This window comes from Scophthalmus maximus, chromosome 19 (assembly GCF_022379125.1).
Source record: "Scophthalmus maximus strain ysfricsl-2021 chromosome 19, ASM2237912v1, whole genome shotgun sequence".
NCBI lineage: Eukaryota > Metazoa > Chordata > Actinopteri > Pleuronectiformes > Scophthalmidae > Scophthalmus > Scophthalmus maximus.
In genome coordinates, this window is record NC_061533.1 from 668,205 (window position 1) to 740,293 (window position 72,089).

General features: G+C 40.6%; 2 protein-coding genes and 1 long non-coding RNA gene across 3 annotated transcripts; 2 read left to right on the top strand and 1 right to left on the bottom strand.

Moving 5' to 3' along the window:
- Nucleotides 1-3,167: 3,167 nt before the first annotated feature.
- On the bottom strand, nt 3,168-3,959 carry LOC124849700. The gene is made up of 3 exons (XR_007030135.1): nt 3,836-3,959; nt 3,612-3,742; nt 3,168-3,304 (listed from the first exon to the last, which is right to left on the bottom strand). It is a non-coding gene; the product is annotated as an uncharacterized LOC124849700 (long non-coding RNA).
- A 601-nt stretch (nt 3,960-4,560) lies between these two features.
- ncaph (non-SMC condensin I complex, subunit H) lies at nt 4,561-22,939 on the top strand. Its single transcript, XM_035640881.2, has 18 exons — nt 4,561-4,715; nt 5,706-5,925; nt 6,135-6,225; nt 6,657-6,749; nt 7,854-7,971; nt 8,122-8,273; nt 10,083-10,272; nt 10,457-10,539; nt 10,972-11,165; nt 11,646-11,791; nt 12,206-12,312; nt 13,897-14,016; nt 15,281-15,388; nt 16,678-16,821; nt 18,490-18,600; nt 19,192-19,268; nt 21,898-21,973; nt 22,588-22,939. Exons 2-18 carry the CDS (start codon nt 5,711-5,713, stop codon nt 22,645-22,647), a joined length of 2,085 nt encoding a protein of 694 aa, XP_035496774.2. The 5' UTR covers nt 4,561-4,715; nt 5,706-5,710; the 3' UTR covers nt 22,648-22,939.
- Nucleotides 22,940-27,289: 4,350 nt separating this feature from the next.
- On the top strand, nt 27,290-37,024 carry vamp8 (vesicle-associated membrane protein 8 (endobrevin)). The gene is made up of 3 exons (XM_035640418.2): nt 27,290-27,498; nt 32,166-32,333; nt 35,048-37,024. Exons 1-3 carry the CDS (start codon nt 27,484-27,486, stop codon nt 35,231-35,233), a joined length of 369 nt encoding a protein of 122 aa, XP_035496311.1. The 5' UTR covers nt 27,290-27,483; the 3' UTR covers nt 35,234-37,024.
- The last annotated feature ends 35,065 nt before the right edge of the window (nt 37,025-72,089 follow it).

The window sequence follows — 72,089 nt, forward strand, 5'->3', positions numbered from 1 at the left end:
AACACTATCATTATAGCTAATAAAATACTGATGTGCGGCACCTCTTGACAAGAGCATCATAATAAATGATTATTAAATATGCTATTCGGCATCATGGCCGACAGTTGTACAAGTATGGTCAGTGATCTATCTATCTATCTATCCATCTATCCATATTAGTGACATTGCACCGTCTGAAGGCAGGAGGTAGCACTTTTATTTTGAAGAGTACAGCACAAACCGAGCCAATCAGAAGCAAGGGGGCACTGAAGACCCGCCCACCAATGAAAATGAAACATCGGGTGGTATACATGTTTGTCAGTAAGAAAAGTGAAACAAGAAATCGAGCGGAATTTTTTTTGTTGTTTTTCTCGGCTAAAAACGAAAAAACGAAAAAACGACCCGTTTCTGGTTCCTGCCTGTGTCAATTGTACCAAAAAATCAAACGGTTCAAACAGACAGTGCAATGTCAACACTAAAATAGATGGATGTGTGGATAGATAGATAGATAGATAGATAGATAAATAGACCACTGACCATACTTGTACAACTGTCAGCCATGATGCCGTTTAGCATATTTAATAATCCTTTATTATTATGCTCTTATTTAGAGGTGCCGCACATAATTATTTTATTACCAACAATGACAATGTTTCTCATATCAGATGAATGCTCTGTCTTTCATTTAATTTAGTTAATCTGTATTGTTGTGTCTGTATTGATTGATTATTGATTTGAATATATCTATATTGTCTCATTAGTCGTGTCTAATGATGTTGATATCTGTTTGATGTTACTGACACTGTTGAATTGAAAAAAATTTCCAAAAATAGAAATGTGGCTATATTGACAGCTAGACAGAAAAAAGGCATCTATAGATATAGATAGGTATTTATGCAGTGAATAAACTACAGGGACAGTGAGCTTCATATGAAGTGTCAACTATTTACGCAGTAGATCTGTTTGCAACGTCTCATTCAGATAGTAGCCTATCAGAATCAAGCTCTATAGCCTCCATCAGCTGTGATCTAAGGAGCCACTTGATAACTGGCAAAACACATTCCTGTCATTCTGCATACAGGTTAGAGATTCATTCTTCCCGATAAGGTCAAGTAAAAAAAAAACTCCTATACTTTTCATGTCTACTCAAGCAGAGTGATTTGTTCTAGACAAATCTCTGAGCAAGAAAAAGAAAGGGGGGTTGTCAGATTTTTTTAATATATCATTTAGCACAATTATGTCTGTAGCCACTATCCATGCACACTTTACCTGATGCGATTTTGGAATTCAGTGTAAGATAATATCTTGGTATGTACGAAATGAAAATGAATATCTGTAAATTTCACTGTGTTTGAACATACAGAACACAGGGAATTTTCTTTGTTTGTTATTTCAAACAAAGAAAATCACAAAAAAATTGTGTAGAGAACACTGACACTAAGTTTTAGTTGAACACATATGAACACATAACATTGTTATTGACAGGACATATGAATCTCTTATCTAATCAATTTTAGTGGATACATTAGAGATGCCAGTGCTGCAGACAGTCCAGCGACCTCTGTGTAGACAGACTGTTTGTCCCTGCACTTGCAGCACAGGAAGATGTGTTCCTCCAATTCTCAACACAAATCCTGCATCCCACCAAGCTCCTGCAGCAGGAGGAAAACATGGGTTCAGTCATTGTATCTTCAATCATCAATGTATCAATGCACCTCAAGCAGCGTGTAATCCTGGGCTGCCCTTACTAAAAAGTTTAAGTGTTCCATTAGTACACAAAAGTGTAGCTGCCATCAGTCAGTTATTCACTTCAAGTTAATTTAATGATTAAGAGAGTAAAGTTATTTAATGTTTGTCTGATCTTTGTTTAATTATTATTCTCTGTGAGAATGCTTTGATGTTATATCAGACTCATTTTGTAATTCATTGTTTCTCTTTTTTGTATTGTTCTCACAGCATGCACAGATGTGAAAATAAATGCTTGTATATAAAAGAACGCTTTGTGTCCGTGATCTTAACTGGAGAGGAGTTACAAAAAGAGTGTATGACCCTAACCCATCAAGGTCAGAACAGGTTGTTCACGGCATGAATGAAAAAAAGACTTCACATAATACTCATATATTCCTCTGTAGTCCTGTTATCTTTGTCAGTCTGCTGCCCTGAGCACTGACCATCACTTGAGTGATTCAACTCTACTTTTACTCTTTTCTGTACCTAGAATAAAAAGACTCAAAGACACTTGTTTGATTTCATAGTCTCATTTCTCACTGAATAGATAATTCCACCAAACTTACCAGAGTTATACTTAAGTCATACTTGGCTTATACTGATAGACAGAAAAGTATATTTGCTTAATATTTTTGATCAATATATAAAGTATACTTGCCTACAGATAGTTTAAATATTCTTAGCTTGCCCTTGCGCTTACTCTTTAATAGAGTAACCAATTAAAAACTATGCAGACATATTTGCTTCTTTGAGATGTTACTCAAGCATATATTTTACATACTATCTTAAGGGCAATATGGACAAATTCAGATGTCCCACAACATCTTTACCAAATTTGAGGTCAAGTCTGTTGCCGTTTCTAATAATTGTTAAGACAAAGAGGAACTAGTGATGTCAACATGATTACCCAACATGCAGGGACCAATACAACCCTTGTAGCAAACTAAACAAGTTCATATAAACTAACTCATGAAATCAGTTTAATGCAATACAAGCTCTAACGGCATATCTATAATGTGAAGCATGAAAGTCCAACATAATCAGTAATATTTAATTTCATATAAAGACAATATGATGTATACCCCAGCTCTGGAGCCATCTATGAGCATCACACACTTAAACATTTCCATCTACCCTGTGTTAAAAAGGGCATACAAAGAGAAACTTAATAAAGGGTATAAGCACAACTTTGAAAAAAATGCATAAAGGAGGTACACCTTTAGGGGGCTAAAGGGAAATTGGAAAAACTGGTATGCAAGCCTTGGATCCTGTGTGCATTCAACACTGCCCCATCCGGTCAAGTCAAATTTGGGCTACCTGACAGGTAAGAGAGGATGTCAGAGGAAAGAGCTGGCAGTCTCCCAGAGAAGATTAGTGAGCAACATAGCATTATGACCGAGACAAGCGTATTATCAGCTAACAGTTGAGTGATTAAGGGAATGAGACAATAGACCAACTCACGTGTTGACTGTGTTTGCATGTATGGCTGTCTTTCTGTGTTATTCCTGTAGCCTGCCAATTTCTCCTGCATGAAAAGAGTTATTTTCCATGGTCTACCCTGATTTGGTCCCATATTCCATATTGTAGGACAGCACCTCTGCAAAACAGCAATACACAAGTGTTACATTTAACTCAATTTTATATGTTGTTGCAACATAAGCATGGCCAAAGCCAATTTTCCATTAATGTATTGATCTGATTATGCAATGACCTAGTTATGTACAGCATAATTAACTGTCAGCAGTTAAAAAAGTATTAATTTTCGAATAATTTTCCCAGATAAGGGGTGGTGAAACTACAGCTGCTATCAGCCAATGTGTTTTATTTTTTACTTAATGGGTAATAGTGGTTTAATGTTTGCTGTTTTCTAACATATTACAATGGAGCAGAACACTGAAAATTACCTGTAAACCTCTTGATAGATGGTCAGGTTGTTTTTTACTGGCATGGTGGAGTGGCTGAAAATTTGGTCAAGATGCAATTTGTGACCCATATACTATGCAATGTATGGCACTGGATTTAAGTTCCTTGATCTCTGATGAATTAAAAACAAAACAAGTTATTGTTCTGTGTTGTCAAAGCAATCTACAGCACAATACAGTCTATTAGCCTTTTTAATAACACCTACATTACACTGATCTGCATGGTATGGCTGGTTAATATGTCTGAGGGCACGACCAACATTCCCCTCTGATGCTCTGATTCCTTTTGAGGCCAGGTAACCAGTCATCATTGTTCTTCCATATGCAGGTCCAGTCTGAAAAAAAATAAAATAAAAGGAGATCTAATCAATGGTGTCTATTCAACTGAATTCATTCATTGTACCAATCTGTTATCACATTGCATACAGTTTTTTGTTTGAAACTATTGGTAAGCATTCCAGTCACAAATCTTTAAATCGGAGTGTGAAGTCTCTCATCAGCTCCTACGTGTCAAAGAAAATCCATAATCCAATGCACATAGTTGCATTTTTTTTGTCCTGACTATGGGAAGCCACATCAATTCAACTAAAAATAAATAAACAATATCAGGAGGCCTACGCTAAATCATTTCAAAGAATATTTCCCCTTATCTGATCATTTGTGACCACCTAACTACTCAGTGACCTGGTTAACTATTTAATGATGGTCCCAATTTCCCTCAGAGCTAATCGAATTCGGTATAATATTGTGGCGACCCGAGGTGCGTGGTTTGTGGAAACCGGGAGTTATGCCCAAGGGTTTGCTGATGTTCAATGTAGTTTAGTGTGTTAATTTAAGTTCAGTGTCTTTCCTGTATGCGTAGGACCTAATATTTGTTTTTTCTTTAACGATTAACCCCCCCCCCCCCCGAAAAACCAGACGTGGGCGCGGTTTAACGTCATGGCGTAAGGCGGTGTTACGTAAACCGTTCGGCGCAAAAATTCAAACGCTGAACAGGAAGCTAAGCTCCAGCCTGCTCTGCTTTCCCATTTAATAATACAGTAAGGAGTCGCAATAAAAGCCACATCGGATATTAGACATTTGGAGGTATGTTGACTGGACTAAGCAAGTGTTATGCTAAAGCTTATGTGTGTCCGTTTGCTAGTTAGCATATAATGACAATAAGAACACGTTAATGTTAGCTAATGCTAGCCGAAGCTAGCGTTGTTATGCTCATCTCCGTGTCAGAGCTGCGTAGCTCATTGTGATTCTGCAACGATTTTGTTGGGTTTATTTAGTTGACGTTCAACTTCTAGTCCCCCAGTTGACATAACTTTTTAAATATGCTGTCCTGGGATAATGTTTGCGTTCTCAATTCATCTATTGGCATGCATTCATTCAACTCTCAGCTAACTTAAATACTTCGTCTGTGATGGGGTCCTTTTGTTTGTGTCGTTGAGGCCGAACTTCTGGTCATTTACACGAAAATAGGACTCAGGTCACGAAATCAAGTACAATTTATTCAGTAAGTTATCTTAGGTTAAAACATATCCAATGAAATATAATAAGTAATACTCGTAATAAGTATTTTTTGTGTGTGTGAAGTGTGTACCCCTTGCACAAGGTAGCAGTAGAAATTAAATGTTGAGGCTAACCTAAAACTGTGGTAAAAATAATATAAAGACAAGCTGTTAAGATTGTTACCATAAGAGATGCTCTGGCAGTTTCCACACAAGTTGTTTTAATTACATGTGACCAAATAATGTAAATTCGCTTTTTTTCCCAAGAGGGACAACTATGAAATGTCTCCCAGTTCAAACCATGTGATATGTACTGAACACTCCTCACATTGCTCTTGGAGCATCATTTTATTTCCAGTCCCATGCTCAACTTCACAACTTGAAATGTAATTTCAGTAACTAAGGTAAATTTAAATAAATTTCATCTGCACATGCTGTGTAACTTTGAAAGGTTAATTGCAACATAATTGAAATACAAATACCTCTAACTATGTGTACCCTTCTACCTATTATACTTTTTTTTCTAAACAATGAATGATATTTTTCCTGGAGGTGAAACTTGTGTCTCTTTCTCTAGGTAAGATGAGTGCATCCTCTACACCCGTCTCCCGGGTACGTCCAGGATGGACGTCATCCACCTTGAAGAACATAGGTCTATCCCCTGCAGCCTGTAGCACCCCGCTGCTGGCAGCCTTCCCGGGCAATGATGACGAGCAGGAACGTCGCCAGCGCCGAAGGTCAAGAGTCATTGACCTTCAAACTGCTGACTCCTCCTTCAATGACTCTGCATCTCAAAGGTAAGTGAGAGATTGAGGTTTAGCAAACAATGTTTTGACTGGGTTATCGGCATAACTTTGGTGACAAAGTAATGTAGCACTTGGAGTATAAATCCGAGCTAGCTTTAATTTCCAAAAGCATTTTCAATCATGGCTTTAACAACAAATTTCTGTCTGCCCTGCTAATATGTATATTGAAAGCTTAAAGATAACCTTGTGTTTGTATGCAGCGCCTCAGGGACTCCTGCTGCCGTGCCCAAGTTGTCAAATGCACAGATCTCGGAGCATTACTCCACCTGCATAAAACTCTCCACTGAGAATGTAAGTATACCTGTACTGCACAGTTGTAATGTCTGAGCATTTGTGTGCATTTTACAGACTGCTTCACCCCAGGTGTGTGAAGGAACGGTATCGCAGGTCCTGCCTTCCTGCTGCTGTTAGACTTTACAACCAGCCCTCCCCTCAGTAGAACACACACACTCCAGGACTCACTAAAACCACTAATAATTCACTGGAACACTTAAGTGCAATTATTAATTTCATTTGTTCTATGAAACCGTGCAACTACCAACTGTGCAATATTTATTTTCCATGTGAAATTATTGTTACTGCTCTCTGTATATAGTATTTATATTTTAAGTGTAATTACTGTAAAAATGTTTTGCAGTAATTATAGATGTATCATCTATTACCTTTTTATGACCAAAAAGGACAAAATCAAAGACTAATGCATGTATTTTTCTTTGTGGCAGAAAATCACCACCAAAAATGCCTTTGGTTTGCATCTGATTGATTACATGGCTGATATTCTCAAACAGAAGGATTCTGAGCTCACAAACTTTAAGGTATGATTTACTTTTCCACTTTTTGAGCCTTAGATAACTCCCTAGTTTCCACAAAAGTCTTGGAATTTTTAATTAATGTAATGAATTTGAATCAAATGTATCACATTTTATTTGTTGGAGTAATGAGCCAATTTGACAGGGTAGTAAAATGTAGGAACACTGACTTTCTAGGGTTTGTATTCTTATCGATACTGCTTATCGATCCGGTACTCTGACAGTACTCTTATCAGTTCTTGTTTCCTTTTTTAGTAGAAAAAATGAAACCAATGATAATAAAATGGAATGGAAAAAATATTTTGTTGTTAGCACTTTACTCAGTGAATTGTTGAACACTGAACAGCACTATTTTGAAAAAGTAATTAATGTAAAGTACAGGATGTTGTGTGTTGAGTGAGTAACCTGTCAAAGGAAAAAAGTAACAACTAAAGGGTTGTAGGTCCCAGATCACAGCGAGGTGTCAATCATGTACCCTCTCTTTAGTCATCCTCCCACAGTCTCTGACTGGGACCAACAGAAGTAGAGTGTATTTTCACTTTCACTAAATATTACACAGATCACTCGTGTTACCTCAGCATTTGTTTCACTGGTGGCAACAAGCGTTTTCTCGATAAATTATTTTTTTCCAAGTACAACGCGATGTTCAATCTGCCATCGTCACACAGAGCAAGTGAGTGTCTCTGTGTCAGGCATTTCAATAATGTTTTAATTAACCATTCAAAGTTGCACAGCATGTGCAGATTATATTGATTTCAATACGGGGTTTTTGTTCCTAAGCCTAGATAACACGGAGCCCAATCTCTTCTCGTTAAAAAAAAGAAAAATAAATAATAATAATAATAATAATAATTCAGGAGCGGTGGTCAAAATCCAGTAGTAATAATAATAATAATAATAATACATTTCATTTATAGAGCACTTTTCATTGCTAAAAGCAATCTCAAAGTGCTAGTAGTGGCGCACTGCCGCTGCTCAGTGCATGTAGGGGAAACACTGGTGTTGTTTGAGGCGACAGGCATATGCCATTTGCTTTACAAGCAGTTTGTTTAACATATATTTGTATGTATGTCTGTCTGTGTACGTTTTTGTCCCCCTCCCTAAATAAAGGTTGCAGCTGGCACTTTGGATGCAAGTACAAAAATCTATGCTGTGAGGGTGGATGCTGTTCATGCTGATGCCTACAGGGTGCTAGGTGGCCTGGGGGCCGAGACCAAACCTGCAGAGGGTGAGAGCCTCAGTCAGCGCTGTTGGATTTTCATTGCAATACTGTATTACACGTTAGCTAAGAAGAAAGTTTTGAGGGTTTGTCCTACAGAATGGAAAACATTGTCACTTTGATCATTTTAAGTTTTCTGCTTTTTTGGTGTTTGAACAGACCATGCTCTGAATGAGGGAGACAGAGACAATGAAGGGGCTGCAGAAGGTGAAATGACTGCGAAGCAAACGAAGAAAAGAAGGCCTCCAAAGAGGACTGTGGAGCAGAACCTGAGCAACATCAATAGTTCAGAGTCTGAGAGAAAGTGTGAGGTAAGGTGTCATTTTGACACAACAATACACATTGAAATAAAATCCTGGTTCCAAAAGAATGATGACCTGTTGGACAGAATTGAGGTAGGAGAGTTGGTGCATAATGTTTTGATATAATATCCTCTGTATCATGAAGTTGGTGCTGCTTGAATAAAAAAAACAATCTTCACTGACTGTTGTGCCTTGAAAGTACCATGTGGGCACAAGATGTTTTAAGACATTAAAACATCTTGTGCCCACATGGTCCCGTCAAGTTTTGACACTCATATTGAATATCTATAATATGTTTTCACTGGAGGAACTTTGCCTGTGGACCAATATTGGTTGTTTTTATGTATAGACAGGATGGCTTTGAAGGGCTAGATAATAAAACAATAACAATAATTTTATCACTATATAATTTTCTTCAATAGAAATATGTCAAAATCAATATAATGTTAGTGGACTGTGCAAGAATAGTGAGGGGAAGAAGCATAACAGATAAGTGTGTTCAGTGTTCTACCTCTAATATTTGTGAAATGATTTGCTGTTTGTGCTGTGCTGCCCATAAAAAAGATATGTGTAAAACCACGGCTAACTCTCGGGTTCCTACAAAATTCACCCGCAAGCAAAAATCAGTTTTTAAGCTTGAACAATTATTGTGATAGTTATTGATATTGACTGATATGATTTTTTTTATTGGGTTGATCTTTTTTAGCCACTTCCCCCAGCCCCTATAGCAGTGGATTTCTTTTTACCCTTTCCTTTTTTAAATGTAATACCTGTTATCTGCCAACTGATATATCGGTGTATCTCTCTATCATCTTAAATATTGCACATTTTGCACACCCACATGTACAGGGGTCACTTTACTTATGTGTAAACTAAAGGTAGGGACACACCAACACGATATCAAACAACTCAAATTGACAAAGACCATCTGCTTCTGTCGTAACGTCTGGCTGCGTCTGGCAAACAAAATTGTACCTGGATCACACCGCCAAGACTAAATCCAGCTGCAAACTAGCTCGTACGTTCTGCGCCTGTGTGAGAGGTAAAAACTCCATACCAGCAGGGAGCAGTAGTTTGTATACCCAGAAAGGGAAACTGGAAATCATTTCTCTGTAATGTCGTGCAGAGGTCGCCTCGCTTGGATCATGTTGATCCTCTGCGTTTTCATTCCAAACAGCCATGTCGATCCAGATTGACAGATAGATGACGATGAACTGGCTTGTGAGCCAGCCTCTTTAAATGGGCTTGTGAATGTAAACCTATTCTTACTCCCGTTTCCTTTCTCATGCTCTGATTTGCTAAATTAAAACAGCCAATCAGAGTGATCTTTTTCATTAACTGACTCTGACGCCGATACAAAATGTTGAATTGACAGAAAAGCAGCTTATGGACGAGTATAGACGGCAATAAATTTCGACGGTGTGGAACACACCGCCACAACTTTGACTATTGACATTCATCGACATTCAGACGAGTTCAGACAGCAGACCTGCGGTTCGGTGTGTCCTGGCCTTTAGGCAACTTCTCTGCAGTCATATCATTGACCGATACATTGATTGTATCCAAGTTTCTGACTGATGATTTCCTTTTTGATCATTAAGATAAATTATTTGACTTTTTTATCTGTTTTTACGACGACTGCATCATCTACCCAGACTCAAACTCATCCTTTTCCTCAAATAACAACAAGACTAATATAAATGAAAGACATTTTACTCTTATGTCTCTGTCAGTGCACTGTCTCAAGTTATTTTTGCCTGCCGTTTCGTTACCATGTTAAGGTGAACATTACTAACTGTCCTTTGCCTTCTTGCCCAGGTGGACCCCATGTTTCAGAGGATGGCGTCATCCTTCGATGAAAGCAGCACAGCTGGTGTCTTCCTGTCAGTTCTTTTTAGTGAGAACAGCCGTTGCGAGCTGCTCTTTCCCTCCTATATGACCCTTCTACAGTCCAGTCCATCCAATTCTCCTGCACGTCCACTGGGAGTCTCCGCTTCACCGTTCATGGGTGAAATAATTTACCACATCCAAAAACTGCTTTCCTTCATTTGTATCAATTGTTAGGTAGCTTTTTATCACTATCCTATTACGTGTTTTACTGAACCTTAGTGTCAGCTAACCTTGTATTATCTTTTAAGCTGTTGCCAACTATAAAGGGTGAACCCAATCTTTCTGTGCTGTGTTTCTTTCAGCTGGACTACAGCGTTCCCAGGAGAAAAGCTCCATCTGCCCCTCATTGCAGGATTTCTCCTTCACTAGCTGGAATCCTGAGCAGGTCAGAGAAACCACATCATATATAAGTATGAACTGTAAAATAAGCATGAAAACTCATTGGATAGAGCATATTTTGGTTTTACAAGGTCTCGAAACACTGAACTTAATCGTAGTACGAAGGAATAAACTTCTCTTGTCTGCTGTTGCAGTGACATTAGTTATAAAATGTTTCTGTGTGATATTTTCCCCTGAAAACAGGAGCATATTTGGTGAAACAATTTTGAGCCCAGTTAATAAGATCCCTGTAAGGGCTCTGATACACCAGTCCAGCCTTAAAAAACTTTGCCAACAACCAATTGATGCATTACCTAATATCTTCTCTTAAAATACACGTCAACCTTAAGAGCTTCTTCCTTAGGGGTGCAACACAGGATCCACTACTTAACAGACACTCCCAGTGCGCCACCTGTCTGACTCTGCATCTTTTTTTCAGACTATGAATCATCTCCTGGGGAAGATGAAGCAAGGGGAACACGTGTTTGACGTAAATGCTGAGCCCGAGCCTGAACCAGAAGAACATGACTGCCCTGACTTTGACGCTGACTATGAGGAGGGATTTGGCGACTGTGAGGAGGAATCCAAGGAGCACAAAGAGGGTTGTGAGGCCTCTGGTTCCAGCAAAGGAAGGTAAGATACTTGTATCTCTTCTGCTGAGAGATAAAAGAAGTCACCCTTTTACCACACTTCCTCTGATTAATTAATTAATTATATTTACTTTTCATAGTCTCAAGGCAAATGGGCAAAGGTTTCTAGTGTATCTTTATACTTTCATCACTTTTCTCCCCCAATTTTCTTAAATGCTGTTAGAACCTTGTTTTCCAATGAAAGAATGGCCTCCATTAAAGTCTATTCTGGAAAATAAAAGACTTCTCCTTCATGCGTATTTAAGTTTGTGTAAAGCTTAGGTTTGCATTACTTAATCATGGAGAGAAAGTAATTGCATTGGCCACTATCACAAAGGGAGAAGGCATTTGATTCATTAGAACTCACTGAATATCTTGGTGAGAATAGGTTAAAATCCAACACTGTCAGCTTTTATTAACTCAAAGTGTATGTGCCTGCCTGCGTGTGTGCTGGTTTGAATGGTTTCTTGTGATGGTGCTACAGAGATGTAATTCCCATCGGCGAGGGAGACGTTGCCACCATGTGTCTGCACCTGTCCTCTCAGCCAAGGGAGTATTCATACTTCAGCCCAAAGACCATGGCCACGTGGGCTGGACCAGGCTACTGGCAGTTCAAGCCAAAGCACAAGTGTGAGTGAAATTAATAGTCCAAGACATAATTACAGAAATAGTGGCATCACAGTAGATAACTTATTATTATTAATGCATGTACTTGGATAAGTGCTTAACACTTTAACAATAAACACATTTTTGGTCTTATTTATTGTAATGAGGGTTAATTTTCCTTAGTCTGCTTCATATTTTCTTTGTTTCTCTTTGTGTTTTTAGTTCTCCCCTAGCCAATATTATGTGACGCCAAAAGATATAGCAGACATCTATTTTGATACTGTTCTACTAACAGCATAATGTATACACATTAGGTTTATTTTTGTATTTTGATGGATATGAAGATAAATTGTGCTTTCACATTTTCTATTAGTCCTCTCCTGCCGATTGTGTGCAGAGTAACAATTATCTGTCTTTTGTGTACTTAATCTCCTATAGTGGACCACATGCCTGACAGGGAGACACGTAAAAGGAAGCCCAAGAAGACATTTGAAATAGATTTCAACGATGATGTCAACTTTGACACCTACTTCCGCACCACAAGGGTAAAAATATTTGTAGCTTTTTCACATTAAGGGAGGGAGAGTGTCATCTGGTGTAAATGTTACCCGATTGCGCAGTATTAAAAGAATTGCTCAACATACTAGGAAATAGGCTTATTCACTGTCATATTTGTTTATATGATATATAGATCTCCAAAGATTCAACACATTTTAAGTTTCAGATTTAGATATCAGAAGCCTGCAGTGATGGAGAAAAAAATTTATTTGGATTTATTGGTACTGAAAAGTACTAGTAAAAGTCTAAATCTTTTCCAGTGGAGGCATATGGAGAAGAGCTTTACTTTTATTTAGAGACTGACCCATTTATCATTTGGTCAATAAGAAGCACCCGATATTAGCCTATCACAGACAAATCTCCATTTATTTTTGCGGATATTAAAACTTTTATATTACAGAATAACAATGCAGAAAAGAAAACCATTTATGTTAACATTTTACAAAAAAAGTTCTTTTATTTGTGTTTTATCTTTATTTATATTTATTAATAACAAAGTCAAAGCGGTAAAAAATCAAGCCTCAATTACATTTCGTTGTCATAAGGGTTTAATCCCAACATCTTACATATCACTGCCATGGCCATTGCCAGTAAATATAGAGTGCGACCGAAATTGATCTTTGGGGACTTATATCGATACTTCTTTCTCATACAAATGTTGAATTTCTGTACTTTTCATACCATCATCATAATCTAAATAATGGTATGATTATGGATGAAACTCCAGCATTATTTATGTAGAAAGGCATTGTGTTTTGCAGTTCGGCAAACCAGAGCTTAGACACCTAACTTGGTTGGTCTGCCTCAACATGTTTATCAATCGAAATGTGAAGGCATTAATCTTATAGTGTCGTCACCATAGCAACACAGCCTTCAGCACTTTTGGAATTATTTGTGATGCAGAGGTGTCACAGTTATCAGCTCTGAGAGTCTTTTATGTCTCTTTTTATGGAATCTGGTTTTAGTTGTTTGTTCCCAGGCTTGAATACATAAAGTTTAGCTGAATTGGAATCACTCATTCTGCCTACAATTGAAAAGATAAACCATTGAATTGATTGAATTTTCATTTCATGTCTGATTAAATGATGGTCTGACTAAAAAAAATGTTAAGGACAGATTGAGGCACAGGAGCAGTGTGGTAGTCGCATCTAATGAATTAAACCAGAGTGGCTCTGTTCTTTGGATCGTGTGTTTTCTGCTTGTGAAATAGACCTCACAATATTTCCGATTTTTTAAAACCTAACCCATATTTTATGCCAAACTATTTTTTATATAGTTTTTCAAATCGTTTCTCGTGGACAGTTCAGGACTGCCACATTTGCTGATCCGAGTACGGGCATTTGGGTGTTGTCTCGGCAGTTGGCACATACGGCAGTTCCATTATACAGATGATATCACTACAGTATTAGCTCTAATAGTTCAGTTTAGTGAAATGGTAGACAGAATCTCTAAAAAGTGGTATTGATGTCTGTTGGTTTTTGAGGCACGGACCAAAATCTTTAAATTCACTCCAAATCATGAGTTTATCTATATCTAAACTGAATCTGACATTGTCTGTTTTCCCTTCACAGGCTGCCACCACCATCAGCAAGTCTGCCCTCAGAACCAGCAATAAGAAGACGACTCTGCCAGCAGACTTCCAGTTTCCCCCAGAGACTCTCTCCCAGCTCAGCCTCAAACCCACCAGCTCGGTGAGACCTCACTTTTACTACGACTACTACTACGACTACTACTACGACTACTACTACTACTACTACTATATGTACCAACTGAGACACTATGTTATAGCCCTGTTATGGTCCAGAATAGTGTTCGACCGATTTATCGGCCGGCCGATAATATCGGCCGATGTTTGCATTTTTTACGTGTATCGGCACCGGCCGATGCGCAGCTGCTACATTCGGCGATAGTTTTTTTTGGGAGGGCAGATCCGGTCGCCTATCGGGCCAGGCCCCGCTCTCTCCGGAACCATTTACCCAGCGCCGTCTTGGTGCCTCTGCCCTAGGCTGCCGCGCGGCACGCCCGCCGGGTACCCAACTCTCCATTCTCCTCCGGAGAGCGGGAGGGGGATCAATGTTTCCCACCCTGCTCTGCCGCCACCGCTCCTCCTCCACTTCTCGCTGGCTCCGGCCGGCTTAGTCGTGGGTTGCGGTGGACGGAGCGCCCGGTGGGTTTGTGTCTTTCTCCTTTTTCTCCAAACCCTTTGCCTCGTGGAAATTGACTTTTTAATCTCGTCTCCCTCTACCCAGGGAGGCGAGCCACGGCCTTGGCCATAACCCCACTTTGACTAAGACCTCAGATCAGACGAGACAACCCGCTGAATTTAATTCTATTTAACTATTAAATTGAGGGAGCAAAAGTAGTATCGGCTCCAAATATCGGCTCAAGAAAATCGGCAGTCCGTATCGGTCATCGGCTAAGGCTGATGAAAAAAAAATCTGTATCGGCATCGGCCCTAAAAATCTGTATCGGTCGACCCCTAGTCCAGAATATGTAATAAGTGTACACATAGATAACAGTTTGCCGGATTTATTATTTACAGGATACATATGGATCTTTGGGGTGGGGCTGTCACAATAACAGATTTTCATTAAACAATTATTGTGGCCAAAACAATTCATGATGAAGATTCTTTGATTTAGCAGATAGAAGGTGGTCAGAGTGGTCATAGATAGACCAACCTTCCCCATTTCATGTATGTCCCGCTATAGTTTCATGTCAGGTGCACACATGAGTCAGATGTAAGCTGAAATATGACTTCATACCAGTTCAATCCATACATACAACAGAAAACAGCAGTCACAGCTGTTGGAATATACATTCTCGTGGTCAAAATTTTTTGTTTTAATTAAATTGGGGTTTTTAACAAAATTAAGACATGCTACAGTCCCTATATGATGTACCCTGTATGATTTGTGTCCTATTGATAATGACATGTTTTGTATTTGACCTTAGTTGAGCCAAGAAGGCCAGAGGAGGCTGTCTGGAGAACTTGGAGAAGGCATTGGAGACTATGACTACAACAACGCCAATGACACAGCCAACTTCTGTCCAGGTCTCCAGGTCTGAAACGCACCTTCTTATGACTTTGGATTAAATTCATATTTTAGATTTTACTGTTTTCTAACAGAATTTCTTTACTTAAGGAGTAGGGGTGGGGGGTATGGCTTTAAAATAATATGATATTACGAGGTATTTCAGTGTGTGGTCAGATTCATACAGCATGGTCCTGTACACTGACTGTGTGATACATTGTGAAATCACTAGATGTTTCTGATGAGAAACTGAGAGATAAAGCTGTCAACATTAATGCGTTAATCTTTGCGTTAATTGTGAGCTATTTAACGCGTTAAAAAAATGTAGCGCCATTGACGCATTTTGTTTACTTCCTGTGGCGGCTGACGACGTGTGCCGCATAACTATTAGCCATGAGCCACGCGCGAAAAGTGACACAGAGAAATATGCGATACACACACGAAACAGGAATTGTTTTTCACTTTTACGATTGACGTAAAAAAAAAAAAAGCGATCAATTTATCTCAAGATACTCTTACGTTGAAAGAAACAAGAAGTAGTTTGAGCAGACGCTCTCTGTGTAATGCGGAGGGAGAGAAATAACTTGAAGCATTAATGTGTTTCTGCATAAAAGTCAGCTTCAGGTTATGCTCGTCATCTGTTGCAGTGATAACGCCCAGCATGACCAGCATATAGTCTGCGTGATGATTTTTTTCAGAAACGAGGAAAAGGCAGAGAAAATGAGTGAAGAGGTCTCAGTGAGCCACTTTGGCCTTGATGGTTTTATTGGAAATCTTTAGTTCAATCTCTGACACAACCGGACTCAGTTGTGGGTGGTCATCTGTTTCGACCGGTTGGGGTGAAGAGGAAATGGGGAAGAGAGAAGAGGTGGGCAGAAAGAGGGGGAGAGGAGAGACAGGAGAGAAGAGAGGACAGTTGTACAACTGCCACTTTAATCTTTACCAGACTGATACTTATTATTACAAAAATAGAACTGACACTTATAGAGGCAATTATGTTGTTGTTATTATAAGTAATAATAATAATAATAATTACTGGTTTGTTCCTGCAGCTCTGGGTCAGAGATACATAGATGCAACAAACCACAATAACTTAAATATCATGATATAACCAGTTTAGGGTCTATACCACTATTATCATAAACAATATATGGCAGACCCTACAAGAGCAAACCTGTGGTATTTCAGCCTCTTGATGTGAGGACTTCACTTCTAATAGCTTGAGATTCTAGAGTATTTTTAACAGCAATTGCCCCGTCACAACAAAGCAGAAACTGCTTTGCAACCATATCTTACATTGTCCATCCTCCTCTTCAGGATGGCGACAGTGATGAAGATGTTGAAGGGTTTGCCTGTTCAGATGATACACAGCCTTCAGGTGACAGTATACCTCCGCCCTCTCAAGATCTAGAGAACATCTCCACCTATGGGGAAGAGGATTTGGTACCTGAACCACACAGGGTGAGTAACCCAAGTTTTCAGTGCAGATTATACTGTATGTGGGTCGTGGCGGGTTTTTTTTAAGTGGAATATCTGCTCTCATAAGTTTTTTTTAATATCATCTTTTCAAGGAACATGGGGCAGTTTGCACAATAGTGCCTAGATCGAAAGTTCTTCCTAAAAGGCGAATTCAACTAACTGACATTACTGTTTTTTTTGTTTTGTTTTGTGGGGGGGTCAAAGTAATGTCGCAGAGCGTCAAATTGAACGGACAGAAAAACTGTCCTAAAAGTTCAGCACTGCTCTGGAGAAAGCAAATACTTTAATGCCTCTAATAAGATAGTGCTGGTGCAGAAAACTGCGTGTCTATTCATTTCAACCAACAGATATTAATTTCTAATGGAGGAAGTACCAGCGTAATAATGGTATTTTACAGATCGTTGCATTGTGGGTTATATGTAGCATTTTATCCCTCCACTGTGTTGTTATTGCAAAAGTAATGTGCAGTAATTGAGCCACAGCGAGTAAAGACCAGCTGTAGACTGAAGACCTGCAGGATTCAGTCCTCAGAGCTCTTCAACCCTGCTGCTCAAAGAGCTGTTCACCCGTTTATTGAAAGTTCAGTAAAGTTCCACTCAGTACACTGATCCGTGAACCGAAGAATCCGCTGTTGCTGTCATCAACGGGCTGTTGTTGTGAATAAGCCTTTGTCGTGATTGACAACTTTTCTTACCTTGTTTAGTAGCTGAGAGTAGCCTCTTTGCTGCCCTTATATATATAAAATATATGTCTGAAAAATTAACTTCTTTGAAGAACACAAAACGTGTATGATAGTGGAAATTATATGAAAATCCTAATACAGACAGAATTATGGTCGAAACAATGAGGACAACTCATCTGATACATTACAATATCCTCAGGAAATAATCTGCTCATAATTTTACACAAATTGCTACTTTTACTAAAAACTCCTGCAGATATCAAGTTCACTATTTCTGTTCAGTTTACAGTTAATTGTTCTGTGCTGTTATTGTTTTTCTGCAAAGAATGATATTTTCAAATGAAGCCACTTTTCCCCCTTTTTTGTAATGGTATGTACATGGAGTCGCTAGTGTCCATTCAACACACAGGTTGTAAGGATATTAATGGTAGTGATCATCATTCATATTCATTGAACATGTGTTTATGATCAAATTCTTTACTACAGCACACAATTGTTCACAAGAGCATAAAGTTCTCTGGCCCCTAATTGCTCTCATAGTTCACCAGATTGATGGATTTAACTTGAAATGTACAACATTTTCTACAAAATTATATTATAAAATACCTGCACGAATTTTGAGGAAAAGTAGAAATTTGTATAAAATTATGAACACATTTTTTCCTGAGGATATTGCAATATATTAGTTGATTTTTCCAAATATTTTAAAGACCATAATTCCTTCTGTATCAAGATTTTCATTTCCAATCCACTATCGTACATAATTTTTGTGTTCTTTAAAGAAATGAAGTAAATTTCAGACATACAGTATATATTTGATATAAGGGCAGCAGAGAGGCCACTACCCATTCAATTGGGTGGGAAACACTGAAGTAACAAAACCTGAGGGCTAGGGGCACATTTTACCAAAGAGAGTGTACTTACCGTGAATTATGCTCACAATAATTTATTTCTGCCTGTTCCTGTAGGTCAACAAGATTGAGATCAACTATGCAAAGACTGCAAAGAAAATGGACATGAAGAGACTAAAGAACAGCATGTGGACTCTCCTCACCGAAAGCCCAGAAAACCCCACAGAGGTAAATTACACAGAGTAGCCATGTATTAGGTTTTTATTTCTGCTAGTACAGTCCAGATTGTAAATATTAGGTCAGTTACTCATATTTGTTCTTCAGGCTGTTTTAGATAACTTTAAGATAAAATAAGGGATAATGCATCAAAATGCCAGTTTTTAGCTTTAATTTCAATAGTTTTACATCAATACGGAAATAACTCTGCGGGCTATAGGCCCTTTAAACACATGGTGCCACAGTTTAGGGTTAGGGTTAGGGTTAGATGGAGATGGAGGCGGAAGAAGTTGTGGAGTTCAAAATATTTATCTAGATGCAGTCCAGCATGCCACATACAAGTACTAATTAATACCTATAGAGAACAGGAATGAACACTCATAAACACAAATCTGACAAGTAAAATGCATACAGCTGTAGTCAGCAGATCACTGTCTCATAACTCAGAAATACTATTACATTCAAAGAACAGAACAGGGTGCATAGTGGCATGGCCTTTTTTACACTTTGAATTACAGGTTTTGAAAATCTGGTTGTCCCTATCTTCTGCTCTGTGTGTTTATGTCCTTTTTTATTTTTTTTATTCCTTCATGGTCCCTGCAGATGCTGGAGACTTTGGAGAAACCAGAGGTGTGTGGGGAGAAAGTCTTCAGTCAAACTACAAAGACACTGCTTCAAAGGTACCAGCGACCGACTGCCATGGCACAGCACTAATTGGCTATAGTAATGACTGAGCAGCACTCACCAAAACAGCACTACATGCAAATATGTGTTCATGCTATGTTTTTCCTTGGCTGGACCACAACAGCAGGGGCTGTGGTACCTAAGCCTGCTGCCACCATTGCAGGTGCTGCCTGTTGAGCTCTCATAACTTAACTGATGTGGCAAACTAATTTTTAACTGGGACTGTGGCTCAACAATTCTTTCATAAAATCAGGATTTTAGCATTTCCGTGCACAACGCCAATCATGTCACACACTCACACACACCGATGGTCTGATTGTGGCCAATGGGAAGGTTTCTGCTGCAGAGAAGCTTCCTCTTACTACTTGTAATTCCACTAAGGTGAGGGCTTACTTGGCTTTTAAAGAGAACAGAGATGGAACTCTGATTGGTTAATTGCATGTCATGCTTATTAAACGAGAGGCGAAATACAACCCATATCAGCCATGCATCTGGCCAAACCTTTTTGGACAAGCCCTCAATGCACTAGCACCATATGGTTATATTATTAAAATAAGGTTCCAAGTTTCAGTCTTTCATTTGACTTGTTCCTTTGCATGACAACAGAAAACTGAAAAATGTACATTAGAGCAGCTTTATTTGGAATTCAGATGCATTTAAATACTTTATATCTCAGCACAGAGAGTAGGAAATAAGCAAATAGATTGAAGCTGGCTAACACAGTTAGGCAGTAGGCAAATATGAAGCAATTATATTTTATTTGTATAGTGACAAATCACAACATAAATTAGCTAAAGGCACTTTACATAGTCAGGTCGAGACCTCACAATATTACATAGAAACCCAACAGTTCCGAGAACTTCCCACAATGAGCAGATTTGGCAACAGAAAAAAAACTCCCTTCTAACAGGAAGAAATTTCTAGCAGAAGCTAACTCTGTTGTGGGCAGAACATCTACAGCGACTGGTTGAGTTGAAAGGAGAGAAGTGGGAGAGAGGAGAGGTGGGTGGAAAGAGGGGGAGAGAGAGAGAAGAGTTGTATATCCGTTGCTTTAACCTCTATCAGACTAATTGTTATAATTCCCAAAATAATACTGAATATGACATTGTTAATTATAATAATGTATAGATAGATAACAGTATAATAATTATAATAATGGCATTTGGATCTTGAGAGAGAAAACACAGAGTTAGTACCATGTAATGTAAATACGTGGGGGCAGAGAGAGTGAGACAGATGCTAAGTCCATGATCAGGCCCATATCCAGGATTTCAGCAAAAAAAAAGAAAGAATTTCCCTGATCTAAATATGTGCATATTAAGACGTTTGGAGAGCAACTATTGTATAAGAGTAGCTTCAAAACCATGTCAGTGGGCAGTAGCATTAATGACTAACGATAGTGAGGACAATGATAGCAGAGAGCAGTGGAGATTTTGGGAGACTATGGGGGGTCAGACTCCTCTATGGGGGTCTAGGGGCATGCTCCCCGAAAGAAAATGTTGTACATTTTAAAGTTAAATTCATTAATCTGGTGAACTTTGATAACAATTTATAAGACTAGATTTATAAGAATGTTATGATCTCGTAAACAACTGTGTGCTGTAGCCTTAAAACATATATATTTGTTGTATGGACACTGACCCCGCCCACATACAATTACAAAAGAGGTGCAAAAAGAAGCTTCTTTTGAAAATATTATTCTTTGCAAAAATAATAACAGAACAGAACAATTAACTAAAATTGACAATTAATTAAAATGAACAATTTTTTTGCACTTTTTTTCGCTACGTCCACTTCTCCAAACTTAGTAAAATGACAGCGCTGATCACCATCTCCATAAGGTAACATTAATTTTGCATAAGTACCTCATACAGCCCCACTTCAAAATCACTGAACTATCCCTTTAACTCATAACGCATGGAAAAATATAAATGTGAATGGAGAAATGTTGGATAATTTGAGCTTGTGCAAGTTTTGTGTGTTAGCCTAAAGGTTACATTCACACTAATGCGTTTTTATTTCAAAATGAAAGCCATCTCCATCCAGAGGAGAGCTGTAGTTCCATATCAGAAATGATCTATTATGTACACCTGGAAATGCATATCACTGGTCATGCACATACCGGTGTAAACAGGAAGCAAATTGTCTACTATGTAGATGGTTGCTTTGTTCTAGAAAATACTATGAACAAGGAACAGCAATGGTGAAAAGTAAGGGCAGGTTTTTCTTTTCTTCTACCGACGAGGTGGAAGTGTCACTGTCTGTCAGGGTTTAGCAACGCTTGATATTCATATTGATACATGTTGCAGTCACCACTGTAGACAAGTCTGATAAGACCCAATGTGGAAGCTAACATGGGTGTCTGCATAATCGTTTCCAAAGTCCATTTCTGCTTATTAGGACTAAACGCAAACCCGAAGTTATCAAACTAAAACAGGAGCAGCAGCCTTTCCAAGTATCTGCTTTAGGGCCAAATAAACCTGGAGTAGTCGTGGACAGCAGGCTTCCAAAACCTGTTATTAACCAGCTGGCAGAAGAACTAAAAACGACATCTTCCTTAAAGGCACTAGGCAACAGTGTGAATGCACCAATGTTAAACTGTATAATCTTTTTGTCTCTGTCCAGATTGCCTAACATGATGGTCCAGAACCTATCAGTACCTTTAGCGTTTGTCGCTCTCCTTCATCTTGCCAATGAAAAGGTAAGTGTTGTTTTTTTTTAAATATTAAACATTACTCTTTTTTAGTATATATTGTATATTTGGCTAATTGTAACAATGTTGTTCTGCTTTTCAAAAGTCTTTGAGCTGTTGAGTGAAAATTTCACACATTTTCACTTTGTTGCTGGGAGTTGGACGAGAATAGTAACACTCTTTTATCTTACCATTAAAATAAACTAGTCACTTCCCAGTTAGCTTAGCTTAGCATAAAGATTGAAGCCTATGAGAACACTTCCAAGTGTGCTGGTTTACTTTTTACCTTATGTCTTTGCTACCCAAGAAACAGTACTCAACATAATGCCCAAAGAAACTGTGAATCATCACTTTTACTCTCTGGTCTTAGTGCAGATTTAACTTGATTGACTGTCAGGCAGTTGCCTGAAAATTCATATATTTGGGCAGCATAAAGGTAGACCAATGCTGATATAGCAGATGCTGTAGACATCACATAAAACACTTAAAACTTAATATGTAGAAAGGAATGAGGACTGTAAACGGTGTAAACAGCCTACATGATTTACTCAGCTTGGTTAAATGTGTCTTACAAGTATTTAGTGCAATAGATTTTTTATTTTTTTACTTTATTTTTTTTACAGAATTTGGAGTTGGTGAAGGTCGATGACATGTCAGATATCATCATCAGACAAGGCCACTGAGGGGAAATCAATGATGGGATGTTGTATGGAGAATGACTGCTATTCATTTATGCCATTCTCTACTTATTCATAATTTTTTACTTTGTGTAATGTCTAATGTTTCTCTGTGACACTCTCATTAGATATCATGTCTTTATCATTTTCTAGAAAATATGTTATAAGGAACTATTCATCATCATTTTTACATCTTTCCTTCTATTCTGAACCATTGATGCTTTGTGTAGATAATTTAACTGATCAACCACCGCACAAAATGTATATTGTCAAAAGAAATAAAAACCTTTTTCTAAAATTCGCTGTAGAGCTTTTTCCCAAACAATTTTCACAATTCATATTTAGAGGACCATTTTTGTTTTTTTGTCATTTACAAATGTCAGTGTAGAGTTGTGAATCTGTCTCAATCTGTGTGTGCAATCAGATTGGTAAATGCATGATATAACCTTAATGTGTTCTGAGTTTTGTAAATGCCGAACTCTATAAATGTTGAGATTTATTTGTAAATGCCAAGTCAAATGTATAAATGAACGAAATCACAGCGTGAACTCGGTAATACTGTCGACTATTCAATGCAAATGCATCGTCTCAAAGCACTTAACATAGTGAGAGTCGAGACTTCACAATATTACAGAGAAAACCCAACAGTTCCCACAATGAGAAAGCACTTGGCGACTGGAGGAGAAAAGAATCACAGGATGAAATCTATAGTGGCCCAGACTCGGTTGTGGGCGGCCATCTGCCGTGACTGGTTGGGGTGAGAGGAGAAAATGGCGGAGAAAGCTGTATAGTAGTTTCTTTACCAGACTGATACTTATAATTACTGGTCGAGACAGATGACCGGCCACAACTGAGTCTGGTTCTGTCAGAGATTTCTTCCTGTTAAAAGGGAGTTTTTTCTCCACCGTCGCCAAGTGCTTTGCTCATTGTGGGATCTGTTAGGTTTTCCCTGTATTATTGTAATATTGACCTCACAATGTTAAGTGCCTTGAGACAATGTATGTTGTGATATGGCACTTTACAAATAAAATTGAATTGAATTGAATTGAATTACAGAAATAATACTGACACATGTTATTATTGTTGATAATAATAATGACAGATTTAGATCCTGCAGCTCGAGTCAGATATACACTACAAGTGAGATAAAACACAGAGTTAGTAATCATATGGGGGCAGAGAGAGATGCTCATGATATAAGTTCCCCCAGCAGTCTAGGTCTATAGCAGCTATAAAAAGATGGTTTAGTAAACAGCTGAGCAGCTCCAAATATGAGCTTTATCAAAGAGGATCTTTTTTGTTTATATTGAATTTTCAGTTTATCACAGTCATATCAATTTACAAATTATACTTAAGTAAAAATTCCATAATGCTTTCATAAAACATGGAGATGACTTTAACACATTGACTATTTGGCCTATATGCATCGATCATATCTCTTACAACTGGATTTAATTCTTGGGAATCCTCCATCTTCATTTCCTTGCTGTAATAATCTCAAGTAAATCCCGATTATGAAGGGGAAATTTTTCTTTTAATGTTTGGAAAGCCTGCAATTCCTTGTTTTCCATTATTGTGCACACTGCCTTAACACCTTTTACTTCCCATTGCTTGAGTATGACATAATTTCCCCCCAGTTTAAACTGAGTGTCAAAGGCTATCCATCTAAGTACTTTCTGGTCTTTCCTTACTTGTAGTCCTCCACCATCTCCACCTCCTCCCCCAGAATGAAAAAGGGCTGCGAAGCTGTCCTCTTCCTCCTGAAGTTGATCACAATCTCTCCGGTTTTATCCACATTCAGCAGCATGTGATTTGCTCCTGTCCACCAGTTCACTCACTGATGTCTGCCCGTCTCTCACCTCACACCCCGTGATCATCTACATCCCTGTCCACAGAGTTTGGGCTCCAGCTTCCTCCTGTGAGTCTTTACACTCCCTCAGCTTCTCCTTCACTTCATGCTGCACCCCTCTCAGTTGGAGTCTGTTGGAGAGCAGCCTCTGGCAGTTGTCTTACATGACAGCAAGTAATCATTATTTAGGCCTCACTGCCTCCCAAGGCTGAAACCGGTTGGTCAGGGCTGTTGCTGCTGGTTGGGTGGGACTCAGTATAACATCATTACGTCAAGGAGCTAGCAGACTGGGAGGAGTCCCTCAGCTGAGAAAGAACAACTGAACAGCCCTGTGCTCCTTAAGGGTGAAAAAAAATATTGTAGAAGCTAAAATTTGTATTTATGAAAAAATATAATGTACTCATTAGCGGAGCTCTGAAATTATATAACTTGTAACACTAGCATAAAACAAGCAGAAAAAAAAACATTCTCTATTTTAAGACAAAGGAAATATGATGGAGGACCCAGAGTGGCTAAACTATTAGCCTATAAACTTAAAAAACAACTAAATAAGGCAACAATAGTAAAACTAAATGGGAAAAGCCCAAATTTAATAATAAATTATCGGAAGGTAATAGCAGATTATTTTGCAGCATACTACCAAAATCTTTATGATTCTACTAAAAATCCTGTCATCGAGGAGAAATTAAAACATTTTTTCAAAAGATAAATTTGCCAAAAGTTCAGCAGGAAGAAAATCTCTCTCAAAGTAAAACCATCTCGGAGGAAGAGACATATAGCCATTTAAAAAAATTGACCAGTCCCCAGGAAGCAATGGATATACTAATGAATTTTATAGAGAATTTCAACATGATTTTGTTCCTCTTTTATGTAAAGCATTTAATTGGGCTTTGGAAAATGAATCATGGGCAGCTACATGGAATTCGGCAAACATAACAGTTTTACACAAATCTGGTAAAAATCCAGCTGCATCCTACCGGCCCATAAGCCTATTAAAAAGAGATCATAAACTTATATCTTCCATACTGGCTTGTAGACTAGCAAAAATTGTAAACCCACATAATAAATTGAAACCAAATAGGTTTTATCCCTCAGAGACAACTGGAAAAAAATGTGAGGCGAACATTGAATATCATAAATAAAGCACAAAAACAGAAATTACGTGTAGGAAATACTTTAGACGCCGAGAAGGCTTTTGATAAGGTGCTATGGCCTTATTCATTAGAAACAGTATGTAAATATGGGATGAGCCCAACTTTCATTAAATGGTTGATAATATGTACAAAGAGCCAAATGCTAGAATCAGAGCTAATGGAGTGCTCTCAAACATTTTTTTCTAAAAAAGAATTTCTAAAGTCACAAGACAGGGAGATCCGTTATCCCCATTAATATTTGCACTGTGTATTGAAGCCTTGACAGAATACATTAGAACAGATGGAAAAATCAAAGGTATTCATATTGCAGGAGAAAATTATACTCTGGCAATGTATGCAGATAATATAATCATTTGTTTATGTGAACCTGAACAATCAATTAAAGTTTTAATTGATATAATTGAAGAATATGGAAACCTCTCAGGTTACACATTGAATACAAATAAATCACAGGTGATGCTTATGGGATGCACAGTTTGTGAGGTAACTAAAAATAAATATGCATTCCATTGGGAGAATTGATAATTCAAATCAAAGAAGACATACATAGATGGTCAATAATCCCTTTCTCCCTTTGGGAAAGAATTAAAATAAACAAATTATAGAGAAATCAAAAATAAATGGGAGAATGAACTTCAATGTAAAATTATATCAATGGTTTGGGAACAAATGTGTAAAAATATATATGAAACAACAAGTTTGAATTATTGGAGAGAATGCTCATGGAAGATTTTGATTAGATATTTCATAACACCACAAATTCAAACTAAATATAAAGCAAAATCAAACAAACCAAACGCTAAATGTTGGAGAAAATGTGGTGAAGAGAAAGTGAATCACAGTCATGTATTCTAGTCATGTAATGCTCTAAACGATATATGTTGTCGACTTGTTTATTTATTGTTAAAAAAATTCTAATAAAAAAAAGAATAACAGCATCACATGAAAAAAAAATCAAGAATCAAACTTTAAGACCGCAAATGTAGAGAAGTCCTTTCTTTCTGCTGTTATGGCCCCACGTAAAGTTTGAAGTTGAAGGACATTACAAAAAAAAGACTATTAATGGTTCTACCATATCCGAATCAACAGATTAAAAAAAGTTTTTGCATTCAAAGTGATCAGCAGTCAGGATCAATAATAATAACAAAAAACCTTAGCTAGAGGGTGGGTACATTAAACACAAACAGTTAGACCATTTATCTGAGTTCTAGCATATTTTTTTTTTGTCAGTAATTCCTGAGTATACACACGGCCAACATATGATGGGAACACCTTGGTGTGATGCCATCCCCTCGACAAAAGGTAGAGAAATATCAAGTTGTTGTATTTTATAACTATAACGGCAATTGAGATCGTGCCTTCAAAGTAAAAGCACGTGATTTTCACCCTGCACCGTTGATATATACAAATTATGGTAACAGTATAACAACACACGGCTACAAAAATGCATGCATAATCAAAAGGCTTCAGAGCTCTGTTTCTACGATACAAAAATCACTTAGTTATAGCTTTCCCTCTTGTATAATTTGTGCTCATCTCTAAACGCTGCCGTGCGCCTCGAAAAGGACAAGGTGTTTTATTGTTAAAACGCGGACAGGAAATCGTGGCTGTGTTACGCTCTACTTGACACTTGAAGCGACGGAATTCCGTCTGAAGGGTGGGGGAACGGGGACAACCAGGACAACCAGGAAGTTAAACGGAGGAGGAAACGTACTCGCTCGGTGGAGATTCAAACTTTCCGCGTCCTTTGAAGGGTTTTAAGAACTTTTAAACTATAGCGTCAACTTCGAAGCGAGTCGACTCACTGGCCTCCGGTCAGAGGGCGTTTTCTCCAACAGTATGGACATCGACGCGGTAGGTGATGATGGCTGAAGCTTCTGTGTTTGTCGCGCGTGGAAAGCATCGCCGCTGTCGCCTTGATTAACGTCGGACACGACTTGCAACAGGTGCACATCCGGATTGGACGAGTTACGTTTGACTCGAAACTGTGAAACCATACCCGAAAAAAACCGATTGAAGCTCGCGCTGTAACTCGTTGTTCAGAAGGGAACGTCAGAGTGTCGCCTCACGAACTGGCCTAAACAATACCACCGCTGAAACTTACAGCTTATGCTTCAGACCACCCCCCCCCCCCCTTCTTCAAGACAGCTCGCATTGAAACTTCCTCTCGCGTTATAATTATTCCGGTGTATAATGCGTTCGTGAAAATGAACGCACCGTTTGTTTCTCAAATGGTTTTCCCAAAGCTCACCTCTCTCCGCCCTCGCGGCCGGTAACCTGGTGCCTGGCTCCGCTCAATGTGTCGATGGAACCCCAGCTCACCTGGAGGCTGTACCACGTGGGGAGTTCAACATAACCCAGGATCTGTTTTTTTAGCTTTGTGGTTTGACTTGACCTAACAGAAGCGGCAGGAGCCATGGGACAGGGGGAAACTAAAGGAAGATGGTTCTACAGCATCCAAAAGGCGGTCGGAGTAATGAGAGAAATAAGTAGGAATAAAAAGGAAGGGGACATCATTTCCAGAATGAGATTTGGGCATACTGGGTTAAATCGTACGCTTAATTGAATTGGAAAGCATGAAACTGGTATGTGTGAGGAATGTTATAGTCAAGAAACAGTAGAGCATGTCATAAATTTATTGTCCAAAATGTCAGCAGGAAAGGCAGATTTTACAACATAAACTAGGAAGAGAACAATATAAAAGAAATAATACAGATGAACTCAGGGCATGTGGGATATAGAGCAGCATCTATATTCTTGGAAAAGACGGGAATTATTAGAAGAATATAGAGTCGATATTTTTATTTGTATTTGTTTTGTTTTTCTTTTATTTCTTTTGTTTGTTTCAGGTTTTTTTTCTCCCTAATTTTCTTTTTTTCTTCTCACATAGTAGAATAGACCATTCTGATCCACACTCCATTTCAGAAGGTGGCAGTAATGCACATCTAAAAGTTGTTAGCCAACTGCCATAAAAAAGGAAAAGAAGACTTAGCCTAACATTGACCACCCTGGATAAGCTGTACTGCTAAACCGCTCAGCAGAAGTTGCCACCACAGTTCAAGGGAACCAGCTTCGTAGGACGGAGAACCCAGAGCTGAAGCTAAAGTTACCCCGTTAACCGCAAATCCTGCTTCGCGGTGCCTACTGATAGAGATGACAGCCCGCTATAGTTTTCCCCAAAAAACTGCCACATTTTTCTTCGATGAGCTCTCGTCATTATCTAATATGTCCTGTCCGCCATGCAACACTGTGAGAGCAACTTCAGCCCACACAGCCTGAGCTCACTGCTGCTAACTCCTACATGTTGTTAGCCAGTCTGTCTCACTCCTGTGTTAGCATTACAATTACAGGTGTAATTACATTACAAAGTGGGGATAACATAATATTCGTGAGTTGTTGTGTGGTCATGTGATTGAATGAATTGTTATAAAAATGAGGCTTGTAAAACCTATTTGTGCCGAATATTAAGTCTTAAAGTATCTTAAAATATCTTAAACATGTTTTTTACTGGTCTTTACCAATCAGGGCCCGAGGTCTTTGAAAGAAGGAATTCCCAGGATCAAGGAGTGAAATGAAGAATTATTTTTAGCTAGAATGACACTCAGTATAGAGCTCATACCTACAGTCCCCTTAAATTCAATCAAGCCGCACCAAATTGTGCACACTGACAATATGTCTCCTAGTTATGGCAGATTTTTTTCCCAATAAGATCCATAGGAGATCAGTGAAAATGTAAAAAAAAACAACAACTATATTTTACTGGGTTCTTTTTTGGTCCATGTCCCATCCTTCCAACAAGTTTTGTGGTAATCTCTTAAGTAGTGCGTAATAATGTAACTTTATTTATGACAACTTGCAAAAGTGGCAGGAGATGGTACATACCCGCATATTCTCCCACTGCTCCGCTATAAACAGCTATGTGACTAGTTTTTCCACTTCTATCTACCACAGATCTTCTAAGACTATTTTCAGTCACCAACTCATAACTCTGTGTGCGTGTGGGGGGACATGAAACCATTGCTAAAGAAGAAGAAACTGTGACCTCTGTGGTTTTGAAACATAGGTGAGCCTGTCTTCTCAGTGAAGGCCCAGGCAAACCTTTGCACCCTTGTTATACTGACTCAAGCTGTGCTCAGGGCAAGAGCTGAACCAACAGTGTTTTTCTTTAAGATTTCTCATGGCATACCAATTCAAATTAAATCCACCTTTTACATTTATTACCCCTCTAAAACATTTTCTCAGAAACAAATTGATTCATCACAGTAAGATTTTACAGAGCACAAGTCAGTTAAAATATTCAAAGAAGGATGGACTGGACTGGACTGTATTTATATAGCGCTTTTCTCGTCGTATAGACCACTCAAAGCGCTTTACATGAAAGTCACATTCACCCATTCACACACATTCATACAGCGCTGCTATTACCGCGCATTTTTCTGTCACATTCATACACTGCCGGAAGAGCTTTCAGAGGCAATTTAGGGTTAAGTGTCTTGCCCAAGGACACAACGGTAGACTGGCAGAAGCTGGGATCGAAGGTTGGCGGACGGACGACTCTAACTCCTGAGCCACAGCCGCCCTAACTGCATATGTATACATAACTATGTAGTCATCACTGCATTAACAACTTTTACTTGAAATGTTTCTGGCTCCCTTTCCGTGAATATTGATACTTGATATGTGTCAGGCATTCAGTGGGCCGCGCTGAACTACTAGCTCTGATACAGAAGGAGGAGAAAGAGAATAAACCCACTTTGTATGAAATAGTGCAGAGCATCTGGAAAGAAGGCTCAAATTAAATGTATTTTCTAGTGATTAAGAACAGCAGGAGACAATTCACGATTACACGATCAAAAGCAACTTCTCTGAGGTGAGGCTGTGAAAGTCTAATTTTGGTGAATTAGATGACACAGCATAAACCAACAGCTCTAAATAAATGAATGGGAAATGAACAGAATAAAGAAGAGAACAATGAAGGAAGAGAGGAGAAAATAGACCAAATAGGAGGTTAAAATAAAAGAAGGAAGGACAAGAAAATGGAACCTAGGAAGGAATAGAAAAAAAGGGAGGGTAACAGGAGAGAGGGCAGGCATCAGATGACGCAGCAAAACCTGCTCTGTTTCCTAGAGACAGGTTTGTTTACGGCGGGCTTCCTTCTTCTTCTGTAATGTGCATTTACACACACATTTCTTCTTTGAATTTACACTTGGCGTGTGAGATCATAGCTTCTGTTCCTGTTGAATGTAGACAGGCTGTAACAGGTGCTCCCAGTGATATAAAAACAATTGTTTGACAGCCTGTAGGCTGTTCTGTCGCGTGCAGCAGCCCGAGGGACTGGAAAGACTCTTAAAGCCACCACCTGCTGTCTGAAAATACAAACCTTCAGTCAAAGATTTGACTTCTGGAAGCATATTGACCAATGCTGGTGTTCGAGTGATGAATCCAGCCAATGGAGAAAAAAGTATGAGGGAGAAGAAAAAAAAGAATATTAAAGGAGTCAGAGGTAAAGATTCATAAGAGGATACCACTTTGGACTATCGGACATCCTCATTAAAGTTATTCCATGGAACAAAATCTAAAGTCATCTGCGCACACATTTGTAAGGAATTCCAAAAGGCATATTTGCAAAGGTAATGTCGTGCCACGCCTTAATGTGGCTCACCAGCAATTTAGTTTTGCACTGAAAGCTGGGGAAGTTGGAAGAGAGATTTTTTTGTGGTCGAAATATCCTGACCTTTAGTCTCAAGGATGAGTGAAGTTCCAAATAAGTTGACATCGTCTTTCATTGCCCAGATTTTTCAAACTGCACCCCTCCAGTTTGTAACAAAGGCTTCCTGTTTCTGTTAAAAATTCACATAACCTTGGTGACATCAGTTTTGATATTTTTTTCCAATCTTTTAAAAGCTCTCCAAGACCTTCAGAAGACTGTGATGACTAAACTAAACTTTGTGTGTTCAATCAGGGCTGTGCCACTTTAAATTTGATCTATAAACTGTTAAAATCAACTTTAAAATCAAACCATGTTCCTAAAATAAGGATTACATGGCCCCCACTAGTAGTTCTTGCCACCACATTCTGAACAAACTGGAACCTGAGACAGTCTAATATAACCGCTCAACATCAAGAGAGGTGTTGATTCAACTTAATTTTCATTTTGGAAGTTGAAGTTTGTGGTGCTGTCGGACTGTTTTTGTTACTGACAATAGAAATGCCTGACAGGTATTTCTATTATTTTGTCCAGCCTATAATGCTAGTATACTAAAAAACAGAAAGACCATCTTCAGTGCTGAGCTGCTGACAGAAACCAGATCGCAACTCTCCATAAACTGTATCAGAACATCCAATAGTTCCAATGAGAGAGATATTAATTTTGGATAGTTGAAGTTATTTTGGAATCAAAGTGGCAATTTAAATCCCAGGATATCGTCATGTTAACATCACTTGTTAAAAACGCATTTGAATACGCATTAATTTGTCAGGTAATTTTATTTTTATGAAATTACTTTTCTGTCCAAACTAAGGAGCTTGGAGGAGTGGCAGCAGCACCAGAGCCCCAGGACAAGGTGCAGGCCTTGAAGGATCAGGTCGATGGAGTGAAAAACATCATGACGCAGAATGTGGACCGGATCCTTGCCCGAGGAGAGAGACTGGACGACCTCATGGGCAAGTCGGAGGACCTGCAGGCAGGGGTCAGTGTCACACACGATGAGGCAGATCATCAGATAAAGACTGTTGATTGTGACAAAGGCTGCTTAGAAGATTTAACTTGTATTCTCCATTAGAGTTTTGATTCTTTTACCTTGTCTGGGTTGCTTCACTTCGTCTTGTTGGACATCAGCACCACCCACTTTCCTTCTTCAGGTTGATATTGGGAATTTGCAATGTCAGAACTCTGTTGTTTCTGACATTGTCGAATCAGTACTTTTACATTTTGTACAGCAAAGTAGTTAGGTAGCTTGCAAAAAAGAAAATAAAGGTACTAAGCATACCTCAACGTTAACTTCAACACTCACTCAAATGTAAATGTCACTTAAATGTTGGCACTTTAAAGTCTAAACAAATCAAATGTTACAATTTTCAATAATTGTATCTCTATAGAGTCCAAAAAATGCATCAAGAAAACTGAAAATGTGCAAAAACAACCTAATTCAACCCTGAATATTATCCTTGAAATACACCCAAAAAGGGGCAGATAGCATTTACTTCTTATTTCCAAGAACACACTTTCAATTCAATTCAATTCAATTTTTATTTGTATAGCGCCATATCACAACATACATTGTCTCAAGGCACTTAACATAGTGAGGTCAATATTACAATAATACAGGGATAACCCAACAAATCCCACAATGAGCAAAGCACTTGGCGACGGTGGAGAGAAAAAACTCTCTTTTAACAGGAAGAAATCTCTGACAGAACCAGACTCAGTTGTGGGCGGTCATCTGTCTCGACCGGTTGGGGTGAGGAGAGAAATGGGGAAGAGAGGGGAAGTGGGCAGAAAGAGGGTGGGAGGATAGACAGTAGGAGAGAAGAGAGAGAGAGGACAGTTGTACAACCGCCGCTTTAATGTCTACCAGACTGATACTTATAATAAAAAATTTTTTTAAAAATACAATACTTTATATTTGAAATAAACAAAGTTAGGTCAAAAATGTATTTACCCTTTAATTTTTGGTACCCTGAACTCTCAAGCATGAGAGAGAAAATATTTTGGCAAACCTTTACCAAGGCACTCTTCTTAGATCACTTTCAACTTATGTGTCCAAAGCTCAACATTGCTTTGTCTTGAAAATGTTGCTCTTTAAAACTGTGTGTGTCTTACTTCTTTACGTGGTGAATGGCACTGGAAGGTCCTTTGATGACAGCTCGCGCACCGTAGATATGCAGCGAAAGACCAGTCGACCAGTTGAACATGCGCGTCGATAATTAGTGCTTGTTGAAGGCTCACCTGCGTTGGTGAACAGTCTGAGTTTTCACTGTTACTCTCACGAAGCACAGGAAACCCAAGTGGCTTTCTTACTACTGGTTATTCTCCAAAACCACCATGAAAAACACACACACACACACACACACACACACACACACACACACACCCACACACACGCACAGTATTACAACAAATTAGCAAATACATTGACAGCATGTGGTAAAAAAATGTCTTAATAAAGTAAAACACAAACAAATTAAATCATTGGCTGCGTGCTGCAAACAAGGGAATAAGCCTTCTCTCTTCAGAAATCCGTATAACCGTTAAATCAAAAGTCGATTTAGATGAGCATAAACTTCACCAGAGCACAGGTGTCCATCCTTTCTGCTCACTTGCTTGTTGGTCTCAGTCATGAGAGAGCAGTGCAATGAAACTTCAAAATAATGTTAACTGAGATTTCAAAATAAAAGTATTATTTCTTATAGGCCAATCAAAATAAGGTAGAAATGCAACATACATTATCGATTATAACAAAATGGCCTCAGAAAAGTTAAACATACAAATTATGAACATACTATAATGGCAACAGTTACAGCAGGAGTTTATTCCTTTACTTGGAAATTTGTGTACATTTTGCTTTGACTATGCAATTCTGTTTACCATTGGGCACAAAATGTCTCAATTTACGGCACAAAGGATGTGCGTCTGCCACAGCAAAACCAAAACCGGAAGAGGACAACAATACTTTCATTTCCCCAGTAGCTATCTGTAGCTTTTCTCCAGGTAGTGGAAATACTTTCAATTGTGAATCTCTGCCAAGCAAGAGAAAATGGGGAGACAAAGACTGCAAGGACAGAGAGTGATAGAAACTGAGGTAAAACAACAGTAAACATCTGACAGGCATTCACTGGATGAAGAGAGGGTTCGATCGACACTGAGTTGCCTTTATTTCAACTTGATTAGTCAGTAACACAACCTGCCTACTTATTTATACAACAGGGTGTTTAACTGTGTCTTAGTCATAGTGATCTAGTCAGGATTGGACCAGAAATAGTGATAACATATTTATCTTGTTGTGTCTATTATCACAGTATCTTCCATTTCGTAAATACATGAAATAACATGATACCAATGTGATTCGGTTTTTTTCAACACTCGCTCACGAATTTCTATCTGCTTCCATGTCTCCATTATAAACTAAATGGATGAATAAACTCACACTTTATTTAGTCTCCTAATCTTTTCTTCTGCTCTCTTCTTCACCCTGATGCCAACCCCTGGCTACATGTACTATTTTGTGTGAAGCAATTCTCTATAACTATGTCATTACTTCATATAAAACGACAACAATGTTGCTTTATGTCTTCCATGAATATGTCTCTTGTCTATTGCCACTCCAATGATAGCAAGACTATCATCAGGCTGGTTGATATTTTGAGCTCATTCAATGTGTCTTTCCTCTCTCTCCCTGTTTAGGCTCAGCACTTCAAGCAGACGTCGCAGAAAGTGGCTCGCTCTTACTGGTGGAAGAACGTCAAGTTGGTCGTGGTCATTGTGGTGGTCGTGCTCATCATCATCCTCATTATCATCCTGCTGGCCACTGGGGTCATCCCTGTCAGTGCTCCCTTGCCTCCTGTAGTCAATCCCACCATCAAGCCATAATCACAAACATATGTTCATACATAGACAAGGAAATTATAAACAAACAATATCCCTATTTTGTACAGTAAACAAAGTAATATATAGACTCGAGCAAATCAATGCTGTTTGGTGAAACCTGTACTTCTTAGTTTGTTTCTTCTTGCAACTCTAATGATGACATTGGAATTCAAGGAATTCATGCTTTGGTTTAAGGCACTGTAAAGACACAAACTTTTCAACACAATTCCAACCATTGATTTTGTGAAATTAAACATAATTCACTATAAAATCTGAGGTGTTCACCTGACAGCAGAAAAAAACGAACAGCTGGCACCGTTTTCATAGGACGTTTCAATGAAGCACTGTCAGTTCTTTGACCGTTTCAACAGTTATTTCCTCCTGGCAAATACAAACTCACTTTAGTGTGTAGATGGAAATGATGAATGTGGATTCATCCAGTCTCTTTCTAGACATTCTGTTTGTCATTTAAGGGCACTACAAAGGACAGTTTGTATAGTTTAAAAGATGAAAAATGCAGTGTCTTTTTGACACTGGAGAAATGCACCAAGCACAAATCTGTAACAATTTTAGGTCACAACATATTTAATGAAATGCTGAATTGTTTGTTGGATGTGTCTGTTACCATTTGTGGGTGTATTCCATTTAAAATGCTTCCAGCTTCTTTGTATTCAGACATCTGGGAAACGAAATATTTAATTAATGTATGCACATGTTAATTCTTTAGCTACTTACCTGGTGTTTGGGGAGATGTTTCTGCTCTATCAATAGTTTGCAGTCAAAGTTACAAAACTATTTTTATGCACAAAAACAGTTATCGCAGGATGAAAACTACATAATGGTGAAATATTTATGAGTGCGTTGAGGTTCAAAATACCAGAAGCTGCTGTGATACAGAATCCAGGAGTTTAATCCAAAATGTACATGACACCAGAGTTTGATTTAGGCCATGAAAGTGAAGACAAAAAAAAAATTGAAGGAAAAGCAGTGTAGCATTCCCTGTTAGGGGAAGGGATTTGTATATTTGTGTGTTGCGGTATCATCAGCATTTTTAAACTGATCAAGTTAATTCTTTCCCTCACTGTCTTAATTCTAGAAATATTGCAATTTGATAGGAGGGTCTCCATGGTGACCTGTCAGAGGCCTGTTCTAGTGTCTGAGGATCATGCTCCTCCAGCCAGCCAGCAGAGAGAGATCATTTACAGACCCCCTATGCCCCCCCTGGAGCCCATGTCAAACAACAGGCCCTCAACAGTCACCTCAGTTTACAACTAGAAAAATTATAATCCAAAACACATGGTATACATTTTTCAGAATAAGAGTCTGCTACAAAGATCTAGTGTGTTTCACCTCCCACCTCGCCCTGCTGTTAGAGTACCAGCTTCAAAGAGGTCCAAATGATGCCCATTATGACCTGAATATACTCAACATCTTTCACATCTATTATGAAAAACCTTTGTTACTCATGTTAATTTTTTTCATGTGATTTTCATATAAACAAATACTCCAAACTGGTTAATTATAGTATATTAGTATAGTTCAATTACTCTGCTGTTCAATCAAATGAGGAAGAGGCCCTTTTAGAACAAATTCCTCATTGTTATTCCCCCCTCAAAGCTGCAATAGACCAATTTTTTTAAACTAATACTTGCCTGATCAATGCTGTGCAAGATCACAGTTGTATTTCTGTTCATATGGGCTCCTCTGCTGCAGGTCTTTCACTGTAGAAGGTTTTGTACAATGGCATTTAACGGTTTTAATGGTCTGATATAAAATAAATATAATTTACTCCAACTCTCCTGTGATGGTTTCCCCTCCATTGCCGTTTCCTGAATTACCACAAGATGGAGACTGCAGACGAGGCGTTATTTAGCACTTACACAATCAAACAATAACAAAAACAATTGTGCCTTGCCAGCCTCCTGCTAGTCAACCATCAGGCACCTAATAAAATCTGACTCTGGGGTAAACAGCTGAAAGTTGCTTACCATTTTTTAAAATAAAACAATTTTTGGTCACAAATTGATCAGAGCCTCTTGAGCCACATAGAGAAGCCACGTTGAGCTGCTGCTTTAGTGGTTAAAATACTTAAAGAAGCACTTTAAAGAAAGGAAAATGTGTTCATGTATGGCCATTATACATGCTTCTCTCAAGATGGATATTCTTGGGCTGCCTCCTTCGTTGCCCCCGTACAACGATAACGCGAATGTATGTATCAGGCTTCAAATATACAAATTCGATGTTTAACCAGCTAAAGGTACGTATGTTTAATAAAACGAGCGGCCTTTAAACATGATTATTGCTGTCAAAATAGTTTTGTGTTAAGTTATGTGACAGTTACGGAGCTGCTGTATCAGACGGATGAAAATTCTCAGCACATTAGAAACGTAACGTAATAATACGTTTATTACTGGTAAACCAGACGTGGATGTTTTGCTGCTTTTGCTGGTGATGTGTAGTAAAATTGACTGACTGTTGACTGACTGTGTTTTGTTTCAGACTGCTCACTTCATACTGGGCTGCTTTAAAGAAAAGAGAAGAAAAACTGTTCAATAAACAATAGCCAGATATTAAGTCTTTTTCACCTGTGCAATTTTTCTCATCCTGTGCGATATATCTATGTATGGTAGTGTATATGAATACATGTAGACTCTTGTTGCTGCTGTAACAAGTGGATTTCCCTGGGGTGGGATTAATAAAGTCTCATGCAACATATTCTATAAAATCATATTAAGATCAATACATTTTTAGATATGTTGCTTTCAGTGGACATGAAAGGTAAGAAATATTGTAACGAGCACATTTGCCTTTAGAGATGTAGTGGAATAGAAGTATAACTTTGCATTAAATGGTAAATACTAATGTAAAAATACAAGTACCTTGAATTTGTAGTTAGATATTAGATACGGAATTATATCATCAAAGTGAAATGAAATAAACCATACATCAATAAACCAGTGTATTTTAGCCATGCTCTCCTCTCAAAGATATATGTTATCCCTAATCAAGTCAGTTGGTGGCGATAATGCTACTCGCCAGTGAAACAGGAAGAAGAAGAAGGAAAGCTCCTGTAGACCGGGGTTTTTTGTCGAACTGTCCTTCCCATCTACTATTCCTTGACCTCAGTGGAAAACGTCATGAGGTCAAGGAAAGGTGTAAAGGAGAACTGGGGTGAGGTCGAATTGTCAGATTGGCTTGGAAAGTTTTTGTTTATGTTCGTGCATGGCATGTCACGTTAAATATCGCTGCCGCAATTAATTGTGGGTGTCTATATCTCCTTTCCCTTTGTATAGGAGGGTCCAGTGTACCCTATGCTAATGGAGATAGGGAAGGAAACATTGAAGCTCCTTTCCTATGCATTTAGAGAATCCGAACAGCTCTTATCATGGCTGCCGAAGAAATGCTTCCGGGTCACAACAAGATTTAGGAAACGTCCTTAGCCAATTTGAGAATTCAACCGTACAGCGTCTCATCTGGTCGCGGTCTACCCTATTAGTGAATCTATGGGTCTACCTGGCCACGTGAGCTACGTCCTTGAAGGATGCGACCCCTGAATTGGGACACTAAACAGCTAACATGTATGGTAATTATGAGTAATTGTAATTTTGAAATGTCAGGGATTCCAGACACTGATGAAACCTCCCACATGGTGAAACTATACATATATATGATTTTCTTTACAATGCTTGTATCTTGTTTCCCTTGGTAACTAACTGCTATAGGCAGCACAGCAAAATAAGCTAATTTAGGCCTTTTGTCTGGAGTGAGCAGAAGGTTAACTTCATTGGAATAATAACAACTTCCAGGTTGGAATGACTTTTTTTCTCTCCCTGTTCTTCATGAGTGCAGCACAAGTACATGAGTGTATTCTTAATTTAAAGGTCCCTTGAAATGAAAGCATTAGGTCCTTCATTTGATGTATTCCCTCTTTAAACAGATTTGTGAGGTTGTTTGTCCAAGTGGAAACTAACAGAGAATCATGTATGGAGAGAAAGGCAGTTAGATTTGATAGGATGGTTGAAAAGGTGAACTTGTCAGGAAAAAAATCTGACTCCCCAATTGGTTGAACATCTTATTTTCACCTTCTAATATAGGATGACCACCACAATGCACTACTGCAAACACAGCTGAAGACAGGCCAGACTTGGTAAGTAAATAATGCTTTGCAATTAAAGGTAGAGAGACAAAATGAAAAAAAATTCTGTCATTAGGTCATCATGACAGCATTTAAACCACAAAGTAATCATGTTCTATCAGTGGAAAGAAATAAGTGCTGGTACTCCCTTTATTCACATGTATATCAGCTGGTATTAGCAAATTATTAAGTATTACATTATGAATTTCTACAGAGAATATAAGATACCAGGAGATATTAGTGATGGTCACAACATACATTTATTTAACTATATAATGAGTAAATTGTCTAAAACAACTACTGGACCTTTGTTACACATTTTGGAATTTCTTTTTGCGATGTTTGCAATAATGGATATTTAAATGTAAAATGATGAATAAATGTAGAATCCACACAAAGTTTATTGTTAATTTATGAATTTATATTCAAATACTATTGTTTTTCTTTTTAACTTTGAGCACAGATTCTCTCCTGTGAACTATAGATTTCTACTAAAACCATCAAGGTCATCATAATTGACTGTCAGCTTGAAAAAGGCATATTTCTTAAATGCACTACATTATCAGGGGACAAAGCAGCTCTCTTCTTTTGGATGATGTGGCCTGAGAGTGAGAACAACCTCTCACAAGGCACTGTTGTTGCAGGGGTTGACAGGTACTTGCATGCAATGCTTACCATCCTGGCATGTGCTCCTTCTCTCTTTGACCACCACTGTAGTGGACAACCCTCAATGTCCATTTTGGGGCTCTGCTTTGTGGCAGTCCACACATGTTCTATGGTCTCTTCTCCTTCATCTGGATCCATGTCAGAAGAACTCAGCAAGAAGACAGACATCCTCCTCCTCTTTGGCGACTGCTCCTCTGTTGTCCCTGCAGATGGTTGTTTTGCAGGACTCTCTCACATCACCAGGTTGAGAGAGAGAACACAAAGTACACACAGCACACACACACAAGACACTAAGGGAGAGAGAGACCACACAGCACACACACATTCAAGACACAGGGAGAGAGCACACAGCAGACAGACACACAAGACACAGAGAAAGAGTGCACATACAAATAAAAGACACAAGAGGGAGAGGGATAAATATTAACTTACCTGCAAGGTTCAAGTAGTTCCTCCAGTGTTTGCAAGATCCTGTGCAGTCAACATGGCAACACTGCTGTTTTGCTGAGCCAGGGTAGTGGTCAGTGGAGATTTGTTTAGCTGTATTTGCTTGACCATCTCTAGGGTAGAATTCGAAGTGCAACTTGGTGTTCTCTTAATTCCTTACTTCTTCACGCAGACATAAAAGATAATAATAATAATAATACATTTATTTTATTAATAATAATAATTATACATTTGATTTATATAGTGCTTTTCATAGACACTTTACATTTAAAACAACACACTAAAAAGAGATAAAAATCGCATTATAATAAACATACACGAAAATCACACAATCAATCGTTTTGATTGAGGATTTGAACAGTGGAAGGGTGGTGCAGTCACTGATTTGTTTGGGGAGAGAGTTCCAGAGGGTGAGGGTAGCAATGGAAAAGGCTCTGTCGCCCCAGGTTTGGTGCTTGGTCCTGAGTGGTGGAGACAGCAGGTTGGCATCAGATGAATGAAGGCTGGGAAAAGGAGTTTGGTGGTGGAGCACTTCGATGAGGTAGGAGGGGGTCTGGTTGCAGAGGGCTTTGTAAGTGAGCAGAAGGACTTGACGAAATGTATTAGTTGTGGGATTGGGAGCCAGTGGAGTTTCTGGAAGACAGGGGTTATGTGGTAACTGGAGCGGGAATGGGTGAGCAGACGGTAAGCAGAGTTTTGAATGTACTGAAGTTTATTGAGGACTTTGGATAATGAGCAGTAGAGAATGCTGTTGCAGTAGTCAATTTTGGATGTGATGAAGGCATTAATCAGGGTTTCAGTAGCAGAGAAGGAGAGTGATGGGTGGAGACAAGCTATGTTTTTGAGGAGGAAAAAGGGGGTTCTGGTGATTTGACTGACATGTTTTTAGAAGGAGAGGTTGCTGTCGAAGATAACTCCAAGGTTACGGATTTGAGGGGAGGGAGACAGAGTGGAGTTGTCGATGGTGAGGCAGAAGTTATGAGTGGTTTTGGTGAGGGATTTGGGGCCGATAATGATCATGTCTGATTTATTGTAGTTGAGTTGGAGAATGTTCGCTTGCATCCAGGATTTACTTTCGGTGAGGCAGTTGGTCAGAGGTGGAATGAGTTGCAGAGGTGATGGCTTTAGTGGAGATGTAGAGCTGGACATCGTCGGCATAGCAGTGGAAGTGGAGGCCATGACAGCGTACGATATTGCCGAGGGGAAGCATGTAGAGGATGAACAGGAGAGGACCAAGCACCAAACCCTGGGGGACACCTTGGGACAGATGTGAAAGGGAGGAGGAGCAGTTGTTGATGTTGATGAATTGATGACCTTAGCCAGGAGAGGGCAGTACCGGTGATGTTGAGGGAGGATTCAAGGCGGGAGAGCAGAATGTTGTGGTTTATGGCATCGAAAGCTGCCGTGAGGTCGAGGAGGATGAGAAGGTTGAGGTTACCAGAGTCTGAAGACTCAAGGCGAGTCTATAAGACACTCAATCTCAAATTGAAACACTTCAGATACAAAACAAGGAACTCAAACTCACATTAAACACGCTCTCCACTCAGGTCAATAAGATTTCCGCAGAAAATAAACTCATGAAAGAAACCATCCTGGACATTCAGTGTCGCAGCATGTGCGACAATCTCATATTCATGGGAATACCGGAACAGACACAAGAAGACACAAAAACACTGGAAAATAATGAATGCACTGTGCACTGAAATTAACGCCAGAAACAATAAAAAACATTACTTTCCACCGAGTTCGGCGCATCGGCAGAAAAAATAACACCGGCAGACCCAGACCCATCTTATCAAAGTTCGAGCATTACAAACAGAAGGTCTAGGTAAAAATCAGAGGAAGAGAACTCAAAGGAACCAATTAAAGAATATATCAAACTAACTCAGTATTACAACATAATAATTTACCTGATATTGGCCAGCAGCTACATTTACAAGACTTGACCAAAATTCAAGATTTGTGGCAAACTAAGAAAACAGTCGGACGACATACAAACAGTTTTCGTTTTAAAATGCTTGTAACAATTTGCTTTATGCATATGAAGCGAGGAAGGGAAGACACACAACACACACACAAGTTTTAACGACAGTGTTTATTCTGTTTACACAGTTACCGTAATGTCACCAAAACACGCACAGCACAATATACACTGGCAGCATGCTAGATACTCGTTGTCTCTAATCATCAATAGTGAATAAAACAATGTTACAGTCGACAATCAGTTCAAGTATGGGGTTATTTTTATTATAATTTGATTTTCTTTGCAGACTTTTTGCAGCATCTCTGCAGCAGAGAAAAAAAACCCAACAGTTCCCACAATGAGTAGCACTTGGTGACCGTGGAGGAGAAAAAACTCCCTTTTAACAGGAGAAATCTCTGACAGAACCAGGCTCAGTTGTGGGAGAAACATCTGTCTCAAACAATTGGGGTGAGGAGAGAAATGCGAGTAAGAGGAGATGTGGCCAGAAAGAGGGGGAGGGGAGAGACAGGAGGAGAGAAGAGAGAGAGAGAGAACAGTTGTATAACAGCTGCTTTAATCTCTACCAGACTGATACTTATAATTACAGAAATAATCATCTCATCTTCAACCGCTTATCCAGGGTTGGGTCGCGGGGGCAGCAGCTTCAGTAGGGGGCCCCAAACTTCCCTTTCCTGGGCCACATTAAGCAGCTCTGACTGGGGGATCCCGAGGCGTTCCCAGGCCAGTGTGGAGATATAATCTCTCCACCTAGTCCTGGGTCTACCCCGAGGTCTCTTCCCAGCTGGACGTGCCTGGAACCCCTCCCAGGGGAGGTGCCCAGGGGGCATCCATACCAGATGCCCGAACAACCTCAACTGGCTCCTTTCTATGCAAAGGAGAAGCGGCTCTACTCCGAGTTCCTCACAGATGACTGAACGGAATCCAGGACAGAATCCACATTGTTCTTCTTCAATCTGAGGTTCGACTATTGGCCGAACCCTCCTTTCCAGCACCTTGGAGTAGACTTTACTCGGGAGCCTGAGAAGTGAGATACGCCTGTAATTGGCACACACTCTCTGGTCCCCCTTTTTGAACAGGGGAACCACCACCCCGGTCTGCCACTCGTTTGGCACAGTACCCGACCTCCACGCAATGTTGTAGAGACGTGTCAACCAAGACAGCCCCTCCACACCCAAAGCTTTCAACATTTCTGGGCGGATCTATTCAACCCCCGGGGCTTTGCCACTGTGAAGTTGTTTGACTACCACAGTGACCTCCGCCAGGGAAATTGGCAATGATCCTCCATCAGCCTCCAGCTCTGCCTCTACCATAGAGGGTGTCTAAGTCGGATTCAGGAGTTTCTCAAAATGCTCCTTCCACTGCCCGATTACCTCCTCAGTTGAGGTCAACAGTGTCCCATCCTTACTGTACACAGCGTGGATGGTTCCCCGTTTCCCCCTCCTGAGATGTCGAATGGTTTTCCAGAAGCATCTTGTTGCCGACCTAAAGTCCTTATCCATGACTTCTCCGAACTTCTCCCACATCCGCCGACGGGCCTGAAGGTCGGTACCTTGCAACCCCTTCCGGAGTCCTCTGGGATAACATATCCCTAAAGGACTCCTTCTTCAGTTGGACAGCTTCCCTGACCACCGGTGTCCACCACGGTGTTCGAGGGTTACCGCCCCTTGAGGCACCCAAGACCTTTAGACCGCAGCTGACCACCGCAGCTTCAGCAATGGAAGCTTTGAACATTTCCCACTCAGGTTCAATGCCCCCAACCTCCCCGGAATGCCAGAAAAGCTTCGCCGGAGGTGTGAGTTGAAAATCTCCTGGATGGGGGCCTCCTCCAGACGTTCCCAGTTCACCCGCACTACACGTTTGGGCTTACCAGGTCTATCCAGAGTCTTCCCCCACCCCCGGATCCAACTCACCACCAGATGGTGATCAGTTGACAGCTCCGCCCCTCTCTTCACCCGAGTGTCCAAGACATGCGGCCTCAGATCAGATGAAACGATCAGAAAATCGATCATTGACCTTCGGCCTAGGGTGCTCTGGTACCATGTACACTTATGGGCATCCTTATGTTCGGACATGGTGTCCATTATAGACAAACCATGGCTAGCACAGAAGTCTAATAACAAACAACCACTTAGGTTCTGATCAGGGAGGCCGTTCTTCCCAATCACGCCTCTCCAGGTGTCTCCATCATTGCCCACGTGGGCGTTGAAGTCTCCCAGCAGAACAACGGAGTCCCCTACTGGGGCCCTATGCAGGACTCCATTCAGGGTCTCCAAGAAGGCCGAATACTCTGAACTGCTGTTTGGTGCATATGCACAAACAACAGTCAGAATTTTCCCCCCACCAATCGAAGGTGTAGGGAGGTGACCCTTTTGTCCACCGGGGTAAACTCCAACACAGCAGCGCTCAGCCGGGGGTTTGTGAGTATCCCCACACCCGCCCGTCGCCTCTACCCCTGGGCAACTCCAGAGAACAAAAGAGTCCAACCCCTATCCAGGAGTACAGTTCCAGAACCGAAGCTGTGCGTAGAGGTAAGCCCCACCAGATCCAACTGGTAGCGCTCCACCTCCCGCAAAAGCTCCGGCTCCTTCCCCCACAGAGATGTGACGTTCCACGTCCCCAGAGCCAGCTTCTACAGCCCAGGGCCGGTTAGTCGAGGTCTCCGACCTCCACTGCCACCCGTGTGGCAGCGCACCCGACCCCAGCGGTTCTTCCTGCGAGTGGTGGGCCCACAGGATGGAGAGGGGGTAGGTGCCACGTAGCTTCTTTGGGCTGTGCTCGGCCGGGCTCCGTGGCAAACCCGGCTACTAGGTGCTCGCCGACGAGCCCGCCACCTGGGCCTAGCTCCAGACGGGGGCCCCGGGCTTCCTCCAGGCTGGGTCCCTTTCCCTCTTCCTCTATCTTCCATGGCGTCTTTGTTGAACCATAGTTAGTCTGGCCCCTCGCCTGAGACCACTCTGCCATGGGATATATATATATATATATATATATATATGTATTTCACGGAAATATACTATACATGGAATGGTACTGAATAAAAAGTATTACATTAAAGATGGTTATAATGGAGTCTGACAGCTGTCAGGATGAAGGACCTGCGGTAGCGCTCTGTCTTGCATTGGGGCTGCAGCAGTCAGTCAGCTTGGCCAACATCCTCCTCTCACCAACCTCCTCAATTGTGTCCAGAGGGCAGTCCAGGACTGAGCCGGCTCTCCTAACCAGCCTATTCAGTCTCTTTCTGTCCCTCTCAGTACTCATAATAATAATAGCAATAATAATTATAATAATAATAATAATAATGGCGGGTTTGGATCCTGCAGCTCTGGAGTCAGAGATACAATAGGAGAGAAGGAAAACAGACTTAGTGACATGAAGTGTAAATACATGGGGGCAGAGAGAGAGAGAGAGAGAGAGGGAGAGAGAGAGAGGGAGGGAGATGCTCATGATATAAGTTCCGCCAGCAGCATAACAAAGAAATGGTTTAGCAAACACCTGAGCAGCTCTAGCTTTAATCTTTATTAAATAGGAAGGTTTTAAGTCTTTGTCATCTGCCTCCCTGGTTCCAGAGGAGAGGAGCCTGGTGGCTGAAGGCTCTGCCTCCCATTCCACTCTTACAGACTCACTGTAATGACAAACAGTGGCCGAATGTGATAAAATTTCCATGTAGAGTAGCAGTAGAAGTAAAAGAAATCATCAGCCACTAAATTAAAATGAAAAACATGAATTATCTAATTCTAGACCACCAATATGTATGTGAAAAACAGTCAATGGGTGCAGCGATATCTTAACCTGTCACACAGTTTTACAGTAAAGAACACTGAGGTGTTGGGTCTTCCTGCAGAGGATTCATTGCCATTACCCAGGGCACAGTTAAATCCTAAGAGAAATTTGGCAAATATGCAGTGATTGTAAGGAATTTCAGGTTTCAGGAGGTTTGCAGAAATTAAAGTCGAAGCAGCCGATGAGCAGTTTCAGCGGTAGATGTTTATTTTGAGATGTGGTTCATAGCACAAAACGAAGACGATTCAAAGTGCATATGGGTGTACAGTTCTTTTGTACTCACAATCTACGAAACAGGCAGCATGGGATGTCACATGTTTGATTGTCCACACACATACAAATCTGCGTCATCATACTAGATATCTTTGACATGACATTGGTCATCTATGTCCTTACATTCGATAACTTCCACAAGATGCTAGTCACAGCAAGGACACATCGGGGTCAACATGATTATGTTTAGTACCACCAAGATATTGTCTACAATGCTTACACTCAGGACACATTCTGCTTCTACATATTCCCCCTTTTGAGGGTCTTCTAATCCTCAAAACACTGTGTCCTTAATCATCATTACAAATACAAACACCTAAACAATCATGCATTACTCTTAAAAAATGTAAATACCTGAAAATCATTCCGATATTACTATAACGATGCTGATCAACAATGAAACATCTTCAATGCCTTCAACATTAGCAAGATCCCCGCAGACTCAAAGCATATGAGGACGAAAAAACCTATAAACTGCATTTATAGAGAAAAATTCCTCATGGCCCCCTCCTGTGCAGAGCGACCACCATCTTGGCATGAATTGAATCTGCCTTACATTATGAATGAACAATGGACAAAAATGTAAATCAATAAAAAATAGAAAACTTGAAACATGAAGATCCTGATGACTGTAAATAACGTCACAAAGTATAATTAAAACATAAAATGCTTATAAGACTTATGTGTGATCAATCAGCGTACACAAAATATGAAAAGAAGAAGAATTTAAAAACAAACTAATTTGTAACATGGACAGACAGATTGCCCTACATTGTAACATGTGATTTATGGTGATTATTAGAATGAGTCCTCCGTCATGCTCCACCTGTTGAAACATATTTATGTATCATTTTGTTGTTCTGCTTTAACAACGTCCTGCTCGTCCAGACAACCTGGACTAGGAAAAAGGTCCGGTTTTCCAATCACCATTTGAGCAAACTGAGTCTTGTGCCTCTGCTCAGTCGCCATCACGTTCATCACTTGAGCCAGTGGAACGTTGGCCATAATGCTCATCTGTCTGTCCATGGTCCTCTGACACTTCCTCCTCAGAATTGGTACGATGCACACATTAGCTTATCCTACATCCGTTAGTTGAATGATGAACACACTTAAGCTCACCTCTTGGAATGTACGCGGAGTTGGTTCAAGGGAAAAAAGGTTAAAAAATTTTGGCCATATAAATGATTTACAAGCAGACATTGTCTTACTACAGGAGACTCATTTATCCAAGACAGCAGATAAACTCACCTCACTCGTACTCAGCCTGCTTCCACTCAAAACAAAGAGGTGTTACCATTATGATAAATAGAAAAACACACTTCAATCATAATACTACTACTATAGATCCAGAGGGTTGATTTATAATAGTTAACATTTCTATTCAAAATACTCATTTATGCATCGCTAATATCTATGGCCCGAATGTTGACAACCCCTCCTTTTTTCATGCCCTCTTCACCTCACTTTCTGCTCACTCAGACACAGCTCTTATAATAGGACGGGACTTCAACCTGGTTTGTAATCCAGCAGTTGACAGGCTCAGTACAGCAGGCAATCACTGTATCTGGAAATCAACAGAAACTCTTAAACAGTACATGAGCTATTTTGGTCTTTGCGATGTTTGGCGTTCTCATCACCCGACTGAGAGTATATACCTTCTTTTTACCAGTCCACCACCCATATTCCCACCTATTTTTTGGTTAGCAGCTCAATTATGACAGAAATTTCAGACACTCAGATTCACCCTATCACTATCAGAGATCATGCACCAGTTTCTATCACTCTTACTAAAAGAACAGTTATACCACCAACTAGAAATTGAAGACTGAATACATCATTGCTTAAAGACCTAGATTTTATTAGTTATTTCAAAAATGAATGGGCAATATATATGTAAACTAATGATCTGTCAGGAATCTCACCATGTCTTCTTTGGGAGGCAGTAAAAGCAGTAATGAGAGGTAAAATAATCTCCTACTCATCACACACAAAAAAAGAAAGAGAGATCCCGCGAATTAGAGCTAGAACAAAAAATAAAAAACATTAGAAGCTGACCATGCTGCCTCACCACAGGAACACATGCTGAACGATCTGAGAAAATTAAACCTTGAATTAAATTATATTATTGATAAAAGGACCCAATTTCAGTTGCAAAGACTGCGCTTGGAGAACTTCGATCAAGGCAATAAATCCAGCAGATTCTTAGCCAATCAATTAAAATTGAATAAAGAAAAAATAACAATTTCCTCTATAAAGGACTCAGCTGGGAATATGACGCAGAAGAAAAAAATAATGCATTTAGAGATTTTTATACAAACTTATATACATCACAAATTGATCCATCTAGCTCTTACATCGATGCATTTCTGAACAATTTAGATTTGCTAAGGTTAGATGATGAACACATCAGGGTTCTGGATTTACCTGTTTCAGTGGCCGAATTCCATGAAGCCCTCTTGCATATGCTGAATAATAAAGCCCCCGGGCCGGACGGTTTTCCTGTTGAATTCTACAAGGAATTCTAGGAAACACTTGCGCCAACATTCTATAGGATGGTAATGCAAATCAGGGGAAGTGGCACGATGCGCCCAAAAATGAACTCTGCTAATATCAGCCTGCTCCTTAAGCCAGACAAAGACCCCACACTCCCATCCAGTTATCGCCCAATATCACTTATTAACATAGATCTTAAAATCATCTGCAAAGCCCTAGCAAGAAGGCTAGAGAAGATCACTCCTTGTATAATTCACCCCGACCAAACAGGCTTCATTAAGGGTAGACACTCTACCAATAATATACGCAGGCTACTTAATGTAATAGACTACTCCACTATTCATAACTTGGAAACTACGGTTGTCTCCTTAAATGCAGAGAAAGCATTCGATAGGGTAAATTGGAAATTTCTACTTGCTACTTTACATAAATTTGGATTTGGAAACTCTTTCATAGACTGGATTCAAATCTTGTACAGCTCCCCAAGAGCTTCTGTCAGGACAAATGACCATACTTCTCCCAGCTTTAATCTTCAGAGGGGTACTAGGCAAGGTTGCCCACTCTCTCCCTCGCTATTCGCCATTTTTATAGAGCCACTAGCGGCTGCTATCAGACAAAATAAAAATATTAAAGTCCATTAACTGGAGTAAATCAATAGTTTTATGTGCGATTTCCAGAGTATATACACCACACAGCTAAAGTCAGGGAATATTAAATATCTGGGTGTACATATTTCCTCCAGGCTGTCAGAACTGACATGGCTAAACTACACGCCTCTACTTAAATCAATAGAGGATGACCTTGTGCGATGGACAACATTGCCCATATCACTCTGGAGTCGCCACCATAAAAATGATGGTCCTACCTAAAATCAACTACCTGTTTTCAATGTTACCCACCAAACCCTCTGCTGTTTGGTTTAAGTCACTGGACTCAAACATCTACAAATTTTTGTGGAAAAATAAACCCCCACGAATCAGTTTAAAAACTCTGCAAAAAGCAAAAGATTGTGGTGGTTTAGAACTGCCAAATTTTGCTCACTACTTCCTGTCAAACAGACTACAATATATCTCAAAATGGATAAATCATAGTCCCCTGGAACACTCATGGATGGACATAGAACAAACATTCTGTAAGGAAATTAAAATTGTTGAAAACAGATGGTTGAGTTTCTCTCCCCCTCTTAAAGTGGGAGACAGATCTATCTATTAGTCTAAACCTAAACTTCTGGACGCAAATATGTTTAAATACCTTTAGAATGACTAAAAATCGCAATTTACAATTTATACAGTACAAAATTCTCCATAGAACACACTATACAGGACAAAGGATGTTCAGAATGGGTCTTAGGCAATCAAACATCTGTCCAGAAGTTCTGGCACGGGATATGTGAAGACCTATCGACTTGGCTAAAACACCCCGTCCCAGCTACCCCATCACTCTGCGTGCTGGGGGACCTAAGTAACATTAATATAGAGGCTGACACATCATACATGCTTCTCACTGCAATATGCATCGGCAAGAAAACTATCCTCATGAACTGGAAGGCAAAAAATAATTTATGTATCACCCAATACAGGAATGTCCTTATAGACCACATTACCATGGAGAGAATGTCTGCTTTCAAAAAAAACAAATTGACAAAATTCCTGTCTCGCTGGTCCCCCCTTGATCAGCTCTATCACTTTGTCGGGGTGGGTGTTTGCGGCTTCGCTGCTCTGGGTTCCGTGCGATCGATGGGCGGGACCTAGGGGCTGGGTGCGTCTGGTGGCCCCCTGGGGCTGGGGGGCTGTTGCTGCTGTCCCTTTCCTTTGGGGTGCAGCGGGGGTGTGTGTGTGGCTCATTGGCCCCGTGTTCTGCCCCTGGGGCATCGGGGGCGCCGTGGGGTTGGTGGCCGCCTGGCCTGGGGGCCTGGGCTTTTATCTCATGTCTGGGGCGGGTCGCGTGCCTCGCCGGGGCCCTCTTTGACAGGGGTGGGGCTCCCGCTGTTTTCCCCTGCCGGCTCTCTCGCAGTTGGGGCGTGTGGTTGTCCTGGGGGCACAAGGGCCGGTGTTGTCGCGGTGGGTTTTGGCCCTCTCCGTTGGGGGTTGTTGCCTGGGGGGGCTCGGCCCCCGTCCGGGGTCTTTGGCGGCCTCGGACTCACGCCCCAAGTCCCCCTCTCCGTTCTCTTGCAGGTTTCGTTGCAGGTTCCTGCAACGTTGTTCTCCTCTGTTGTTTTCTGTTGTCCCCACCCCCATCCCCGTTCTCTTGCAGGTTTCGTTGCTTTGTGCAATTGTTGTTCTCCTCTGTTGTTTTCTGTTTTCCCCATCCCCCATCCCGTTCTCTTGCAGGTATGGTCCCTTCTCTGTGGTCTCCGTTTGTGCCCCATCCCCATTTCTGTCCCTCTGTCCGGCCCGGTGACAAATCATAACATAACTAAATAAATAATAAAACAGACAAGATTAAAACACTCTTGTTAAGGTAAAATCTGTTTGGCACAACAAGGTATTCAGCTTCTCATACTGTATACCATGCTGCGGGGCAGGACAGGTTTGTTTGCCAGGGTGGAGGCGAGGCTCAGTCTGTTAGAAGCGTGGCACTGCACCATGGAGAGTAAGTCGTTTGCTGATACTGTTAGCCAGCCCCCGCTAGCCGGTGCGAGCCGCTCCAGTGTAGCTTCTTCAGCTCCCCCAGCAGCTCCCGAGCAGCCGGGAGGACAGGGCGGCTGGGTGACTGTCCGCAAAAAGAGGCATAGTCCTAAACTGAAGGAAACTACTCTGATCATTGGCGACTCTGTTCTGAGGAACGTGAAGTTAGCAAAAGCAGCGACCACAGTCTGTATCCCAGGGGCAAGAGCAGGTGACATTGAATCCCACTTAAAACTGCTGGCTAAGGATAAACGTAGATAAGGTAAAATCATTATTCACGTTGGCAGTAACGACACCCAATTACGCGAATCGGAGGTCATGAAGATGAACATTGATTCAGTGTGTACTTCTGCAAAAGCAGAACCCTGCCCAACTTGAACAGTGATGACATGTATACCTGTACATCATCACTAAACAGCTGGTTGTCGAGGTGGTGTCCAGATAACAATGTGGGCTTCATCGATAACTGGAGCACCTTTTGGAGAATTCCTGGTCTGATGCGGAGAGACGGCATTCATCCAACCTTGGATGGTGCAGCTCTCATTTGTAGGAACCTGACTCGGTTACCTAGATGGTCAAACCCGTGATATTTCAGAGTTGGGACCGGGAAGCAGAGTTGCAGTCTTACACGCTTCTCTGCACTTCTCTGCCCTTTACAGCAGCCCCCTTACAATACCCCATAGAAACTGTTTCTGCCCCACAACCACTTCAACTATCTAAACCAAAGGTAAATATAAGAGGTGTAATCCACACAAATCTTATAAAGATCAACACAAAACCTATAAACAAACCTAAAAATAGGACAATAAAATGTGGATTATTAAATATTACGTCCCTCCCATATAAATCTTTGTTAGTGAATGATCTGATAACTGATAACCACATTGATTCATTCTATAATACTGAAACCTGGCTACAGCCAGAAGAATATGTTAGTTTAAATGAAGCAACACCTCTCTTATAATAATACTCATATTCCTGGGACCACAGGCCGAGGAGGAGTAGCAGCAATCTTCCAATCAGACTTATTGCTCAACCCTTGACCTAAACATAGTTTTAACTCATTCAAAAGTCTAACTCTTAGCCTCTTTCACCTAAGCTGGAAATGCCAAAAAACAGTTATTCTAGTTACACCAGGCCCTTACTCTGGATTTTTATCAGAATTTTCAGAATTTTTATCTGAGTTGGTGCTTAGCACAGATAAAGTCATTATAGTGGGTGATTTCAACATTCATGTGGATATTGCCAACGACAGTCTTATTTTTGCCTTTAATTCGCTTATAGATGCAATTGGTTTTACTTAACATGTAAACAAACCCACTCACGGTTTTAATCACACCCTCGACCTCGTTCTGACATATGGCATAGACATTGACAATCTAATAGTATTTCCTCAAAACCCTCTGTCCGATTACTACTAAGTTACATTCGAATTCTCGTTCATGAACTTTACTGAATTTGGAGAAAAGTTCTATTACAGCAGGTGTCTATCAGAAAACTCTATACGTAAATTCAAAGAAAAAGTTCCTACTTTATTTACTCCACTGCCTTGTGTCGATACAGTGCAGGATAGTTATCAAAACTTTACTCCCACACAAATTGATGATGTTGTTGATAGTGCAGCAGCCTCACTACGTTCCACACTTGATACTATCGCCCCTCTGAAAAAGAAGACAGTCAATCAGAGGAGGATAGCTCCATGGTTTAATGCACAGACACGTGCTTTAAAACAGACGTCACGTAGGTTAGTAAGGAAGTGGCGTTCCAATAGTCTAGATGATTCTCACCTAGACTGGAAAAATAGTTTAATTACATATAAGAAAGCCCTCCAAAATGCCAGAACCAATTATTATTCTTCACTAATAGAGGAAAATAAAAACAACCCCAGGTTCTTCTTCAGCACTGTTGCCATGCTGACAGAGAGTAAAAGCTCTACTGAACAGTCTATTCCTCCAACTCTAAGTAGCAATGATTTCATGAGCTTCTTTACTAATGAAATGATTACCATCAGAGAAAAAATTTACCAGTTTCTTCCCACTAATAGCACAGACACACTGTCCAGTACAGTAGCCTCTGAACCAACAGTATCGCCTAATTTATATTCAGAATGCTTCTCCCCTATAGATCTGGCTGAGCTGACTTCACTTGTCACTTCATCCAAGCCATCCACATGTCTTTTAGATTATATTCCATCAAGGCTATTTAAGGATGTATTACCTTTAATTAATAGTTCCATATTAGATCAGATCAATTCATCTATATTAACAGGCTATGTACCAAAGGCCTTTAAGGTGGCAGGAGTTAAACCTCTGCTCAAAAAACAGACTTGCTAGGATGCCCCAATAAGTCTGTGAAAAGCCTCCAGTTAATCCAAAATGCCGCAGCACGAGTTCTGACAGGAACTAGAAAAATATTTCTCCAGTTAGAATCTCTGCATTGGCTTCCTGTTAAATTCAGAATATAATTCAAAATCCTGCTCCTAACCTACAAAGCCCTTAATAATCAAGCTCCATCATATCTTACAGAGCTCATAGTTTCATATCATCCCAATAGATCACTTCGCTCTGTAAACGCAGGACTACTTGTGGTTCCCAGAGCCTGTAAAAGTAGAATGGGAGGCAGAGCCTTCAGCCACCAGGCTCCTCTCCTCTGGAACCAGCTTCCAGTTTGTCAGGGAGGCAGACACCCTCTCTATATTTAAAGTTAAACTTAAAACCTTCCTCTTTGATAAAGCTTATAGTTAGAGCCACTCAGGTGTTAAATAAACCATTTATTTTTTAAGCTGTTATAGGCCTAGACTGCTGGGGGAACTTATACCATGAGCATCTCTCTCCCTCTCCAACTCTCTCCTTCTCCCTCCTTCTCCCTCTCTCTCTCTCCTTCTCCCTCCTTTTCTCTCTCTCCCTCTCTCCCCATGTATTTACAATACATGTCACTAACTCTGTTTTCTCTCTCTCCTAGTAGATCTCTGACCCCAGAGCTGCAGGATCCAAACCCGTCATTATTATTATTACTATTATTATTATTAATAACATCATTGTATTTATAAGTATCAGTTTTCACTAATTATAATTATCAGTCTGGTAGAAATGAAAGCAACTGTTATACTACCCCCCTATCCCCCTATATGTTTACAGTACATGTCACTAACCCTGTTTGTGTTTTCTATCTCTCCTAGTGTATCTCTGACCCCAGAGCTGCAGGACCCAAACCCGTCATTATTATTGTTATTATTAATATTAATATTAATATCATCACTAATAATAACAACATAATTGTATTTTTCAATTATAAGTATCAGTCTGGTAGAGATTACAGCGGCGGTTGTACAACTGTCCTCTCTCTCTCCTACTGTCTCGCCTCCCACCCTCTTTCTGCCCACCTCTCCTCTCTTCCTCATTGCTCTCCTCACCCCAACCTGTCGAGACAGATTCAATTCAATTCAATTTTATTTGTATAGCGCCATATCACAACATACATTGTCTCAAGGCACTTTACATAGTGAGGTCAATATTACAATATTACAGGGAAAACCCAACAAATCCCACAATGAGCAAAGCACTTGGCGACGGTGGAGAGAAAAAACTCCCTTTTAACAGGAAGAAATCTCTGACAGAACCAGACTCAGTTGTGGGCGGTCATCTGTCTCGACCGGTTGGGGTGAGGAGAGAGAGGAGGAAGAGAGGAGAGGTGGGCAGAAAGAGGGTGGGAGGAGAGACAGTAGGAGAGAGAGAGGACAGTTGTACAACCGCCGCTGTAATCTCTACCAGACTGATACTTATAATTAAAAAATTCAATTATGTTGTTGTCATTATTAGTGATGATATTAGCATTAATGTTAATAATAGCAATAATAATAATGACGGGTTTGGGTCCTGCAGCTCTGGGGTCAGAGATACACTAGGAGAGATAGAAAACACAAACAGGGTTAGTGACATGTACTGTAAACATATCGGGGGATGGGGGGGTAGTATAACAGTTGCTTTAATTTCTACCAGACTGATACTTATAATTAGTGAAAACTGATACTTATAAATACAATGATGTTACTAATAATAATGATAGTAATAATAATAATGACGGGTTTGGATCCTGCAGATCTGGGGTCAGATCTACTAGGGGAGAGAGAAAACAGAGTTAGTGACATGTAATGTAGATACATGGGGGCAGAGAGAGAGAGAGAGAGAGAGAGAGATTGAAAAGGTGGGAGAAGGAGAGAGATATAAAGGGAGAGAAAGAGGGAGAAGGAGAGAACGGGAGAGGGAGAAAGATGCTCATGATATAAGTTCCCCCAGCAGTCTAGGCCTATAACAGCATAATAAAGAAATGGTTTATTAAACACCTGAGCAGTTCTAACTATAAGCTTTATCAAAAAGGAAGGTTTTAAGTTTAACTTTAAATGTAGACAGGGTATCTGCATCCCTGACACAAACTGGGAGCTGGTTCCAGAGGAGAGGAGCCTGGTGGCTGAAGGCTCTGCCTCCCATTCTACTTTTACAGACTCTGGGAACCACAAGTAATCCTGCATTTACAGAGCGAAGTGATCTATTGGGATAATATGAAACTAGGAGCTCTGTAAGATATGATGGAGCTTGATTATTAAGGGCTTTGTAAACGGCCCAGATGACGGCCCACAACTGAGTCTGGTTCTGTCAGAGATTTTTTCCTGTTCAAAGGGAGTTTTTTCTTTCCACTGTCGTCAAGTGCTTTGCTCATTGTGGGATTTGTTGGGTTTTCCCTGTAATATTGTAATATTGACCTCACTATGTAAAGTGCCTTGAGACAATGTATGTTGTGATATGGCGCTATACAAATAAAATTGAATTGAATTGAATTGAATTAAATTAATGAAGAGTAAGGTTTCTACTATCGAACACCATATGCTAGACGAGGAAGTGACCGGAGGAATGGGGTGGGGTGTGGAGGATTCTCTGTGGGATTTGGTTTGTTGTGTGATATATGTTTACTGCTCTGTAAAAATTTAATAAAAAGAACATTGAAAGAAAGATTAGGGCCATAGTGAATTGAGCAGAGAATATAACATGAAGAGAGTCTAAACAAGTACCGTTACTTGCGGGAAGTTCCGGTACGTAACAAAAAGTAACGGTACTCCAAAGAGTAAAATGTGGAAGTTGCTGTACTACGTACCGCACACCCCCGCATTTCGAGCATTTTATGAGTTTCCTAAAATAAGAATAATATGAGATGTTTTTTTTATTTTTTTTAAATAAGGGTAACTGATGGCTATAGTTGCACTTAACGACATAAACTTAAAAAGAATAAGAGAACAGACAGAGAGATAGAATGCTTTATTTCCCAAAGGGATATTGCAGTGTTATCACAACAGTTCACATAAATCACCAAAAACACAAAGCAGTGTTTCCCATAGGATTTTGAGAGACTGTGGTGGGTGGATGTAAGACCCTCTAGGGGGGTCATCAGGGGTCAAATATGAGTTGGCTTTACTTAAAAAGGAAACATGGGAACTCATCGACTCAAATTACCACAGCATAATTTGTTGTTATTTTAACTAACCATCATGTTTTCATAAGGTCACACTTTTTTGATTAAAGCCAACAGGAAATTCAATATGCGAATCTAACAAAAATTTTTCTCTAGTTCAAATGGATCACTGCTCAGGCTGTATTAAAGCATACAACCTGTTATTCTTGTTTTCTCATTCGAGGAAACGTGTCCCTGAAAACAGGCATGCTAATTATATTAAATTTACAGTAAGCATACCTGAGTATATTTGCAGTCACACTAATTTCAAATTCACCCATTCACACACACATTCATACAGGGCGTCTTGCCCACGGACACTTCAACACGTGGACTGGAGGTCTTATTAGCGGACAACCCTCTCTACCTCTAACTTTAGCTGCTTTGGGAATGGGTGGTAAATAGGTTGGCCTCAGGATGTTCCTACCAATCTCTTTATGACTTTGCGGACACCGTGACCGGCAAAGGTCTGTTTTCTGTACAAAGAGCGAGACCTTTTGTCCCGCATGACTGAGGAGTGTATCAGAGAGCCCAGAAGCCCTGAGGTCCTTCAGCCCCTTCTCCTTGTAGTCATTCAAGCGTCTATATCTCTCCTGCTCATATTCTATCAACTGGTTTCTCGACTCTATTTCCGTCTCCTCCTCTGACAAATGTGCCTGGATATATTTCTTCACCTTGATGTTGGCCTCATTGATGGTGTGGCACCTATAGGCCTCAAAATGGCTCTTGAGTTTTTTCATATCATCCATTTCTGCCATTTTTGTTGCAAAGTACATGTGCGCACATTCCTGGGGCTCCCTGATCTCCTTGTAGCGAACCTGGGAATCTGAGATGATCTTATTATACTCAGCAACTGGAAAATAGGTTCCCTTTGAAGAATCCCGATGACGTCTGGTTTGGTAACTCTTTTTGGCATTATCATTGGCCATGGGGGCTGACTTTCTGCTTAGTGGGGGTATTGGTTTTGGACCAACAAACTGAGTTCTGTCCACCATAGAGGTGGGGACCCGCCGTGCATCAATGCTGCTTCTTGAGGTCATGGATGCTGGTCTCATGGTGCTTGGAAATTGTAGTCTAGAACTTGGTGCCATGAATAAGTCTTGAAAAATGTTGGTTGAGCTTCTGTATCTACTTTGTTGCTTTAATTGACTGCTGAAAAAACTGAATGTTTGTTAAGACAGACAATGGCCTTGAATAGATTTTAAATCAAAGGAACCTGTGACTCATTTTGACATTGATCACGGTAGTGTGACATCATCACATTCCTTTTATGTTTCCTCAACCAATGTTTTATGCTGATGACATCATCATATTCCATTCTTTTTGATCTTCAATTTTTCCGCTTTATGCTGATGGAAATATATTACCAGTGTACTAAAGGCTGAATTATATAATGGGACTTTTTCCTAATTAGGACCTATGTTTTTAAAGTTATTTAAAATTACATAAACACCATGGTAATGGAAAGTTGATGCAGTTGACACTGACTCCGGAAGACAGAGACCGTCAATGTCTAAAGCAGAAGTATTTATTACAAGAGCCCAATGTATTGCAGAGATTTTCTGGTCGTTACACAGATCAACAAGTGGTCAGTGCATGGCGTCCCAAAAATCTGCCTGTCCCTGGTCTCTGTGGTGTGTTTATCTTTCTCATAATCACTTCTCATCAGCCCACAGATTGAATAGCTATCTACCATAGTAATCCTCTGTCTCTTAGTATGTTCTATATTTGCTATACTACAACTATAACCTAAATACAGTGACAATGACAAGCTTTTGGCTAACCATCATCTGTCCCTGAATGCCAAACACAAGAGGACCTTGCATAGGCGAACAAACAGAGAAATCGTCAACATCTCTGGCAGAACCTAGTTGTGGGCGGCCATCTGTCTCGACCGGTTGGGGTGAGGAGAAAAACGGGGAGAGATAGGAGATGGGCAGAAAGACGGGGAAGAGGAGAGGCAGGAGGAGAGAAGAGAGAGAGAGAACAGTTGTAAAACCGCTGTTTTACTCTCTTCCAGACTGACATATATTTAAGGAAATAATAATTATGAATGCAATGATGTTATTATTATTAATAATAGTAATAATAATGATGGATTTGGATCCTGCAGTTAGAGATACACTTGGAGAAAACAGAGTTAGGGACATGTTATGTAAATATATGGGGGGGCAGAGAGAGAGAGAGAGATCATGATATAAGTTCCACCAGTAGTCTAGGCCTACAGCAGTATAACAAAGAAATGGTTTAGTAAACACCTGAGCAGCTCTTACTATAAGCTTTATCAAAGAGGAAGGTTTTAAGTGTAACTTTAAATGTGGAGCGGGTGTCTGCCTCCCAGACACAGTGGAAGCTGGTTCCAGAGGAGAACCAGAGCCCGGTGGCTGAGGGCTCTGCCCATTCTACTTTTACAGACTCTGGTTTTACAGAGTTTTACAGAGCGAAGTGATCTATTGGGATAATATGGAACTATGAGCTCTGTAAGATATGATGGATTCCTGATTATTAAGAGCTTTGTAGGTGAGGAACAGGATTTTGAATTCTTTTCAGAATTTTACAGGAACCAATGCAGAAATGCTAACACTGGAGAAAAATGATCTCTTGTTCTAGGAATGTTGTAAATCAACAATCCCTGGACCCTGAAAACAGAAAGAAAAGATGGCTCTGAAGTTATAAAAAAACAAAAAAGTAACAGAAGTAATCCTATGGAGTGACAGAAGGAGTAAGAGGTATAGGGGGAGTTTTTATTACTATTATTACTGAAATGATGTGTCCCTTTCAGCAAATGAAGCTTTACGTTAGTTCATGCAGAACGCGGTAGTCATACGCCCCAGCTGTAATTGGCTGCGTTCACCATGTTTCATCTCGAGCCGGATGACAGATCCAATTTTGTTAAAGATTGCATCCTCAAAACCCAAGACGACGAGGAACAGACAGAGGAAAGGGCCGAAGACAGAGCTGCAGTATTCAGCTCTACTCTCGCTTGGCAGGTAAAATATTGTGGCAAATCCGGGCCAGGATCAAGCTGCAGTTCCTCCCCTCGCTTCATCATCCAAGAAAACTACTGTCGCCAAGGCGCTGCTAATGCTAACAACACTGCCTCTGTTAGCGCTAACACCGCTTCTAACATACGTCGACCATCAGGATGAAGACCCGGTCCTCGCCGCTCTGAACAACATCCAGTCCTCCCTCAGCATGATGGAAACCCGCTCCGACAGCCAGCTACTTACATCAACTCCAGGGCTATCAACAGCAACAACAGCGGCCACCACATTCAAAGTGCTTCCAGGTGACGTCACACCACACAGGACGCTGGGAACTGCAGTTCCCGCAGCTTCAATGGGAGTACCATTCTTCCCACCTGCCCCTGCCATTTCTCCTCTGAGCTGAGGAATCATATCCTCGCAGGTAATGACATTAATTTGGTAAAAAGTCTTCTGTGTTTGATGTTGCTTTTGGCGTTTTCAGAAACATTATATGCGAAGTCTATCCAGAACATAGATCTGAATTAGACACATATTTAGCTATATATATCAGAGCTAGCAATGTCTTACGGGGGCACTCTTTTTAGTACCACAAATCTTTCTCCGCAAAGGCAGCATTTTACATCCAGAAATTTAACCAAAGATTGAAGTGGTCTAAGGCCACCTTAACTTTGCTATGAGAATCATTCCCCAAGGCAGATCATCATATCTAGATTGTTGGTCCTCTCAAAAACAGCGGACAAACTACACAAAACTGTTTCTCTAGATGAAGGATGTAGATATGACCTAAGATTTTGGTCTCTGCTGTGCAAAATTGGAACGGTATTTTTGTTTCTCTAGAACGACAATGTAGATAAGAACTGCTCGCCCTTCTTTCTGATCTAGAGTACATTATACCACACTTTGAGTCGTATCCCATTGTATGCCTTCTCTGGGGCAACCTATGGTCTAGGAAACAAATCATAGTTTTCTGTGATAACGAGGCTACTGTTAATATCATTAATAAGGGTCGCCATCTATCCCCTTTATTAATAGATTTGTTAGATGACTAACATGGTCATATGTCATTTTCACACGCAGCGCAACTACCTGGCTTGGATAATAAAACTGCTGAATCGCTGTCCCGATTTAAATTCCAGGAATTCAGATTCCTCTGTCCTCAAGTTGCGTCTCAGGGCCTGCGTTGCCCAACCTTTGCACAAACTATCCTAGACTAGAAGGTACACTTCAGTCTTATGTGAACTCTGCATCTCATTACATGAGACTTGGATGGTAAAGAGTACAATTAAAGCCTATGACTCCGCATGGTCCTATTTCACTTCATTCTGCTCTGTTTTCTTTGTTCCTGCCATGCCAGTTAACATCCCCAGGATTTGTGCTTTTATTATTTACCGTTTTAAATAAACGCAACCTTCTTGTATCAAAGTATTCGTAGCAGGTATTCAGTTTTCATTTAAGATGCGCAGATCCCCCAGTATGTAGCCTGCTTGGAAACGTTTCCATACGCCTCCTCTTCAACGGCCCAAAATGGAGCAGCCAGGAAACCATTATAAGCGTCTTCCTTTCTAATTACTTCTAGTGCACAAACTGGTGTCTCACCTTAGGCAGGGGTGCTTTGGATCTTATGCAGATTTATTACTGGAAGCGGTTTTCTTCACTTCAACGCTGGACCAGCGGTCTTTAGGACTGATGTAAAAAACTTAGGGGTTTTGCCCCTGGGAATTTCCCCTTGAGCGCAGCGGTCTATAAAAGAAGAGGGGATTGGTAGGCTCCGACTGAGGGCAGACCGGTGTGTCATAAATGACCAGTCTTGCCTCGATTGTACTACTGGTGGAAAGCTGGAACAGGATTCTTGTTTGTGGGAGAAAGTGGTGGTTTGTCACACACAAGCAAGTGTGGGGGCTTTGATGGGAGAAGTAATTCTGACGAGGATACCATGCCAATTCCAACCCCCTGACTGGCACAAGTCACTAACTACTTCTGTATACAGGCAGAGTTCCGTGCTTATCCTTGAGCAACCAGCCTCCAACTGAAGGCTCCAAGTAGTGTAGCTGGAATGGTTCATGTCAGCACAAAGACTGGTAACAGGTTAAGATAGAAAAAAAACAACTAGAAAAACTCCCCATTTTTTACAACCCTCCAACTCAGGGTTCCCCAAATAGTTTTCCACAAGGACCAAATTATGTCAAGCATGCCAAGCCAAGGGCCAAAATGTTCAGGGTTAAACATGCACACACAGTCCTTCATATATTTATATCTTATATATGACTATAATATCAAAAAACAATAAGCATTACAGCAGGTGGTATTACACTGGGATAGGCCTGAGAAGCAAAGATACTGTGCTGTAGAAGTTGCAGGAAAGCGGAGACGAACAACTTCTCTCTTTGACTGCCTGTGTCAAAGCACTTTTACACAAAGAGATGACACAGCGGGAAATCAGCTCACCAGTATAGCGCCTCCAAACAACGCATCACCATGGTTGCCCACTGATGCTTATGTTTGCCCTGTCTGATACATACATCCCCGAGAATTCTACATAACAGAATTACAACATCAATGTGTTGGAGGGAGGATGGCCCTGCAGTAACAGCTCCACAGAACAGGAGCAGGGGGCTGAGGTTCCAAGCCGGGGAAACCGTGGGGGCCATGCAGCAGCGTGTGGGTAGTGCGTGTGGGCGTCCCCTCCGTGGGGGCTGGGCAAGCCCCACAGGTCGGTCCAAGTCCAGGTGAGCTGGTTTGAGGTGGTCTGCCAAAATGTGCTCCGTTCTGCCACCAATGTACACCACAAAGTGCTTGTCACCGTTCACCAGCACGTGGAACGGGCCTTCATAGGGAGGCTGCAGGAGTCTATGGTGGGCGTCGTGGCTGATGAAAACGTACTCTGCTGCCTGCAGGCTCGTGGTAATGTGAAACTGAGGGAGACCATGTTGTGAAGGGGGGATGGATGTGAAAACCTTGGCATTGTCCAGGAGCAAAGTCCGTTGGTGCGTTGCAGACCAAGGAGCCGTGGTGTTGGGGACAAAATCCCCCGGGACCCGCAGAGGTTGTCCGTAGACCAGTTCTGCACATGAACACTGAAGGTCCTCTTTGGCTGCGGATCTTAGGCCTAAGAGACTTCCAGGCGTGCATGAGTTTTAACCATTCTTTTACTCCGGTTCTGGAAATGCAGAGACACACACATCATCACAACATGTTTGCACATTGCCGGTTGTCTGTCTGATGAGTGACGTGTGTCTAACGCTCGCGGTTCACTCATTTAGGACCTTTATATAACTGCTCAAACTCTCAAAATGGCACTCACACTGACGATATTTAACACACTCATTCAACTTAAATTATAGTAGGCTACAGGTGATTGTCAGCTAAATGTCTCCAACAGCTCAACGAGGCATTTTTAAATGTGCGTTATACTTCGCCAAACTCCGTTGTAAACTCATCTTTACAACAATAAAAGCTCCACACTCTCGCAAACACGCTGTATATCTGTGTCGCTACCCTAAAACACTTTTCTTTTGTTGTTGCTCACCTGGAAATGCAGAGACACACACATCAGCACAACATGTCTGCACACTGCAGGTTGTCTGTCTAATGAGTGATGTGTGTTCCTTCCTGCGTCTCACCCAGAGGACCCCCTAAGCTTCCCAAATTGCCCGAGTTTTACCCATTCAAATCATCATCAGCAAAAAAATAAAAAATAACATGGGGGGTGTCTATTAATATGTCCTAAACATCACTGTATCTACACTAACATGACCCACGGGAGCCTGTTGACCCAGCTGCTGTCCTTTAGAGTTGTTATGACAACCCCAGGGAAGAGGACACTGGCACTGACTGTTGTCGCTTTTCCCTCTGAAATCCAATTTAGTTCTCTTTTGTGTCTTTCTACACCCTAAAAAACGACTCTGCGACTAGTCATATTGTGTGATATCTACTTTGTAGCTTTTTTTCGAGTTTTTTGCACGGATTTGTACGGAAGTTTGTATCCGACCTGTTGTTGTTGGAACTTTCCTCCTACACCATCGCCTACACTCGAGCCGTGTCACAGATTATCTGTCACCACTTGAAATACAAGTCTGGGCACATCTGTCGCCAGACCTTCTACTACTGCCTGCTGGGTCCTGCCATTTTTGCCATCATCCACCGACACCAGTACCAATACCGGCTCCTTCCCGGACAACACTCCACTGCCTGGTTAGTCCTCGTCAGCTGGGCACGGAAACACCACCGGCTTAGCGAACAGACTCTTACTAATCGGCCGGAAAATTCTGGCACCAGCCAGAGGACTATTTTGCACTAAATGAAGCCTGTCCTCCTGGCTATCATTATTTGGAAAAAGGACTGTCTCAACCTCAAACAGCATGATGTCCCCACACAAAACAGAGGGCGCTCGCTTGACCTGGTCATTACTGACACTGCCCCCATCAAAAATCTGCTGGTGAACGATCTGGGAGTGTCGGATCACAAAGCCATTTCATTGGAGTTGAAATTATCTCACCACACCAAAACGCCAAATTTATTTCAGAAACCTGAAAAACATCAACCTGGACAACATGACTTTGGATCTCCAGCAAATACCCTCCGGGAAATTCACATGAGCAAATGAATCACTGGATTTTTACAACAACACCCTGAGCAGTATCCTGGATCTCTACACCCCTGTGAAAACACCTTCTCACACTGAGCCCCCTGGTTGACTTCAGATCTACGGAACAAGAAAGCAGCTGGGTGTGTCCTCGAGCATTGTGTTGCACAAACTGGACTCAATGTGCACAGATTGGCCTATCAAGAACAATAGGTCAAAGTCACCTTTCTACTCCAACATCATGAATACAAGTCCTGTGATACCACAGAAGAGCAGTGCAATAACTTCATCATTTACTTCAGAAAAAAAGTCGACACCATCCGCTCTCTTCTCTCCAGCTCCCCTGGAGGCCATTAAAACTACCTGCTGATGGCGGCTGACACTGGATCTACATCGCTCCTCATCCCTCTGGATCTGTCTGCAGCTTTCGACACGGTTGACCATAACATCCTCCTTCAGCGCCTCCATCACACCATCGGACTACTAAAAAGAGGAAGACTGGAAGTTTTGGTGAGAAGATGGAAGAAGTTTTAATGGCATATGAGGAACAGGTAAAAATGGTTTTAATGCATTACATTGATGTTGAATGTGAGCAGTAGTCCCCTAACATCCTCCTGTGCATACCTTGTCTTTGTTTGTGCAACAGGACAAGAACAACATCAGTGCAGCTAGAACAGCAGCCCTGGCCGGCCTACCACTGTACTTAAATGAGGATTCATCAGATTTCTTCAAAACTTGCAAGATATTTCTGTGTTCTTCTTTTTCTATATCCATAGTTCAATACCTTAATCTTTTTTTTTAAATGAAAAATAAAAACTGCCTTCTACTGTGTGCAATATTGGCTGCCTTTAGACCAGTTCTCTACTTTACTTCATTTTGGTTGTGTAAGTAGGCATCATGTTATCTGGCCTTGATAATCCTGATAATGCTCTATTGCTTTGACTTGCATGCAAAAATCTGAAAGTGATGGTGTAATGTTTTATTTTTCACCATTAGCCTTTTTATAGAACGATTAAAGGTAGATTATTAAATCCACTCACTGTTTTAATCACACCCTCGAACTTGTTCTGACATACGGCATAGAAATTGAAAATATAATAATTTCTCAAAACCCTCTGTCAGATCATTTCTTAGTCACTTCAGTCAGGACCACTATGGTAAAAATGTATTCCTTTCAATAATCGTAATTAGTTATATTTGGTGGTATGGCTCTGTTCTGGGACCTCCCTGCCCTTCCACGTGCATAAATGGAGAGCCTGTATAGCACAACAACATTTTTTTATTTAAATACCATGGCTCTAATTTGTTGCACCTAATTAATGTCATCATAACTCTGCATAATATTTTGGGCATTCAGAAAACTGTGCAATGTGAATGATGCAAGTACAGCATAAAGGGTTTCTATATGGGATGTATAATATAACAGAAAAGGCATAAATGTTTATGGTTATACTCAAATGGTATAACATATCAAAATTAATTAACTTTTTACACCCCACAGTCGTCAAACCACTATCACCTGGCCATGCACATTTTTGGGCTCCTCACAACTGCAAGTTCTTTGGAGGACCTGGATGATATGGTACAAAGCACGGCAGTTGTGTTTTCCAGTCCGTCCAGTGGGGTCAATGTTGAAAAACTTCTCAACAACCTGCAGAGGTGGCTGCAAATCGAAGGATCTCAGCTGGATGAGACTGCAAAGTAAAATATTAATCCAGAGGATTTACAGGTAAATGCCAAATTTTGTTGTGTACATTTACATTAATCAATTTCCCATACACTTTTATCCAAACCAACTTACACATGAAATAAAAAACCACAATGTAGTTTGAGATGGAGAACAGAATAAGTGCAACAAAGCTAATTACAAGTCCAACAGGACATAGGTGCTACAATTGTTTATTTGATCCTAATAATTTTTCAGGAACTGGGATGTCCAAGATCAAAAGGAAAATTCATATACAGTATATATATGTGTGTGTGTGTGTGTGCGTGTGTGTTAGGAAATCGTAGGAAAAAACTGCCTTGGAAAACATTACAGCGAAGTAATTTCCAAAGCTCCACTGGACATGGAGGGTGAGCCCAACCTTTACCACTGCAAAGGCCTTGTGTCTCACATCATTTGGTACCTCCTTCCCCATGCTGGACTGTGGACCAGGTTAATGCTAGGTTAGTCATATTTGATTAAGCAGAATATATCTTTGTGGAATTATACAAATTTACTTGAATTAATTTTTTTGTGAATAAAAACTTCATCCATTATTTCAATGCAAAGGTGACCTTGGAAGACATGGCACCGGACAAGCGTATGAGGACTACAGAAAGAAATACAATGTCCTGAGAAACATCAAAAGACAAGTAATTAAATTGTATTCACTCTTTGTGGAGTTTTTACAAATACATGTTTTATGTATGACTGTTTAGTTTTTATTAATAATTTTGATTGTGTGTTTTTTCCTCAGAACATAACAGAGGACAATAAGACCTTGGGCATTATGGAGAAGAGCGAATGGGACTTAAAACGTATTTGTTTCCATTCAAGGAGGCTCACTGGATTGGATGATTTTGTCGCCCAAAATCAGCTCACCCACACTGCTCTGCTGAAGGAATATAATGATTCCAAAAGAATTTTTCAAAGAAAGGTTGGCACATTTAATTGATGTCATTGAGGATGTGATCCAGTGTCACATGTGGTCAATGTTTTACACACAAATGTTTAATATGCACTATATGGTCCCCCATAGTCACAAATACTTTTACAAAGTATTTTCTTTCTGATTAGTATTAGTATTATTAGTTTATTTAAAAGGGGACAATTCAATTTCATATAACACAATTACACATAGTTTTAAAAAGCCAGAATTAGCCAGAAGGCTAGTTTTCATCTGTAGTCCCCTGGCCATGATGGGAAAAGGCAATAAAAATTACAATTTAAAAAGAAAAGAAAAAGAGAAGAGAAAGAGAGAGAGAGAGAGAGAAAAAAAGCACACAATACATGTACAATATAATATAAAATACATATACAAACACTATGCAATTAAGAAAAAATACATCACAACAAAACATTTTATCATAATATCAAAACATCACAACAGGCTTATCTTTTAGTGTTGGCAGCTGTAGGTGTTGATAAGCCACATTTTCAATTTTTTTGTGAAGGCCTTGTATGTTGTGAGCAGTTTAACCTCAGGTACTGAGTTCCACACCTTTGCACTCCTTACTGACCAGGCCGACTTACTGAAAGTGCTCCTGTGCAGAGGAATATAACAGTCACCTCTGACAGAGCCTCGAGGGACACGCTCAAGGCTGTTTCTTTGGCTGATGAACTCTGCCAGAGGATTGAGGAACGTATTTCCTAATTTGCAAAATCCAGAGTGCATAAGTGAAATATATCATTCTTAACTGCATGTCGACCTTTATGAAAAGTGGAAGGCAACAATGTCCATCTGGCTGTCCTTTTCACAGGAAGTGATGTTGTATCTTTAGAGTGTTATGTCCAAAATTAAACTAATGGTGGGCAAAAGTGCACACATAGGTGTAGCTGAACCCTGAAGATTCAGATGTTGGTTACCGAAAGGGTCATTTGTGTAATACCTTGTATACTTACAGCAGTGCCCCTGGGCTAAAGTAATGAGAAGTCTTTACTCACAAACACATGGGTCTATGTGTAGGTGGAGATGAGACTAATTTAATATGTTACCTATTTTATTATATCAGTGTCAAGTCCAGTGTTGGCTTGTGGAATTTTTACATTGCTATGATGCAGAATATCTGCCTTGGTCTTTAGTTGCTCTTCAAAGCAAAAGCAATTCTTAATGACTGATTATATCTAAACGTCTTGCACAGCATAAAAAATCCAACCATTGCATTTACCTCTTTACAAGCTGCACAAATAATGAGAACATAATGTGTCATGACATCCGTTTATTTTTTTGGACCATCATACATTATAACAAATATATATATTATAACATTAGCATCAACAAAATTTGTACAAAAAAGGAAAAAACTGTCTGCACAGGGTTTCCTAGCTCTTTAGTGTCAAAGCAGGTCTGTTGGCTGACGGGTCAGGCTGTGCTGTCGTCGACTCTTAGGCAGTGGTCCTGTAGAAAGAATAACACAAGAATAAATCAACATTACTGTCAACGACTGACAACACTACAGCAGCATTATCTGCCGTGACCAACATAGTTTTCTGTGTCACCTTTTGTGGGAGCCAAGTATAATTATTTTAGTGATTTGTTGGTGGACCAGCCACACTTTCATATGGCTGTGTTATGACTTTGTTTAGATAAATATTGAAGATCATAACAAGTAGTTCTTAGGTTCAGAATCTGGGTGTTAGGGTTAGGACTCGTTAGGGTTACCCTAACCCAACAAATCACGTTAAGTTTCATCCACAATCTTTTATACAGGAATGAGGAATAAGGTGTATAAGGAAAGTGACCTTAAATTACTTTGCTTGGCATTATATGTAAAATACAAAAAGAACATTTTTTTAAATTAATTTTACTTTTTGGGGGGGGCGGGGCTCCCGTTGGAGGTGCGGGCCAGCCTCAATTCAATGGTAAGGGAAACATTGATGCACATCAACTGCTACTACAAGCCTCTAGCCACGCACACTGGCATTCTCACTACGCCCGCTCAACACACACACACACACACACACACGTAACACAATGTCCCGTTAAGAAAATGTACCGCTTTCACCCAAAACAAAGCAGATCATAACCTTTCACCCTGTTCTCTTCCCGGAGTTGACGTCAGTGTTGGAGAGCCACGCTGATGTTTACTTTGTTTACTCCTTGTAGTATCCAACCTCTTTTTGGCCGTAGCCGTCTCAGAGGCTGTCTTTCTGTTGCGACTGGAAGCTGTTGTAGGCACTTTCTTTGCCGTTCTGCAAATCTGCAAAGCTTTGGCTCTGTAGCCTCTGCTCCGGTTGTTTGCCGTGTAGGAGACTGGTGATGCGCCCCACTGTGTGGTGAATGAGCGGAGTGCGTACAGGCAGGAGAAAGCCGGTTCATCCAATCATTTTCTGCTGACTGAACTTTCTCATTGGTCATGGTTTTTACACTCCGGCTTCAGCCACAGATGAGGGATTTTTTTTCGTTTCAGTATCCAAGTCCTTGCCTGAGTTACCACCGTAGGTCCGCTGCGCTCTTGCGTAGAAAGGGGGAGAGAACAGAGGTCTGGAAAGCCTTTTGTAAGGCTTTGGGCGCCTCTGTCAGTCTCAGCTCGGGAAACCATCCCCAGTCCAATGGCCAGAGAGAGCAGGCCAATCAGGATTTGGAAGCGGCCCTTCGCTGTATCACCGCCCGGAACCCCTCTGCCTGGACCGCTCATCTTCCCTGGATTGAATATGCGCACAACTCATTCTCCACCACTGCTACGGGTATGTCCCCATTCATGGTCATGTTAGGTTATCAACGTCCCCTGTTTCCTGTTCAGGAAGAGGGAGTAGCGGTTCCGTCCGTACAGGCTCACCTTCGTCGTTGTCGCCGGGTCTGGGGAAAGGCCAGAGCTGCGCTGTTACGCACTGCCACCAGGAACAAACGCCTGGCTGATCGTCACCATTCTCCTGCTCCTGCCTATGCCCCGGGTCAACGAGTGAGGTTAACCTCTCGTGATCTCCCCCTGCAAGTGGAATCACATAAGCTGGCACCTCGTTATGTTGGACCATTTAAAATTGAAATCAACCCATCCTCTGTCAGGCTCAAGCTACCTGCTTCCCTGAAGATTCACCCCACCTTTCATGTGTCACTGCTCAAACCGGTCTTATCCAGCCCTCTGAGCCCTCCGGCCGATCCCCTGCCTCCCGCCCAGATCGTGGATGACCATCCTGCCTTTACGGTTAGAAACATATTAGATAAACGTCGCCGGGGTCGGGGTTTTCAGTATTTGGTGGACTGGGAGGGTTACGGCCCAGAGTAGCGGTCTTCGATTCCTCAAAAATGTATTCTGGATGCTGCCCTCCTCAGGGTTTTTTTTACAGGGAGCACCCAGACAAGCCTAGGGCACCAGTAGGCACCCGTTGAGGAGGGGGTACTGTCACAGCCCTTTCTGTGACAACTAGACTTCCCCAGTGTTTCCTGTTTGTTTCCCTGTGTCTCCTCCTCTTGGTGTGTGTGTGTATCTCTCAGCAGGGGCGTGGCTCAGCAATCACCACCTGGCACACCTGACTCTCATCATCATCAAGCTCAGTACAAGAACCACAGCTCTCCACTCACTCTTTGCCAGATTGTTCCACTCTCTATGTGGTAACTCTATTCTAGGGAAAGTAAACCTTACTGATCTGTTGTTTTAACTTGATATCATTCTCACCTATGCCTCCTTCACCTCCAGCAATTGCCATAACCGGATCTTAGCCTGCCTCTGCTGCAACCTGTCCCCACCAGCTACCATTCGGTCCAGCCTGCACCTGTTCTCCACCAGCTCCCCACCATCAGACACCATCACCTTCCACCTGGTTTCCATCTCTCTTGTTCATCTCCACAATACAATCCGCCTGCAAGTCCCTGGACTGGCTAAAGGCCAAATAAAAGACTTTATTGAACTCAGCCAGTGTGTTGTGTCTGAATCTGCCTTGGGGTCTAAATGACACAAACTGAATTGTAACACATGACCCTGTTAGAGTTATCACCCTATACCCTTACTCTGTGGGGCAGGGACCTATTCTCTGGTCGGTCACTTTTGTTGGATTTTTATTTCATCACAAAAGATTTTACAATATGTAACATCTTCAAAACCAAAAGAAATTGAAATTAAAATTAAATATAATCTAAATTAAAACAAGATAAAAAAATGTAACTCTTAGCTAAATTAATAATTAAAGAAATAACAGAATTATAAGGGAAGACCATGTCCTCTCAAATGTTGTTATACGGTTCTCTTTTTATTTTTAGATTTGTGACTTCACTTTGAAGAAATCAAGTTCAATTGGAAAACCATGTTTTCTCTGAAATTGTTATTAATTTAGTTTTCTAAATTTTTGTTCAAATTAATTTATGCCTTTTTTATATTTTCTAAAGCTTCAACGTGGAGACGTCTAATGGCTCCAAAAGGCTTTTTTGTAGGTCCTAACATGATACACGTGGATAACAAATTTCGATCATGTACTTCAAATTAAAAGGTTGGGGCCTTTACTTTTAAGGATTAAGAGCCATTTCAGACATGAGGATTGTCCCCTCTTAAACTGTCTGCCAAGTTTCATTAGACTGTAAGCATCCCAAGTCCCTCAAACACACATTTGTATTTAACAGATGCTCAAAACTTTCAGAATGTAACATCGGAAACATCTCACAACTTAACTTACCAAATTTGAGGTGAATCTGGTGAACCTGCAAAGCAGAGGGCGTAGAAGTAGAACATTTTTAACTTCCTGTTGCC

Coding starts and splice junctions, on each gene's coding strand:
- ncaph (XM_035640881.2), top strand. CDS start 5,711: ATGAGTGCATCCTCTACACCCGTCTCCCGGGTACGTCCAGGATGGACG. Junction 6,750..7,853: donor CTGAGCTCACAAACTTTAAG/GTATGATTTACT, acceptor CCCTAAATAAAG/GTTGCAGCTGGCACTTTGGA. Junction 8,274..10,082: donor AGTCTGAGAGAAAGTGTGAG/GTAAGGTGTCAT, acceptor CTTCTTGCCCAG/GTGGACCCCATGTTTCAGAG.
- vamp8 (XM_035640418.2), top strand. Junction 32,334..35,047: donor CGGAGGACCTGCAGGCAGGG/GTCAGTGTCACA, acceptor CTCCCTGTTTAG/GCTCAGCACTTCAAGCAGAC.